A 70305-nucleotide genomic window follows, 5' to 3' on the forward strand; every position below is an offset into this window, starting at 1 on the left:
TCCTCCTCTGTCTCCAACAGAGTGGCAGTGTATGTCGACTGCCCTGCTGGCACTCTGTCCTTCTACAAAGTCTCCTCTGACTCTCTGATCCACCTCCACACCTTCAACACCACATTCACCGAGCCGCTGTATGCTGGCTTTGGTTATGGGGTGAAGTTGAACTCCTCAGCCTTTCTGTGCCCGCTGGAGACCAGCAACATTACCAGAAATGCTCCCGTGGTTTAAAGGTCCTCCCTCCCTCTTTCTCCTCCTCTCAAATGAGATTTTGAGTCTCATCTTGTAAAACCACTTTTTACATTAAGAAGTGAGTCTTGAGTCACTGCAACGTAAGTCTACCCTCAGTCTGGCTCTGAGTTTTGGTTGTTCAGTCAAATTTTGTGTATTTAACTTATATTCTCGTCACTTTATCTAAAATATCATTTCTTGCTGTGTGTGTAAATATAGTCAGATGTGTAATGAGATACAAGTATGTGTGAGTGGAATGACTGAAATAAATGAGTGTAAAGAGAAGTAATAGTAACCAAATATAGTCACTCCTTCAACTTTTTCAACAGTTTTTCAACTTTTCCAACAAACGTTTGGAAGTTTTGGCGCCACCTGGTGGCCCTAAAGTGCAATGTATTTATTCTATAACTCAACTGTCCATATGTTAATAAAATGCAACGATATGCTGATCTGAAAATTATTGCACTCTAACTACACACAAACAAACCTGCAGCATTTAACCCTGTCACATCAGTATAATTATTAAAAGTAACTGTTTTACACTTTTAAATGGCCACCTTTTAATTTCCTCTGCAGTCTCCCATGTCGCCTGCAACAGAGGACAAATATTATCAACACAAACCTGACATGAAAATTACAGTTTGCCAGGAAACACAAGTCAACCATTGTGCTACAAGTCAATCAATAACAAAAATCAGGTGTTGATGACACCACATCCTCACTGTGTAGGCTCAGCTAGCTGATGAAGGCGAGCGCTAATAACAAGTTGGGTGGTCCCTCCCCTCTTTAACCTGGAGGATGCAGCATCCATGATTTCCAAAAAGAAACTAAAATTTTGATTCGTCAGACAACAGGACAGTTTTCCACTTCGCCTGAGTCCATCTTAAATGAGTTCGGGCCCAGAGATGCATTGTTGTCTTTTGTTTTTACATTGCCAACATGTGAAAAGACGCTGACCTTGACCATTGAACCCCAAAATCAAATCAATTTATCCCTCAGTCATGTGAATGTTTGTGGCACATTTGAAGAGATTTCCTCAAGGCGATCATGAAATATAATGTTTACAAGATTTAAACAACCAGATGAGATATACAGTGACCTTGAACTTTAAACTTTGACTACCAAAATATAATCAGTTCATCCTTGAAGCCAAGTGAAGGTGTTTTTGGCAAGTTTGAAGAAATTCCCTCAAGGCATTCTTGGGATATAACATTCACGAGAACGAAAGAGACAGATGTACAAATCGAAAAATATAATGCTTTCCGACGGCTGTTTCCATTCTTCTTTGTAATGAAGAGCTTATGCACTGAAACCTTCTATAATATCTCTCTTTACACTGTTTGATTACGTCATGCATTGATATTTTCAGTCACCTGTGGAGGAGTTGCTCCTCTGTTTTTCTTCAAAAATCGCACTAATGTGCAATTTCCAACCCCATTTACTGATGTCTTTGATCTAAATGCAGATTCAATTCAATTCAATTCAATTCAATTCAACTTTATTTATATAGCGCCAAATCACAACACAGGTTATTTCATGGCACTTAACACATTAAAGTCAGCAAGAGAATTTTAAATTCTATTCTTGATTTCACAGGAAGCAGTGAAGAGAAGCTAAAACTGGAGAAATATGATCTCTCTTGTTAAATCCCGTCACTACTCTTGCTGCAGCATTTTGGATCAGCTGCAGGTTTTTAATGAGTAATTTTGACATCCTAACAAGGAATTACAATAATCTAGCCTGGAAGTAACAAACGCATGAATGAGTTTTTCTGCGTCACGCTGAGGAAGGATTTTCCTGATTTTATTAATATTACGTAGATGAAAGAAGGCAGTTCTGGAGATTTGATCTTTATGGTGGCTAAAGGACAAATCCTCATCAAAGATGACTCCAAGGTTCCTCACAGTTTTGCTGGAGGCCAAGACAACGTCATCTAGAGTAACTAAGTGATTACAGAAAGAGTTTCTGAGGTGTTTAGGACCAAGTACAATAACTCCCGTTTTGTCTGAATTTAGAAGCAGGAAGTTGACTGGATGTCTCCAGTCATCACCGTTCCTGTATAACACCAGTCAGCTGAGAAGTCTTTGTGACTGAACTTCCACCCAAAAATAAATCCTATTTGAAAGTGAATAGAAAGGCCATTTTCTATTTCCCATCTTGATACAAAATCACAATCAACTGGGCCTGCTCTCTTTTTATGAAATGCCACAGAGCACAATGTTGACTGTATCATGCAGTGCACTTGTGGGAAAGCATCTCCATTGTTTCTTCAGTTTTTTTAGTGTGTTCTTCCATCTAAGAGGTAATTCCAGCGACCACGGAGTGAATTTGAGTGAAGACCACGTGATATATGGAATGTTTGTCACATTATAGTTTACTGTAACTTCTGTAAGTATCTGTAAAAGGTGATATATTGATGAGGCGAAACATTTTTAATAATAATTTCCCAAAATGTAAAAAAAACCACAAAAAAAACCGCTGCGAAGAAATGTCATCTTTTGTTAACCAGCGCGCGGCAGTGACAAAAACCGGAACACAAGAGGGAGCGACGTCACTCCAACACGTCAGAGCGAGTCTGCTTTCATCATCCAGCTTCAAACAACCAAAGAGCCACGAAATCAGGAGAGCTCTCACTCTCTCACTACTCTTGTGTACAGAAAAGTATTCGACCAATTTACCGTGGGCCGAGACTATCACATTCATACAATCACAGAATCCATCTAAATAATAAATAATAAATAAGTGTACATTTTGATATTGTCAACATTATTGCTAACATCAAAGTTCACTCAACTGCCAAATGTTCACGTGAACTAAAAATACCCTGATAAGTCAGATATAAATTGCATTTGCAAATTTCCCACCTTCCGTTTGCAGGAGGTTCTGAGCAGCCAGTTTGAAGTGCAACTGAAGTTTTGTGTATTCATCATCAGTGTTGGGGAATATCTAGTCAAATGTCGCCTGATTAAACAATACATTTAAAAAAAAAAAATCAGTTACAGTTACTGAGAAGAGTGTATCTTCGGCTACATGTAGAATATAACACATTCTGCTGCTTTGCATCTTTGCACATTGCAGCCTTCCATTCATTCTGAGTCTCGTTTTTTGATTGGTTCTCTGGTTTGAATCCGCACCGCCTCTTGTTTGTCAATCAAATCATTGGGCACACCACACCAGGGTGGGTGGCCATGACCTCATCAAACGAAGAGATATGTAAAGACTTATTAAGGAATCAGTGTCTTAATAAGTCTAAGAAAAGAGTTCTGTCAGCACACAGCGTGGAGTCGACCTGAACGTAGACGTGGTTCGAGGTGATGGGAACTCTTTTCAGTTGTTGGTTGTGATTTACATATGCATATGATTCTTTTGTTGGTTGTGCTTAAAGATCAAAACGTCACGTTATATTGAATGACTTTTAGTAAATGTTTGACAGTAATCTGTTTAGCAGCCTATTACCTACTGTAAATCTGTATTTTTCATAAAACTATTCAGCTTTATTGCTTTGTTTTAAAACATTTAAAAAAATATACTTTTCAAATGGGGCAATATGTAATATACATTACTAGTTACAAGTAACTAGTAAAACTAGACACTTAAGTGTAAGTATACTTTAAATAATGGTCAACACATTCCAGTTGGCTGGTCACTCAAAATGTACTTGTCGCAGTTTAACAGGAAAAATAACATAAATACACAACAGAAAGATGTGAATGAGGCAAACAAAAGAACTTTACTTACTTACATGATTTGTCAGCGAGTTGAGGAAGGACACAAGAAGAAACACCTCAGAGGGCAACAGACCAGAACCGCGACAGGTCTGAGGTTTGGTGCTCATCCATATAGACAACTCAATATTTATCCACCAGAATTGGATTCAAGGCCGCAAAGCAGTTTTTTTCTTTTTCTTTTTTAAAGAGCAGTAATGTTGTGAACTAAAAAGTAGAAACAACACAACCAAACATGCCTGCTGGGTTGTGTGATGAGCTGTACAGACGAATATCTGCTGGGCGAGGAGGTAGCACCGGGCAGAAATCTAGATAACCTGTTTTTCTTAAACTCAGGTATGAACAATGTCTTTCCATTCAATTTTAAACCAACAGCCACACTTTAGACTCATGGATAATCAGAAAAAAGTTTAAGGTAGGTAGGTAGGTAGGTAGGTATATACTTTATTAATCCCCGAGGGGAATTTTTTTCGCCACAGCAGCATACATACAGAAGCAATAATAGAAACAATAGAATAAAATAATAGAATAGAATAGAATAATATAATAGAAAAGCAATAAAATAAAATAGCAGTAAATAGCAGTAAAAAATATAAATATAAAATACACAGTATATATACAGTACATTATATATCTATATATATTATATACAACAAACCAATAAACACAGTCAACATATATATATATATATATGTATATATATACACATACAGTACAGTATATATCTATATATATAATATACAAGCAACCAAGAAAAGAAATAAATGCAAAACTGCAGTGATAGGGGTCCTTTAATTAACACATACTATAATAAAAATAAGTTAAAAACTGCAAAATGTATAATAAAATAATAAACAAATAACTATGTAAATTTATTGGAAACATGTGACAGAAAGCCATCAAATACCATTTTATATTTGGACGACAAACTGGCCCAACTGCAAGGGGACAACGCATGCGCGAACGTCGCTGCAGGCCGGAAGGTATCAGATATTTCCCACCAGAGTAATTCATCCTTTCAAGATAAACTATCTTTGTCTTATCGTAAGAGGTCGTTACTGTCAGCTGCCCTAAAAGCACGTCGCCCTTGTTAAACTTCAACCAAAGACATCAATTTAGAAATTCGTGTTGTCCTTTAGCCTGCATGCTGCATTGATGCTCAATGAGGAGGACAGAGGTAAGAGACCTGTCTTTGCTAGCATCTCGGTGTTAGCTTCAATGCTAAACTGTGAATAGCGGGAGGAAAAGCTCCGCTGTCACAGAGGATAATCCCGACATGACCGTTTAATTCATATTTGTCTTGGATTCAAACTGAAAACGTAATTTTATTTTATTTTTTTATGTCACTGTACCTCGTTTATCTCGACAGTGTAAGTTGGTTTGCTAACAATTGAGAAGAAGCACGAGCCTCAGCTGCTGGTGCGTCAGATTGAATGTGAATATGAAACCTGACGAGTCGCGTTTATTTGATTTGATCACTCCACGAAACTTATGAAGATGGTGGGAAACCAACCAACGAACAAAACGACATCAGGACATCCTTTTCAGAGGGCTTATTCTACAAAGGAAATAACCGAATTAATGATCACACTCAAAACACAAAACAACTTCTATATTTAGACATGAAGTCGTACTACAGATATTTTAAACGGATGTCAAAATTGTCTGAGTGTGCTTGACAACTAAAAACCTGGATTAAGTTCACTGTAAATGCTTTACCAGTCATAAAGTTTACATTAACACTGATGTGTTTTTTTTTTTTGTCCTTGCAACTATTTCTTCAACCGTCAACACCTCTTTTGTTGGTGTCCGAGTTTTCTGTTGTCTCTGAAGGCAACATCTCCATCTGACAGAAAATACAATTCATTTCTTTTAGAGCTGCAATCAGTCGATTAATTGACTAGTTGAGCGACAGAAAATTAATAGCTAACTGTTTTGATAATTGATTAAATCGAAAAAATGCATATATTTTCTGATTCCAGTTTTTTTTTTTTTTTTTTTTTTTTTAATGTGAATAGTTTCTGGTCCCTTTCAACCTCTGTGATACGAAACAGAATATCTTTGGGTTGGAGACAACTGGTTGCTACAAAACCACAAATCTTTGACTGCACTTTTGGCTTTGGGAAACACTTGTTGACATTTTTCACCATTCTGACATTTTGAAGACCAAACTTGTGAAAAAAAAACAAAAACAAATGGCAGACTAATTGACATTGAAAAATTAAGAATGAAAATACCACGTAAAACATGAAGGCATGTTGGTTTACACGATTTTTGAAAGAAATGTTTGCTCTGTGCCGTGAAAGATTCTGTTCAGACCTGCCCAGAGGAAACTCTACGTGCTCTCAGCAAACGTTTTCCCAGTGGTAGATGAAATATGATGCAACCTTTGCTGGCCAACGACCAAATATTTACTACAAATCAGATAAAACATTTCCTCAAAACTGATGGCTCTGCAAAATCGACCCAAGTCTGTCATCAGCACAGAAACGAACACAGGCCTGGCTGGTTGTCGTCGCCGCTGCTTGTTGAATTACATCTGTTTTTTTTTTCTTCTCCTCTCCCCTCTGAGCAGAACAAGGAAGTACAGACAGACGGATATTGGAGCCGTTTAAGGAATGAAAGCACACCAATCAGAACAAGGACAGAGATGAAGTCGTGGGAGAGATAAACTACACGGGAGATAAAGAGACTCTGATTCGCTACAATCATCCCCGCTGCCTCAGTCATGGAGCAAGAAGAAGAAGAAGAAGCAGCAGCAGCAGCAGACTCACAGCTGACGTACAGGATAGAGCGTCCGGTCTACGATGAAGCGTTCATCCGGACGAAGCTTCGCCACCGCAAAGAAGACTCGTCGACCCTCCGACAGAGGCTGGCAGAGAAGTTCCAGTAAGTCCGGAGACTGAAATGTTTCTGTCCTTTTGTCCTGCTGAAGTTCTGTCGAACACGTCGTTGAATCTGTGCAGACACATCCACACCAGTCAAAGAGGAAATATCTCTGCAGGTCTCAGGTCCGTATAGTTTTTAATGTATTCCTCATCAAATTAAATCCAGAAGACAATAAAAAGTCGCTGATTCTGGGAGTTAAGTACCATAGATTTAAAAAGTCAAAAGTTTTTTCAAAAGTGCATTTGATGAATCAATAAATTGAACTGCTCATTCAGCAACAGTTTTGATGATGGACTTTTAATTTAAGACATCGACTGAACAAAAATGCCAAACATTTGTCAAATGTAAGAAATTTCAAGACGTGAATGTTTTTCTTTTTATTCCACCATTATATAGAATGAGGAACGAACCGATTGATCTAAAACACAAACTGATCACATGTTTTAGTCTGTAAAAACGTCAGGAAATGTGAAAATGCATGCTAACAATTTCCCACAGCACAGTGACATATTCAAACTTGTTGTTTTGTTGAATTATTATTACAAATACACTGAATGATCAACGATGTAGAACTGCATTAGAGAAGCAGAGCCAAAATAATATTTGATTATTTACTTGTTTACTCATGTAAAACATCTGAAATCTCTAAATTTTCAACATAAAAATCAATTGTTTTTTTTTAACGATTGTCAGTTTCTAGCAGGATGTTAAAATGAACAAATATCTCTTGTCGGTGTTTACAATGCACAGTGCAAACTTTCTAGGTTTACAGTCAATAAGGAGGCAGGTGAGTGCAGCAGAAATATTCTCAGTAAGTAAGGAAGAGAAGCACGTAGAAGAGCTACAACCAAAAAAACATCAAACATCAAATAAATATTTTCTGTGATGTGACTTGAAAATCCTGCATTATGTTTTCATTATGACAAACCGATACAAAATGAACATTTTCCACCTCATTTCGTAGGTGTTCGTCGAAGAAGGCGAAGGCGGTAGCTCTGAACTTCCTGCCCATTCTAACGTGGCTGCCGTCCTATCCGGTGAAGCAGAACCTCTTCTCAGACGTGGTCTCGGGTCTCAGCACGGGAGTCGTGCAGCTCCCTCAAGGTCAGTCCACTGCGGTCCCTGTAGTGTTGTTACAGTAGCCACCTGCGGTAACACAAAGGGTTAAATGGGGTGAAGGCCCGGCTGGCCGGTCCCGCCGAGCCGCTTTCGGCTTCACGCGGTGTTTGTTTTGCTATCTGTACTCTGACTTTGTGATGCAATCGCTTTGCTGCTGGGACTGTTTGCTTTACATCTCTCCCTTCCCCTCGTTCCACAGGGCTGGCCTACGCCATGCTGGCGGCTGTTCCTCCGGTTTACGGTCTGTACTCCTCGTTCTACCCCGTCCTGCTGTACACCTTCTTTGGCACGTCCAGACACATTTCAATAGGTGAGAAATTAAGTTCAAGTCTCAGTTAGAGGTTTTGCTTTTGGGTCGTGAATCTGTCCCTCCAAGCTGAAACCGGTGCCGCCACCTGTGGGCGGTGCCAGACTGGACTCACTTTTTCATGGTTCCCAACAGATTTTATTTTTTACAGCAATAATCTTGTAAAGTGGCCCTGTTATTGCTGCAGGTATCTACAGTGGTGCTTGAAAATCGATTTGCATAAATATAGCCCAAAATATCATCATTATTTTCACACAACTCCTTAAAGTAGATTTAAGAGAACCCAATTGAACAGATGAGATAAAGATTATTATGCTTGGTCTGTTATTTATTGAGGAAAATGATCTAATATTACATATTTTGTGAGTGGCAGAAGCATGTGAGCCTTCCCTTTCCGTGTCTGGTGTGACCGCCTTGTGAACAGAGTAAATTACAATCCAGCAATCCGTATATCTTATTTTATTTTGCAGCCTTTCAATGTCAATCTTCAGATTTTTTTTTCCTTCATGTTTGTCTGTTTGTTTGACGCTGCGAGATCTCCTGCCCGCTGAGGTGGTTTGTGATGTTTGTGTTTGCTGGTGCTGTCCGTGAGATACTGCAAAACATTATATGTTAGAACGCGTTCGGACCTTGTGCAGCAACGGTAACATGATCCCCAAACTCCCAGAGAACAAAAGGCATCAGAGGATGGGAGATCTAACATTAACAACGGCTTAGCGAGCCGACATAATAACTGTTGTTGCCACTTCTTCCAGTAGATCATCTGTCAATAGTCATCTTGAGTCCAGCCCGGTTCGATGTGAAAAACAACCATAGAAAGAAACCAATGTGGGCACTGTTCAGACTTCCAGCCAGAATCCGTTTCTTGTCATATTCAGATTGTATCCAGATTAATTTTTGAAAATCTGGGAAGCAAAGAATCACATCAAATTCGATTTTTGCAAATCGCAATCGATCCGGCTGCACCGACTGTTGCTCACAGCTTCAGTTTTCTTCGCTCTGAATGCAGTCTGGTAACTTGTAGCTCGTATTAATGTTTGCACAGCCACCGAGGGCGGACCAATCAGCGACCAGTGTCGGTGGTTACCTGCTGTTGTCCCGTCCCTCCTTCACTGTGATTGGACGGCTGGTGACAGTGACGAGCGCCGTGTTATATTTTTCAACTCTTGCTGACCGAAAAAAATTCCCGAAGAATAAAACGGTCGGCACCTTGTTAGGCTGCTGGCACTCATTAAAACAATTTAATGAAAATGCTGGAAAAAAAACATGATGGTGGACACAGGGCCGGTTTGGGCACATGCTGATTGGTTCAAATTAACCAGAGGTCGACACCCATCACCAGCACAGCTACGCGTACATCGTTACCGCAGCAACCAGTGCAGATAGGCTGGTGAACCCTGGACACACAAAATCTGGTCCTCTCACTTGCAAATATCAGTCCGTGCAGTCTTTCTTAAAGATCTGATTTAAGAAACAAATCAGATTTGCATGCAGTCTGAGCAAAGTCAGGGAGGTGCAGGAGAACTGGTGGTCAGGGTCGTGTCAGTCTTCTTCTGACTGGACGGCAGGTTCAGAAGGAGTGATGCTTCCTATAAGTATGCAAATTCTATGTACGTCCTGTACTCCTTGGCCCCCTCAAATCCCATCTCTCCACGGCAAAATGGTGACAGAGAGTTGGAACTGAAAAACAAAAGATTGGCACAGAAACATGTGAAATTTAAAAACACAAAAAAAAACTGTCACTGAAAACAGTTAATTGACCAGATTGACACCTGAAAAGTACATCGTAATGCAAAAAAAATAAAAATTGCAAAATAAGATACGATTTCTTAGATTGTTTTCATGACTTTTATTTTCCAGAGAAAGTTTTTGTCAGCGCCAAAACTTAAACTAAGTATCACTTGTAGCAGTTGATCAGAGACATGTAGCTTTGCAACCTCCCCACTCCTCCAAGAAGGACCAGCAGCACAGAATGAATCGAGTTTCGAAGGAAGCAGTTCATCTACAGAGGTGAGCAGCGCCCAAAACAACAAACAAACGTCTCCGGTTCGACATTAAAAGTACGTATCGCAGAAACAAAATGCAAATACAATTCAGTGGTTTAACCCGGACTTGTTAATTCACAGCAGGAAAAACCAGCGGTGTAGAAAAGAAAACGGCTTCTCACTGCTGCAGTGAGAGGTTCCTGGAGGTTCACATACTTTTGCCACTCCCAGATATGAAATGCTGGATCATGTTCCTAAATAATAAAACTAAAAATGGGATGAGCAGGAAATATGTTCATCCAATTGTGATAAGCGTTTTCTCAGCTGACGTGAGCAGCAAGGATTGAGAAACTTTAGTGACCCCGCCCGTCAGCCGTGACACACGAGTACATCTGACAAATGGGAACAATAAAAGGAACCAGCTGATCGAAATTAAACGCAACAAGAAGCAGCTGACTTGATTGCAAAATGGCCTCCGCCCAACATCTCCCCTGGACACGGTGTGGAAATGATGATACCTCAAGTTCTGGCAGTGAGAGGGAATAACTGGGCTGCTCTCACGCACACACACGCACGCACGCACACGCATGCACACACACGCACACACACTCGCATACACTCGCACACACTCGCATACACACACTCGAAGTTCAGGACTCCAGTGAACATCACGACACCTCAAGGCAGCAGGCCTGAAAATAGGAGGAGCAAAGGTCAAGCATTTCCACGATGAGCTGCACCGACTGAAGGTTGCATCAGTGCGAGTTTGCAGTTGTTTTGCAAACTCAACACATGGAGCACACGTGCAGAAGCAAATACTAAATACACTGGAACTGTGTGTGTGGGTTTTTTTAATATGTTGTGTGTTCATCCTGGAAAACTGACAAAATATACTCTAAACAGTCAGTATGTACAAAAAGAAATCTATTTGATAAGTTATGGATGGTGGGGAAACAGAAACCCCTTAAAAGACAAAAATATATTTTTCTGTCTTTTTTTTTCTTTCGATTATTTGGCAACGTTTTATAAAAATACTTGAATGACAGATAAAACCTGCAGGTCTGAATGGATTCTCATACTTACTCACATTTATATGCAATAACAAGAGTTGGAGGCGGGAAAAAAGTTCTGGCTCCAGTTCAGATCAATGAAAAATGTCCTCATTTAAAAGCCACCACCTCATTCTCATATTCAGAGGTGAAGCCAAATTGCCATCTTTCTTTTGGGACTCATTTTAGACCACCGTTTGATCAGTACACTTGGGGAGGGGATTGACATATGTTTTTCTACCTCGGGGTCCAAGTCATCTCAAATGTCAGTTCAACCTTTAAGTCCCGCTGACCAAACGGGCACGATAAACCCAAGCTGTTCAACCTTTCGAAACTAAAGAGTCGATCTGAAAAAGAACACGGCAGCGCTCCTTGCTGGTGAATGGCCTCTGTCTGACATCTGGCCTGATTGCAGGTTGCCGTGGAAATGAGGACCTCTTAACTGCTGGCAGAGAGAGACAGAATAACTGGGCTGCTGTTCAAGCGCTGGGCAACATGGCCTTTTCACTCACAGGGACACTACACATGATAGAGTGCAGTCACACACACACGCACACACACACACACGCGCACGCACACACGTGCATATAATACTGTCCAGAGCCTGGAAAGATGACTGACATGAAGTTGGACAGATGGCTGTTAAAGTGTTTGCATCTGTTTATGACCTGCAGGCACCTTCGCTGTCATAAGTCTGATGATTGGAGGCGTGGTGGTGAGGGAGGTCCCGGACTCCAAGTTTATTCTTCTCCCTGCCAACGGATCCAACATGTCTGCGGTCCTGGACGTGGAGACTCGTGACTTCAGGAGGGTCCAGGTGGCCGTGGTGCTCACTACCCTGGTGGGAGTCATCCAGGTCAGCCTCCAAACATCCAACACACTCAGCCAGCAACCGCAAGCTGCTGTTCACAAAGACAAAAGGGAAGAGATTGCTCAGAATGTTTCACACCAAAAAAAAAAAAAAGAGTTTACCCAAAGGAAGATTATCAGCCTGGCCAATTTTCAGGGCCGATATTTAGCATTTTTACAATTATCCATATTGGTATGTTTTTTAGGCCCTATGATAGGCTGGCGACCTGTCCAGGGTGTACCCTGCATTCGTCCGAAAGTGAGCTGGGGTGGGCTGTGGCCCCCCCGTGACCCTGTTCAGGATAAAGCGGGTATAGATAATGGATGGATGGATGGATGGTACATTTTTGTATTCAATCACCGATAAAATAAATCAATTTAAAAATGCACTGCTTTGGCTCCGATGCAGCCGTCTCTCATTCTGCAGTCACCACCTCTGGGTGTTGAGCAATGTCCCGCCCACAGCTTTATCTGATTGGTTACAGCTTAGAAGTAATGGCCTATCAATGCTGTAGGCTTCTTTTCTGTGAAGAAGGACCTGTGTTTTCAAAGGTAAGACAGCAGATAAAAACATATGCTGAAGCTGCCAAATCACGTCATATTTGCTCTTTTTAAGAGTTTAAGACACACGTTGAGTTTCATTAAAGTTCGTCTCACACCGTAGTCACTCGTTTTTTCAGGTAATGTTTGTTAGTTTATTTTTTTTGTGCTGTCATGTTCAGCCGACCACATGACAGAAAAAAGAAGCATCACACAACATAATTGAAGACTGGATGGAAGCTAACGGCATTGGTGACTCTAGCAGGGGGGGTTGTTGGGGCTGAAGCCCCCCTAAACAAACATGAAGATTACAGAACAACCTTTATGTTTTAATTGCCGCAGAAAAAAAAAAACATTTTAGAATCATGTCTCAAACATTCTGCTCGTTATTCCAAATTTTCATTGGATTCACTGGATTTACATTTTTTTTTATTTGAAATGAAGCCGTCACCTCGCAGCTTCGCTACTTCTTGCTTTCTTAATTGTCGTTTGCTTTCTTTTCAGATTGTCTTCGGTCTTCTCCGGTTCGGCTTCGTGGCGATCTACCTCACGGAGCCTCTGGTGCGAGGCTTCACTACAGCAGCATCCGTGCACGTCTTCATCTCCCAGCTGAAGTACCTGCTGGGGGTGAAAACGCAGCGCTTCACTGGACCCCTCTCTGCTGTTTACGTGAGTTTCTAGCAGCTCCTGGAGTGTTTGTAGGAGGGAGGAAGGATTTGCATTTACAGTATATCTGATAAACGCAACAAGTGAATGACTTTTACATCATCATGCCTCTTATCACCACAGAGCGTCGCAGCAGTGGTCACGGACATCACCACCACCAACGTCTCCACCCTCGTCCTGGGCCTCGGGTGCCTTGTTTTTCTTTATGCTGTCAAAGACCTTAACGAACGTTTCAAGAAGAAGCTGCCCATTCCCATCCCCGGAGAGATCATCGTGGTTTTAGTGTCGACGGGCGTGTCGTACGGTTTGTCGTTGTCCGACAACCACAAGGTGGACGTGGTCGGGAAGATACCAACAGGGTAGGCGCTCGCTCTTTGTCAGGGGAGTTTATTGAGGCGAACATCTGGATGTATTGGAGAACTTGTGTTTTATATTTTTGCTGTCGGTTCTTGTTTCCAACTTTAAACCGTAAAAAGAACCACCACAAGATCTCGGCTGAAAAATCCTTGACACACCGAGGTGGATGAGCTGAAAGTGTTTTCTTCCGTGTTCTCAGGCTTCTCCCTCCTGCCGTCCCAGAGTTCTCTCTGTTACCCAGCTTGGTCACCGACTCCTTCGCTGTAGCGATCGTTGGATTCTCAATGGGCATCTCACTCGCCAAGACCTTTGCCCTGAAACACGGCTACAGCGTGGACGGCAACCAGGTGAGTGTGGACATGTAAGGAGCTGCTGACGAGCTACAGATAAACTCTAGCAGTTTGTTTGCATGCACTTAAGTTACCGGGGTTACAGTTGTTCTGCTTTAAGAACCTCATTTTTTTTTAGACATTGTGTAAAACAGAACGTGATTTTGTTTTCTATAATCAGGGTGGAGGACTAGAGAAACTTGATCTGTCCTAGACACAGCTGATTTCTTGCCATGTGAATTGGTAAATAAGTGTCCGATCATGTAAACATGTTCAATGGAAAATATCGCTGACATGGCAGAGCAGAACAGCTGGATGAAAGGAGAGATCATTTCACGGAGTGATATGTTGTTTGATATTCAAATGAATTCCATCTAAAGAGACTAAGACTAAGTGTCCTTTACAAGTCTAGATGAGTTAGTTTCAAAGGCTGCAAGTTGAACATCAGAAAAATTGAAGCATCTGCATTTTCTGTGAGGACAGAAACACCATCAGTATTTATCAAATCCAACTTAATCTGAGGTTAAAATCTTTTTAGACTTTCACCTTAACCTTTAAGCCTGTTTTACACTTCTCTGACTGTACTTTTAGTTTCGGCCCAGACAAAGTGTCGTGTTACATTCCTCCAGTGACAGCAGCGACTGGAGACATCATGTTCTCAGGTTGTCCGTCCGTCTGTCTGTCTGTCAGTCAGATATGTGATATCTCAGGAACACCGATAGAGAAGTTCTTCACCTTTCACAAAACCTATTTGTGGCTGTTAGCAATGACCAGATTTCACACAAATGTCAAATAGGAAAAAAAAAATGATGAAGTGATGACGTTTTATATCAAAAAGATCAACTTCACTGTGACATCATGTTGTTCTGCTTAAACACTTGCCTGCTGGTTATTTAATGCCATAACTCGGGAATAAAAAAGGGAGGTTGGGACATGCTGCGATTTGTGTGTCTCACATTTGGTTGGAAACTAAATGAACTAAAAAGCAGCTTCACACACGTGTGAAACATCCGTGTCTTTAAATGGCAGAAACATCCATATTTGAAATATTGTCAACTGTGAATCAGAATCAACTTTATTGTCCAACAGTCTTCGCTACAATATGAGTCTGGACAGACGTGGAAGTAAACCTGACAGTTTGGTGGATACGTACAACTGTAAGGCAGTAAAATGTGGTTTACATTGTAACTTCATCATGTAAAAAGAACATGTTTTCTATCACGTCGGTTTTAGTTTTATTTAGAGTGTGGGTTCAAACAGCTGTCAGATGATCACCAACACACACCCTCCATGTTCACACACTGTAACAGTAACCAGGTTTCTACAGTGAACGTCAACGTGTGAGCCGATTGTCTGCGTAACCTGCTTATCCTGCATGAACTGTATAATTTATAATCTAGAATTTATAAGTGGGTAAAGTCTTCATCAATGAAGCTGTTTTTCGAGTAAAGGTGAAACATGACGTACAGCAACATGTTAAACAAATATTTGTGTAGCGTGCCTGTCAGTCACAGTATCACTCTCTCTTGTCACACTGTTGGAAGCAGTCCAAGTCATTTTCTGGGAAAGTTGGCATGTTTCAGACTTCAGATCTTTTTGATGTCTTTATCCGTGACAGCTGTAATTCTTAGCTGTCTGGAAGTGAAAGGTTTTCTCCCTGATTCTCTCTTATTTGAATTAATATACAGTATGTTAAAAGTGTCTGATTTGGCTTGAAGAATGAGCCTCTGGAAAGTCTCTATTCAGTCAGCAGGATTGATCTGCCTGTGCTTGATGATGTAATGAAGCCTCTCCGGAGTTCACTGTGTCAACATCTTTCTTTATTGACACACTGTAGTTTGCTGGGGTGTCCTGGAGCTATTCAAACACGTTTCCAAACAACATCCCTTTTTCATTCAAACTGTCACGTTTGCTGCTTTCAGGAGCTGATCGCTCTCGGCCTGTGTAACTTCATCAGCTCTTTCTTCCAAACCTTCGCCATCACTTGCTCCATGTCGAGGAGTCTGGTGCAGGAGAGCACTGGAGGGAAAACACAGGTGAGACACACACACACACACACACACACACACACACACACACACACACACACACACACACACACACACACACAGAGTTCCACTGCAGGAGTGATTACACTGATATCTAAATTGGTGCTGTAAAACCATAATTATCGCCTCGCTCTGTGTGTTCAGATCGCCGGGCTGCTGGCGTCTCTCGTGGTGCTGCTGGTGGTGGTGGCCATCGGTTTTGTCTTCCAGCCGCTCCCTCAGGTGGGTGAAGTTGTGGAATTAATGACCCAGAGCTTCCAGCTTCCTGTCACAGGTGGAACTGGACAAAATCATATTTATTTTGACCCGTTCTGCTGGACAGACGAGGGCTGACAGCTCCACTGATTCTGTTCTCGGTGTGTTTCTGGTTCCCAGACTGCGCTGGCTGCCATCATCATGGTCAACTTGCTGGGGATGTTCAAGCAGTTCAGAGACATTCCTAATCTGTGGAGGACCAGCAAGATCGAACTGGTCAGTACTTCAAATCAACAGGAAACAATCCCATGATGACCTGAAGATGCAAAACGATCAGGTTGAAGTCTTGTTTTGTGTGAGCAGGCCCTGTTCACTCCCCTGTGATGGACAGGTCTGATTTAAACTGCTCCCAAAACAGCCTGTTACTATTAGTAACATTAGCCAGAACATCAAAATGCAACAAATTATTCAGTGGAGTGCATTTTCCTCCACTGATTTAACCCGACGCCGTGTATTTTACCAGGTGATTTTAGACATATTGATGCACCTTTTCAGGTTCCTGGCAGCTGTAGTAAATATGTAAAAGACACGTGTTTCAAGAGAGAAGAGTTAGTGCTGAATGAATTTGGCTATTCATGTTTTGAATCCAATAAAGAGCGAATTTCCTTTTTATTCAGGAGTCTAACTCTAAACCCATCTGGTTCAGAGGGAATCTTGACAGTAAAGGAAAGTCTGATCTAATTGGGTCAGTATATGTATCATGTACAGTTAACCATGATGGGATACACGAATTTAAAGGTTTGCTTCCCTTTTCTGCTTATTTTCAATTAATTAATAAAACAATTGCCAATTTGAGCCTCTAAGGTGCTGAATGTAGTAATTTTAAACATCAATATTATCAGATTAAATGTGATTTCTTTCAACCATAACTAAACACCAGTGAGACGTAGCGACCTTCTCTCACATGCCGGTTGATGGAGGACGTTAGAGCGGTGCGTGTTGTGTTCTCCCTCAGCTGTGAAGCGTCATGTCGTTGTATTTCTCTTTCTTCTCTCTCAGGCCATCTGGCTGGTAGCCTTTGTAGCATCAGTGCTGCTGGGTCTGGACTACGGCCTCATGGTGGCCATCCTATTCGCCATAGTAACAGTCATCTACAGGACACAGAGGTACAGCTGCTTGTCTTTGGCTGGAATATTCATTTATTTTTGTTTTCATCATATTGTTCTCCTATTTTACCTAAATAAACTCAATGCCACCTGTCAGAGCACGGACATACCTTTGCACGAGCATGTTTGGATGCTTGAAGCTCGCTAACAGAGGAGTTTATTGCCATTTCCTTGAGATGTGGACACGGTGTGTTTCTAAGCTTTCTCCTCGTCTTTCAGCCCTAAAAGTTCCCTCCTGGGCCACGTTCCCAACACCGGGCTGTACTGTGACGTGGACGAGTATGAGGAGGTGAGTCTGTGAGAAGACACAACAGGATCAAAGTTTCCCACCACGTCCGCTTGGCCTGAATTCAGACTGTTTGGGATTTGTGTTTTTGTTCCCAGGTGGCTGAATACGAAGGGATTAAGATTTTCCACTCCAACTCTTCAATCTACTTTGCTAACAGTGACCTTTATGTGAACGCCCTGAAGGAGAAGGTAATCCTAGCTTCTCTGTGTTTGTGTGTGGATATAAGGGTGACGCAGAAAAAGACACCTATCCCTTTAACATCTGTGGGGGAGAGGAACATTAGAAACAACATTTTATCCCCGGACTTTAACTGCTGCTGTTCCCCAGAAACACGTAATTATATGGATGTGAAAACAATGTGGTGACGGATAGACTGTTGAGGATGTGAGCAAACAGTTTTATGGTGAGATCAACAGGAGGAGAGGAGGATGACATGCAGAGAAATAAAACTCCTTCATCAGGGCCTGGACCTTTTTTCATTACTTAGTGTCTAGCTGGATAGAAATTTATCTGCAGCCGTTGTCTTAGCAACAAGTTTAGGTGTACAGTTTGAGGTGAGTCTCTGGACCCACGTTAAAAAAAGTCAAATAGAACAAAGATGCAGAATTACACTGCTGTGAAAAGTATTCAAACCCTCCTGATTTCTTCAATTTTTTTTTTTGGTGTATCTCATGTAAGACTGTCAGATTTTCAAACTAAATTTAACATAAAACAAAAGGCAACCTGAATAAACAAAGGATAATATTATAGAAGCAAAAAGGTTTCCCAACACCTAAATCACTGGTGTAAAAAACTTAATTAACTTTCTGATAAGTGAGGAAGAAAGAAAGCATGATGTCCTTTTAGCAGATCTATTCTTTGTGACCACCACTATTGCTGATGTCCTTCCAGACGGGAGTGAACCCTGAACTCATCCAAGCTGCCAGGAAAGGCTGGAAAAAACGGAAGGAGAAGACAAACAGTGGCTACTCCTCTCCAATGAAGATTTGTGCCAAGGTGAATGACCCTTTTCCTTTCTTCTCCTCCTGGTTGCTTGTTGTCTGTCTACACTGCCGGTTTACTGACAGTGTAGATATAAAGCGTGTTGTGCACTTGACCTTTTTTGTCCATTGTGTGTGGGCTTGTGTAAAAAAGTTGTTTCCCAGTATGTTACCAGGGAGTGTGAGACCCTCAAGAGGTTTTAACAGTTGACGTTTCTCAGGACTTTGTGGCCCCAAAAGAAAAAAAAGAAAGAAACTTGTGCACTTAGAAATTCTGTTAGGAGACGACACAAAACTGTATTTTGTCCAGCCCTTTAATATCACTGTAAACAAACACTTTCTTTCATGTGTCTCCAGTACAAGGAGGAGGCAGTGACCCATGAGGTTTTACAGGAGAACCATGTGATGGAGGTGCAGAAGAACGGACAGCTGGAGGACAGACGCAGTGACTCCAACTCCGAAGAAGCCGTCTTCCTCGAGCGTCTCTGCGCCGTCCACTCCGTCGTCCTGGACTGGACGTCTGCCAACTTCATCGACTCTGTGGGCGCCAAAGCCATCAAACAGGTGCCTGTCTGTTCTTCAGTGGACCGTATTGATCAGGACGACTCAGAGCACACGGAGAGGAGCTAAATCTAGAATTCTAGATGTTAAATGCTGCTTTAGTCACAACTGTGTGTGTCTGTGCAGGTCATCAAGGAGTATGCAGCTGTGGATGTCCGGGTGGTCATAGCCGGCTGCAACAGTAAGTAAACATCAAGACTTTCCTCATTATTTCTTCGAGTGTAATTACAATAATTTTGTGAGACATGGAAATATCTACAGCTGTGCTGTTTAATTAAAAAAAATTTTTTAAAATTTTATTTATATAACGCCAAATCACAACACAGGTTATTTCATGGCACTTAACATGGGAGGCTGTGGCTCAGACGGTAGAGTGGGTTGCACACTAATCGGAAGGTTGGTGGTTCAATCCCCAGCTCCTCCTGTCCACATGCCTAAGTGCTCTTGAGCAAGACACTGCACTCTAAGTTGCTCCTGATGGTGTACCATCAGTGTGTGAATGTGCTCCTGATGGCAGCACCTTGCATGGTGATCGTCTCATTAGTGTGTGAATGGGAAAACCATGTTAAAGCGCTTTGAGACCGAAAGGTGATAAAGCGCTATACAAGTACAGACCATTTACATTAACGTCCTTACAGCAAGACTTTACAATATTAAACAGAGAAACCCAACAATTCCCACATAAGCTAGGAGGGAAAAAACTCCCTTTTAACAGGAAGAAACCTCCGACAGAACCAGGCTCAGAGGTGGGCGGCCATCTGCCTCGACTGGTTGGGGTGAGAGGAGAGCAGAGAGAGAAAAGGACAGCATAGAGATACAAGAGAAGAACTGTTGGTGGAGACGACAAGCGCAGATCAGAGACATGCAGCTCCATGACGGGACATCTGCAAAAGAAAAGAGAAACTACGCGAGCGAGGGAACTGAATGGAGACAACAGACAATAAGAAGAAACTACGGGAGAGAAAAAGCATGAAGTGAATGAGATGTAAGGGTGAGATATGAGCGTACAGAGAGTTAAAGATTGAGAGGAAAGAAGCTCGGTGTATAACAAGGTCCTCCAGCAGCCTCAGCCTGTAACAGCAGAACCACCTGACCCGTCCTCACAGTAGCATTTGAATATTTCATTTGTATTGAAAGAAGGTGACTGTTTGTCAGCAGAGGAGTTATCTGGTTGAACCCTCAGAGATGGACCGCGTGACTTGAGCTTCCCAGAAATGTCAGTGCGTCGTCTGCGACGAAGCGTTGCGCGGATAATCGAAAGTTGAATTTGGGTCGTAAACATCAGAACTCGCCCTTTCTGACGAAGCCCGTCGTCTCCGTACGATAAAGTGTTTTCAGATAGTGCAGTTTTGAAATCCCAGCTGCCCTCTGTCCCGTCTCCCAACAGAGGGCTGACATTACATCCCACTTTGTATGAAAATAGATGACCGTAACGTATATGCGGGTCTGCACTACAGCTGAGTTATTAGCACATATCACAGTTTGTATGTTATGAGCGTGAGTCCCTGGTTTTGGACCCCCGGAGTCATTCATGACATTTATTTACCTTCAGGCAGTACACACATTTTTTCCAAATTGCTGAGTCATACAGTGTCCCACAAACGTGGTTCAGATGTTGTCAAATTCTAGACAATCACCTCTACACAATTATAAAACGATATCTCTGCTGACTATATCTTATGGTGAAATACATGTAAAAATATAACAATTTAAGAATTTATGATATTCCTCCGTATAAAGGCTAACATTCAAAATCTTGTAATTAATGAAGGATCTGGATAGCCTGCACTGTCCTGAGATGTAGGACATGAATACAGCATGAATGGTTTTCCCCTAAAATGACCAAGATATGAGCTTCAAAGTGAAGGTGGTGAAATCACGTTAATAACGTTTTCTGGTGGACGATCATCAAGTTCCTTTATGGAACAAAAGAACCCGATGATTCATATGTGCATGCTGCAGTATGAGTTTCTGCTCTGACTGATCTTATCTCTGCTTTGATTTAAAAGGAAGCCTATTGGCTGAGCTGGACACCTTGCAGTTCTTCACCGGGGACACGACAACACGCATGGTGTTCCCCACCGTCCACGACGCCGTGCTGCACTGTCAGCACTCCAACGCCCACCGGCCCGCTGCTCCGACCACCGAGGTGACCTGACCGGGAGGAGACGACCTGCAACCGGGGACTAAATCCCACGAACGACGTCCTCAAACTGGACGGGTCCCCCCCCCCCCCACCACCCCAAACCGAGCGTAGGGAGCAGCGTGTGCCAGTAGAGAGGAACTGTACAATCACTCATATTGAATAGAGGAGTGTTCATAGCTCAGGTGGATGTTTTTTCGTTCTTATGAGGCCGCTCCGTTAAGAGTCCGACGACCTCGGTTGATTCCAAGTACCAAGAGCAGCAAGATTCAAGGTTTTCTGTGACTTTTTTTTTTTTCTGATCACAAATTGAAAAACAGAATTTCCAGCTGACATTCCTGCAGCCTTACACCTCTGCATCCTCTCAGCAGAGCACACCGACATGTCGAGTGTTGAAAAGTTGCATTGTTATTGTCTTTTTGCAGTTGTGGTGAAGTTGTCACTGCTGTGGGGTAGGTGAGGGAGGGAGGAGGGAGAGGCAGGGAGGGGGGCATTTAACAGTTAGCTGCTGTAGCTCTTTTCTAGTCATTTCTGGAAGGCTGTGGTGTAAATGAATGAGAAACTGACCATCTCATCATCATGCTGGTACTAAATGTATGTGGTTACAGACTAGTCAGGATGGATGTCAGCGTTACTGTCAGCTGTGTTTCTATGTAAAGTATTTAAACCATCAGAGATGACATCACTGGTCAGTTCACAGTATCATGTTACAGTACAATTGCACTATTGTTGAAATGAAACCCGTATAATGGATATTCTGTTAGTGGACATTTTAGTATGCCATAAAAAAAGAGATTAGTTGTGCCGTTACTGAATAACACAGGATGCCTTCGAGTTGCTTTATGGTTATTTTACAAAGCACTGAGACTCAAGTCTGGAATAAACTTTATTTGTAAGTGAACAAGAATGACAACAAAAGGGCAATATTTTTTTGGACTCCTGTTTCTTTTGACAGTAAAAAGCCAAACAGGAAACTATTTTTCACGCGCACACACACACACACACACACACACACTCAGTTGTAGGTCATGTATCTGGGGGTGGCGCTGAACTTGGCGTAGGACTTGATGACCTTGTTAACGGCCTCCAGGAAGTCTTTCTCTGTAGCGATCTTCCTGCGAGCTCTGATGGCGAACATTCCCGCCTCTGTGCACACACTGCGGATCTCAGCGCCTGGAGGAAAACACACATCAGATTCTGCTTGCAGAGGCTTTCAGGATGAACGGGAAAGGACACGCAGACTTTTGAGCCGTTTGTGTGTAACGTGGTCTTCAGATCGAGACTTCAGTCCCACTAAACGGGTTAAACTGCATTTGTTTTCAAGATATTGATCTAAAAAACTATGTTGTACTTTTCATGGCTGAAATATAAACCGTTAAAGAATGCAGAACAACTCTTAAGTCCCTTCTGCTGGTACCGGTTCAGCTTGACTCTCAGGTTTTTTTTGTTTTTCCATTTGGCAAAAGTTGTTGACAGAACCTGATTCTGTCGTATCACCTTCGTCGAGGATCAAAGCGAGCTGAATCGATACTAAAAGATGACAGGAAAACTGCAGGCCGCTGATTGGTCAGAAAAAAAAGGTCGTAATCACCGCATCACTGCGCAAGAGGAGACATCCTGCACAGACCCACGTTTTTAACAAGCCAAGCCACAACTTTTTAATTCCGAACACTTGTTTAAAGGACACCTGTAAAACATCCTGTGTTCAATAGGGAGCTTGTGGCTGCCAACAAAAGGATTCAGCGAGTGTGTGTCTTATTAAAGATGACGTCAACGCAGTTTCATGTGATGTTGATACAGTACCCGCCTGCATTAAGGGGTACTATCTGCAGCGGGAAAAGCAAGTGGAGTTCAGACAGTACTCATGATTTCTCCTGACTCATCATTACTGGCCTGAGAAAACCGTATTTCCAAAACATATTCATGAGTTAATGAAAGCAGCACTTTGGACAGATGTGGTTTTCATTGGCGGATGACAAAATGTCATACTGCCCCCTTGTGGCCACACAGCAGCGCTACACTGGTGAAAACCAAACTGAGGGCAAATTTGAACTCGCCTCCAGACTAACTGAGTCAGTTAATAAATCAGCAGCACGAGAAGCACAAAGACGGGCGACAGAACCGAGGGACTGACTGCTGCTGTGCGAGTCTCACCTGTGCTGTTGGGGCAGAGACGAGCCAACAGCTCAAAGCGAATATCTCTCTCCACACTCATAGAGCGCGCGTGGATCTTGAAGATGTGAGTGCGGCCCTGCAACACACAACAAACGGAGGTGAGGTCACAAAAGAGTAAACACGCATGCATGTAGCTATTTTTAGAGAATATACCTCCAGGTCAGGCAGGCTGAACTCAATCTTCCTGTCCAGACGTCCAGGTCTCATCAGCGCCGGGTCCAGAGTGTCCGGTCGGTTGGTGGCCATCAGCACTTTGATGTTGCCTCGAGGGTCGAAGCCGTCCAGCTGGTTGATGAGCTCCAGCATGGTCCTCTGCACCTCGTTGTCTCCACCGGCACCGTCATCAAAACGAGCACCTAACAGGTTCCCAGGGTTATATGGTCATACTCATAATCTTAAGAGGGGTTTGGTATCTTAACAACAACAACAAAAAAACAACAGCCAGTATTTTCGTGAAAAGACACCAGGCAGAAACTGTACATAGAGAAAGAATGTTGCACCAAAACCTGCAAAAATTAGATGAATATTTACAAATAAATGTCTCAGTTCTCTTGATGTTGTGAGCACTATTTTAGCCACTTTTAAAAAAGTGATCACAACACACGTTCTGTAAATAACACAGGAGAGTGGAGCGAACTTTACCCCCGATGGCATCAATTTCATCAAAGAAGATCAGACAGGCCTTTTTAGTCCTGGCCATCTCGAACAGCTCACGCACCATCCTCGCTCCCTGTGAACAAAGACAAGAACAGAAAAAGGGACGTTAATTGTTTTTTTTTAAGTAATCAACACACAATCTAAACAGCCGCTATTCGTTTGACTGCTGAGCTCACCTCTCCCACATATTTCTGCACCAGCTCTGAGCCAATGACTCTGATGAAGCAGGCGTCTGTTCGGTTGGCCACGGCGCGGGCGCACAGTGTCTTTCCGGTACCAGGGGGCCCAAACAGCAGCACTCCTTTAGGAGGCTCAATACCCAGATTGACGAACCTCTCGGGCTGGTGAGAAGAGGAAAAAGACAAGTGATCTTCCACAGGGCAGAGAGGAACGGCTTCATTCATGCCTCGCTGTTCTAGGAAGGAAAAGGTAACGGTGACGTGGATGTTGGGAGCGTTTGTGAACACTCACATGGAGCAGCGGAGTCTCAACCACTTCTCTCAGCTTCTCAATCTGCTCCTTACAGCCACCAACGTCACTGTAGGTCACATCAGGCTTCTCCTCCACCTACAGCACGACGTGTGGACAAAAGAGTCAATACTCAAAGACAGATAACATTTGTTATTAAGCTCAACGAACTAGATCCAGTTGTACTTTGTGTTTATGAGAGATTCAAACCTGCATCATAGTGACAGTGGGGTCGATCTTCGGAGGGAGAGGAATGTGGATCTGGTACTTGTTCCTGTCCACTCTGGAAAACACAGAGGACACTAAACTGAGTGGACCGTGTCACCGGGTATTTCAAATAAATAACACTTTTACAGATATGTGACATTTCAAATAATACGTCGGCCTCACCCAACTCTCATTCCCTCCTCAATGTCAGTCGGAGCCACCTGGTCGCTCAGGTCCACCACAAATTTGGCAAACTGCTTGACATTGATAATGTATTTGGGATCCTCAGAGTCTGCATTGATGATCTTTGTGCATCTGTTAGAAAAAAAAATATACATTTGAAACTACACGTTGGATATATTGTACATAAGAGGGGAGCAACTATCATGGCAGAATATTGTAATTTTGTGAGGTCACATAGATTTGACACTATTTTCACAAAGGGTGGATGTTACGAGAGATTTTCAAATGAATCTAGAAGGAAAGAGCCAAATCTGTTTTAATGCAAACATTTAAACATCTTTTAATACATAGTAAATTCACCTATAACATCAGGAAGAAAAGCCAGAAGATACAAGAAGCAAAAACAGTCATATCTACACTTTTTGCCAAAATAATACCGTTTCAACGGTATAATATAGCTTGCTTTACCTTGCTACCTGCAGTGGCTGCTCACTCTGCAGAGTCTGTTTGTCAGCAGCCAGATCCCAGAGTGCAGGTGGAGCCAGGCCTGTGTCTGACTCCTTAATGCCTGTCAAAGAAAGAAAGAAAGAAAAACACAACACCACTTCAAGCACAACCCAGCATCTGAAAACATGGGTTTTACTGAGAAAACCCTAGAAACGGAAACCCATTTCCCCGCTGCCTATTGTGGTAGAAGTCTATTTCTGGTTTGATCACCGACCTGTCAGCTCGTTGATCTTTTTGAGCAGCTGCTGAATGTCATCTTCCACTTGTTTGATCTGTCTGGAGTAGGTGCTTTGACCCTGGCGAGAAACAGCAAGCAGCACATTTAATTAACTTAGAAGTTATTATACCCCCCCCCCCCCCCCCCCATCGAGACACACACACACACACACACACACACACACACACACACACACACACGTTTTCAGGCTCTACTTACATATGTTTTGAGCAGAGCGATGTCTCCTTCGTCCAGAGCTGTGACGGAGGTGGAAACAACACAAGTGGGTTTACACTCCGGTGGGCCGCCGCTGCGTTGTTGTCGCACGGAGCGGCGCAGTGTTACCCAACGTCGGTCAAAGGATTTATATGAACGGTTTTAACAATGAGCATATCGAAAGTTACGGTTACTAAAAACTAGAGCAGTTATCTACACGAGCGGTGAAACCGGGACCGTTTGTTGAACGAGCCGAGCTAACGTTAGCCGAGTAGCGAGCTAATGTCGACGTTTCCCCTTAAGCAAAGAAATATGACTCTTAAACAATCTTGTTACATATAATATATACCTCTGATAGGGCCGTCATCCTTCTCCTCTTCCTTAGTCTTCCGTTGGTCGTCTCCCAAATAGTCCGGCATATTTAGTTTAGGGAAGAAAACGTGCCACCGAGAAACTGAGCCGCTAAACTGTACAATTACACAGCAGCTTTGGGTTTCCGCCGCGATGCGCCATTCACCGGAAGTACAAGTCGGAGCTATATTAAGGATGTACCGCCTTTAAAATATTTTTGTCAAGTAATAATAATATTTGTCCTTCTTAAATATTAATGACTATATATTTAACCGTGTTACCGTGGCTGGGTTTCAGGCTATCGCACAAAAAAAAAAAAACAAGGCCAATCCGGAACCTTTAAACAGGAGCCATCGTGACAACACGGAGTGGTTACCTATGAGACAGCAGAGCTCGTTCTCGGAGTGGGACTTGTGAAGGGAGGCCCATGTGGTGTGTCTATGAGCGGGCCACGAACTTTAGCACTTCAGAAAGCTTTCCCTTGAGAATTTCGGCACCTGGATGTTCGTGTAGCCCGTTTTTCTAAGATGTTGTTAGAAGCGTTGGACGGTGATGAAACGGTTGTTTTTAAAGCCGCCGCCGGTGAGTACTGAAAGAGGCCAAAGGGAGGTAGCTGGCTAAGCTACCAATGGTAGATATTTACTGTTGCTACATTGATTAGCCAGGAAGTACCAAGATAATATTATCAGCTAATTTGAAGCGTGAAAGAATCCTTTATTTTCCTTTCTGTTTTAGTCCAAATGCTGTTGACTGTGTTGCATAATGTGACCGAGCTGCTGCCCCTCATGGCTGCACTGATTTATTGGAGCTGCTGTCATTAGCGACCTGGAAGTTCTTGACATTAACACGCTCATTTGGCATTTGATGGCCTTTTGTCTCCGCTCATTACCAGGCTGGTACCTGTCGTACTTTCTGACCGATCATTGTTTTCAATGAAGGTGAAACCAGGCGTGAGTTTTAAACATTTAAACTGAACCATGATACAACTTACCTGTTTTAATTCTGCTAGTTTTGCTACAGTTTGCAGATAATTGGCAGTTTTAATCTTTTGCTACCTAATATACCTTTTACTTGGTGACATTTGATCTGTGTCAGAGTAAAGAAGGACAGCTTTTTCAAAAAAGGAAGACATTTAACACGTCACCTTCTTAAGAGACGTCAAAAAGTGCCATCTCGATCAAATACAATGAAGCAACAGATGTAAAATATGCCGTTATTATGTCTAACAAACCCAAAGGAAATAGATCCTTTGGCCTGTGTGTGACCTGTCGTGTATCCTACAAAATGCAGAAGTGCACACAGATGTTTAAGGGTGCGAGCTTTAAGAACTCTTGAGCCCCCTGAAGGCAAATGAACAAATACTTTATAATTCATCTAAAACCAGCAGAGAACTGAGTGCTTGTAGCTTTAGTGGAAATTGATCAATTACAAAACGTCTCTTAATTGAAATGCTGCTATAACTCTGTTGTATGGGAGTCTGCATTTTGCTAAAGGTTTGCGTGATGTCCAGCTAATATACGCGGACAAGAGCAAGTATGTCAACCCTTTGGAATGACGTGGGTTTTCTGCATTTACTGGTCAAAATGTGATCTGATATTAGTCTAAGACACGAGCAAAAAAAAAAAAAATAAACAGAAATATGTCTGTGGTAAAAGTAGGTGAACTCTTCGATTCAATAAGTGGTGACATCAACCTCAATGGGTGTTTCTGTTGGCTGCAGATCAGACCGGCACAACGTTCAGGAAGACTTTTGGAGCTTTTCGTCCATCAGAACCGCTTTAGCTCAGCCAGATTCTTCACATTTCTGCCGTCAGCGGCTCTTTTAGATCCTCAATTGGATTAATATCTGACTTCTGATTGGACCGTTCCTTCAAAGTCATTCTGTTGTAAATGAGCTTCCACGTTCAGGCTCTTTCTCCTGCTGCGTCACCCGACCAGCCAGCCTGACGTTATCCTTTGAGACACCTTGATAAACGTGGGAAAATGCTGCCTCATGTTGTTTCTCATTTTGTCTCCTTGTGCGTTCTGTCGTGCTTCTCTCAGCCGGGTTTCATTTTCTAGTGAAAGTAGCCAAAAAACAAAATCCTCTTTATTCACAAAGAGTTTGTTGAAATGTGGACTGCTGAACATCTAAAAAAAACCAAAAAACTCTTTCAGAAGACTTTGTAGCCTTTTTAGAGTTTTTTTTGCAAATCAACAATTGTTGATGGAAAGTCTTCAAATATATATATATATTTTTTTTCTTGTGAAGCACCGTCCACGACATCAGAGGCTTCTTGTATACGATTTAAGTAAAATTAAAATAAGTACATCAAACGCAGCATTGTGCATATCAGCTTGTTGGAGTCAGAAATCTTTGTTGGTGCATTTTGCTGGAAAGCTTCTCCATTATTTGGCAGCAGGAAACCGAATTTCTGTTTGGTTTCTGTCATCAGCCGAGGTTCTGGGGGCTCGCGTACTGTTTTTGACCTACATTTTGAAATTTAGAAATGGCGAACTAACTATGGGTGAGAACACTGCACTGATTTGTGTGTTAAAATAGCTTGAATGTGTTTGGACATAATTGTTACAGAGAGAAAGATCTGATCGTAGCTTTAGACAACTTGACAGGCGCGTGCAGAAACCTTCAAAGGGTTGACCTCTTTTTTTTTTTTTTTTTTTTTTTCTTGCCGCGGTACCAAGACGTTTGATAACTTGTTCCAGATATATATGAAAGTTGGCAGATGCATAACAAGAAATCGTAGTACTAATTTGGCTGCATACATTTCAGGTGGTTTAGAAAAGAACTCTTAAATTTACATAGTATGTCCATCATTTCTATTTACACTGTAACCAAATAGTTCATATTAAAGGCATAACTCTTAAAAAAACAAACAAATAAAAGGGATCCTTGTTAAAAATACGGGTTTAATTTACAAAGGATTTTTTTCAACTAATATCTGATTTAAAAAAACAAAAAGAACAAACGTAAATATCAATAGTGACTTCAAACATCCTGTATCACACAGGCTGTGTTTCAATATTCTTGTCCAAACTACCTGAGGAACAGTGTTTGTTGTCTTCCTCCCGTCTCGGTCGCCACGCAGCCTCTGTACAGGTGCAGGTGGAGCCGGTGGGCCGATGGTTCGAGGCCTTCCTGAAGAGGAGAAACAGGAATGCGTCGACCTCGTTCCAGGAGCTGGAGGAAGAGGAGGAGTCCTCCGAGGAGTCGGAGGACGAGGAGTTTCAGCTGGAGGAGTATTCCATCCTCCGAACGCTCGACCCGAAAGACTGGAAGGTAAGAAGTTCCTGAAACGCTCATCAAACGTCACGTTGTTCACGTCACACAGCAGTCTGACTGAGGCAGGAAATGTCCTTATTTGGCGTTTTTTTTCTTCTTCTTTTAAGCCATTTTAACAGCAGTTTCAGTTTTTACCTTCTCCGTCACTCTCCTGTCCTCCATAAAGCAGATTACTGTAGCGAAAAGAAACATGTCGGCACGAAAAAAACAAGGTGCTTCATGTTACGCTGCTCATTCTTGTGTTGTTGGACAAGCAAATACAATTCTTCCTTCCTCCTGAAAAAACAGAACGCTCGCGAAGGAAGCATTTATTGCCGGACTGTAATATTAGAGTTTCTAGGATATACACAGTCAGTAATATTAATTAAATATTATTGATAAGTGTTACCAGCTGTATCAGTCAGACTTTGTGCAGTCAGATGGCGTGAATGAGGGTAAACAGTTGTGTAGATAAAACAGTTGTGTAGATAAAACAGTGTTCCACCTGCACAGCGTGGAAGAAACCTTGAGGTGAAAAACTGATCACAGCAAAGAAAATGTGCTGCAGAGAGAGGAGATGTTTTAAAAGCCTTTATGGAGTTAGGCATGTTCGTTAAAACAGCGTGAATGAAACACTGAGTCTTCTGCTTCTGACATTCAGCTGCAGATGGTTTGATGGAACTTCTCATATCTGACAGCAGAGCTAAGCTGATGCTACTTTCTTGTTAAAGAGCCGTCAAGGTGTTTTAAAAACAACAAAAACAGCCATATGTATGAATGCACTGATGTACAACTGAGCAGCTTCATGTTAACATGTTTCATAAAGTGGTATTTATCTGAGGAAAAGAGGCTAAACAAGAGCACGCTTCCTGCTGTCGAAGGCCTGATGTCCACGTTTGTATGTATATAACAAAGTCAGCCAGAGAGTTGACGGAGGGAAAGTTTCCAGGAAGACGAGGACATGTAGAACTGAGCGTCATCAGCTTATTAATGGTGGCGTATCTTCTGTTTATGCATCATGCGGCCAAGAGGCCGTTTGTAGAGACTGAGGACGGAGTAGTGACCCCTGAAGGACTCCGCACACGGTCTCAAACCTTTTCGAGTGTTAGTGTAGCTTCCTCTATTACACGCCGTTCGTCTTTTGATGATTTTTCTGTTGTGTAGTCGCATCAAAGATCTACTACACTTCAACGTTTCTTATTTCCCCCCCTGAACGTATCAGAATCAAGATCACTATGCCGTCCTCGGGCTCCCACACCTGAGGTACAAAGCCACACAGAAACAGATCAAAGCTGCCCGTGAGTGTTTCTCCTCCTCCGCCCTCATGAATAATCTCCGTGGTTTGATGTGATCAGTCGGCGTCATCATGTTCTCGACTCTTTCTCTACAGACAAATTGATCGTGTTGAAGCATCATCCCGACAAAAGGAAAGCTGCCGGAGAGCAGATTGTAGAAGGAGACAACGACTATTTCACCTGTATAACTAAAGGTACATAGAGCTGCGGATCATTATCATCAGAGCTGGCCGGTGTGACCCAAAATTAACATCATTTTCACAAGATTCTCAGGGTTTTGTGATTTACGAGTGTTTTATTTTTCATATTTATTTACTTTTCATGAGTTAGGCTTTATAGTTATAGGTTTATAGTGGCCTATTATTCTATTAGGAGTACAGTGACTATGATGACATTTGGATCTCATCATACATATTTTGCATACTTTAATAAATAAGTCTGAATTGTTATTTTCTTCCTTGATCTTGAACATATTTAAAAAATAATATTTTAAACACTTATTTTAATTCATCACACATGTAACGTCATGGGGGAAACAACTGTTTTCGGTCCGAGTGCAGGAAACTGAATCACTAACTTCTTTTGGTCTTTGACAGATGTCTTAAAACCCCCAAAACTTCCAAACAGCAGACAAAAAGCTCTGCTGCATCTCCGGTCTCTCTTTGTTCATTCTCCATCTCTGTCCTTGAATGTCCTTGAATGTCCTCTCCTGACGGAGCCTCTCGGCCGTTAACCCACGGTTATCCTCCTCTAGCCAGTTTACCCAGCATGCTGTTCAGCAGTGCGGTTTTGCGAATGTTCAATTATTAGGCGTTACAAGTTGCTTATGTGTCACAAACTGTTGTCGTTAAAGAGAGTTAGTTGTGGGTTATTAATTGTTGTTATAACTGTTGATGAGAAAGTTATCCATTTAATAGGAGTCTCCTCTCATTTTATTCATCACGGTGCACTGTAGCGCTTAACATGGCAAAATGGTGCCGGGATGGAGCTTGAGGTCTTGACAGCAGATGTATGAAAAATGAATATCAGGCATGAATTAAAAGCGGATTAACCGGTATGCCACCGGCACTGATTGTTATGAACATTAGCTTTATTTCTAGAATGTCCTGAACTGAAGGTCACACTTATCTCGTGTGTTTGTTTGAACCTCAGCTATAGAGATCCTGTCCGACCCGGTGAAGAGGAGAGCCTTCGACAGCGTGGACCCCACCTTCGACAACGCCACGCCTTCTAAGAGCGAAGGCAAGGAGAACTTTTTCGAGGTGTTTACTCCCATTTTTGAGAGAAATGCCAGATGGTCTTCCAAAAAGCACGTCCCCAAACTCGGAACCATGGAGTCGTCTTTTGAAGAAGTGGATAATTTTTACTCTTTTTGGTAAGACATGGTTTTTCTTTTTATTTGCCTCAAATTAAGGGACGTTCATTTGAGATAAAAAAAAAAAAAAAAAAAAAAAGACAAGACAAGACAAATTGTTAAACTGTCATTTTTACTGTTAAAGGTACAACTTTGACTCCTGGAGGGAATTCTCCTACTTAGACGAAGAGGAAAAGGAAAAGGCTGAATGGTGAGCTGAATATCACTGATGTCCACTGTACTGAAAAGTATTTCCGGTCCCGTGTTGGGTAACGTTTAGCGTCTGATGCACGTGTTTGACTTTGTTTTCCCGGCAGTCGAGATGAGAGAAGATGGATCGAAAAGCAGAATCGAGCCTCCAGAGCTCAGAGGAAGAAGGAGGAGATGAACAGAATACGAACACTAGTTGGTACAGTCTCACAGAGCCAACACGCACTGCAGCATTTCATTAAACACCTGAACATGATCACAACGCCGGAAAATGGAATTTAAAAAACTCCAATCAATCATGCAGTACACGGTCCACCAATCAGAGGAAGTCCCTTCTGAATATGAATGCAACTGACTGTTTTTGTTTTGCTTTCACTGCAGATACGGCCTACAGCTGCGACCCTAGAATAAAGAAATTCAAAGAAGAAGAAAAAGCCAGGAAGGAGTCTGAGAAGAAAGCTAAAGCTGAAGCCAAAAAGAGAGAGCAGGAAGAGAAGGAGAGAGTAAGTGGTCTGAACACTGGACGGCAATATGTTTTCATCCGATCAATCCTTCTAAACGCATCTCGGGGAAACCCTTGATAGAATTTTTATTAGATGTGGCACAATTGTTCGTTTCTCGTAGCAGTGATGTTTGTGGGATTGAGTCAAAATAAACTACAGTGTGTGTGTGTGTTCATGTTTGAAAAGAGAGCAGTTCCACAAAGTTTGCCCGTTTACCTTCAGGTAGCCACTTTCTTTCAAGTCTCATTCATTTGGCAAATGTTCACCCGTCCGTTTTCTGTGCGTCCGTCAGGCCCGACAGGCAGAGCTGGAGGCGGTTCGTTTGGCGAAGGAGAAGGAGGAAGGGGAGGCCAAGCAGGCGGCCCAGCAGGCCAAGAAGGAGAAGGAGATCCAGAAGAAGGCCATCAAGAAGGAGAGGCAGAAGCTCCGGACCACCTGCAAGGTCAAGACTCCCATTTTGGCTGTTCAACAGCGATGTAGTATCAAGAAAAAGTACTTTTTTTTGAGATGCGTGTTGGCTTTAATCGCTTTTCGTTCATATTTTCTGTCTTTGCTTTATCCACAGAACTGGAATTACTTTGCCGACGATGAAGCGGACAGTGTGAAAATGATGGAGGAAGTGGAGAAACTGTGTGACCGGCTGGAACTCGCAAGGTACAGTAAACTACTAGATTATGTCTCGCAGGAATTTGAATCCTTAAAACAGAGCGGTGTCAGTCGGCTGCTGAAGAGACTGACGGGGTTCAAATGGTATTTTGTGCAAGTAAATGTGTGATTTCAGCATAAATTCAACATCTAAAATACTAATGAATCTATCTGCTGCTTTTAAATTGTTCAGAGAAGTCATGTCAACGAAGTGCAGAGACTTGAGCCTGATCAGTCCGTCAGTCGGAGGCAGTTTGAACTGCAGCCTGGTGTGTTGGTATCCTGGATTTTGCCAGGTGACTAAGTCCATTTAAAAAAAGAAGAAACAATCAATGATCCCACAGTAATCAGCCTCTTTTTCATCAGGTATCTACGCGTTTGTCATTTTTCATAACATGATTGATTTGCAGTCTTAATGAAAATGAAACTGCCACCGGAGAACATAAATAAACACATCAGAAGCTTTAATGTGAACACTGATCTGCTGCCAGTCACCAGAAGTAGATTTTCTCATGTGGGTGCTGACGATGACGATGATCATTGACATTGTTTATAGAAAGTCAGTATGAATATGAAGCAGTTCGGGATTAAAATGAAACTGTATCATTTTCTTCCCTTTCTTGTTGTGGATGAAATGATTTGAACGAGAGGTGTGAAAACACTCCGAGATCTCGGTCTCGGTGCGAGTACATGAGCTGAGATCCTCTTTGTCTTGTAGTGCTTTTGGAAACCGAGCTGTGGGATGTGTGACCGTGTTTCTGTTGTCTGTTTCCAGTCTGCAGTCCCTCAATGAAATCCTGGCCGCGGGCTCTAAAGAGGAGAGCAAGGTAGCGGTGGAGAAGCAGGTAAAAGGACGTTTCAGGTTTCCTTTATACGTGATCCAGGAGATGCATAAACACCTGAAACGAGTTGTGTACATTTCTCTCCGGAGGCATAAACATGTTGTTGTTTCTCAGGTGCTGGAGGTGAACGTCCAGCTGCAGAGGGAGAAGGAGGCCGAGGTCCAGGCCCGGCAGGCGGCCCGCAGCGCCGATCAGGCCAGCGGAGGAGGAGGAGCGGGGGGGAAGGGCTGGAACGAGGAAGACCTCCAGCTGCTCATCAAAGCCGTCAACCTGTTCCCCGCCGGAACCAACGCCAGGTAGCCACTCGCAGTTACAGCGGTTAGAAAGAGGGCTGTGACCTTCATCAGAGTCTTCATCAGGCTGGATGATGTGGCGACGTGTGCTGCGACAAAACGTCGCCTGCTACACTCATTATCAGAAATATTCTTCCAACATTGTCATTTTCAAAGAGACTATGATCTTTTAATAGGAATAATCAAACAGCCCTGCTTTGTTTGTTGAAAAGTTCAACTATTAAAAGACATTATTTCCCTTTTGTTCTTCCAGATGGGAAGTTATTGCCAACTACATGAACTTGCACTCAACCAGCGGCATGAAGAGAAACGCCAAAGACGTCATCAACAAAGCCAAGAACCTCCAGCGACTCGGTGAGCTCTCGTATGAAGGCCGTCAGATTCACTCCGTTTAGCAGTCTTGGTTAAACGAACACCGTTGCAGCTCAGGACTTGTGAAGCCACTGCTGCCAGTTAAAGGTGCAATACGGAAGATTTAAAAAAAAAAAAAAGTTTTACATCTTCCAAAAATGACCTAAACTCATCTGGAGAAGAAATAGCCGTGTTGACGTCGTGTCAACGACACGCAAGTGTGTTATAGAGGCATCTAAAGAGGTTAGCATGCTAACCAGCTAGCCCCGTCACCCTGTCTCATAATCCCACCCTGAATCTCAAGACATGACGGTGAACGACTGAAGTGTCCCGTCTGCCCTCCGCAGAGGAAAGTAGCTGTTCTGACCTTGTTGGAGCGAATGATTTAAACACCGTGATGGCGAAACGGAAGCAACACGTTAATGTTTCTTTCCACCACTAGAGACGTCTCCGTATTGCTGAAGTCAGTCTCCGGGTGTCGGGTGCACATGAGAGCGTCCTGCAGGCTGATTTTTGTCAATCAGCAACCGGCTCCATAGAATTAAACATTACAGTTATCAGCTATAAAAAAAACAAAAACTAATGGCAAAGGAAAAATAAGCAGACCAAACTGCCAAAACTCGGAGAGCCTGACTGGATGCTAAAGTGACTCTTAACATTCAAAAGTTAGATTGAAGCTGGAGCTTAACTTTTACTCATCACACCTTTAATGTGAGTCCAGACCATAATGTTCTCTCTGGTCTGCTACATGTCAGGTTACAATACACATCACTCCTAACACTGATGTAAATATTGGTAATAATGATACAATACTGTGGGAACAATATTGCTTTAAAGCAAATATAACATTATTTCCAGACCTGGAAAACCTGTGAAGGATTGTAAATATGAATAAAATCTCTCGGCCAGTTCCAGCTTGACTTTAACTCTTACTTTATTTTTGCTGTGAACCAATTTCAGACTGTCAATGGATTTTTCCAGACTAAAATGTGTTGTTCCTGTTCCTGTTCCTGCCCTCAGATCCATTACAGAAAGACGAGATAAACAGAAAAGCCTTTGAGAAGTTCAAGAAGGAACACGCTTCCGTGGCGCCCACCATAGACAACGCAGTGCCCTCAGAGAGATTTGATGGTACGTCTTGTTCACCTCCTGATAACCTCCACGTAGAGTCAGCAGCTTCATTCTTGATCTCTGCTCTCAGCCAGGTCACTTTTACAGCTGCAGCATCAAACGGTAAATAAATCAAGTTTACACTTCTGTGCTTGGTTGCGACTGCGCAGCATTCAGTGTTGCTCTGTCACGAACTCAGCTGCAGTTTAAGGATATGGATCGATTTTAAACCAACGTTTTCTGGGTCACCGTCACGTCCTCTGAAAGGGGTTTAGTGTAGTAAGATGTTGTGTGGTGGTCGCTGTACGTTTGCAGTAGATGGACTCGGCACGTGTCCAGTTTGGAGAAGGGATCAGCTGTGCCACTAAAGCTTAAAAAAAAAAAGGCCCACCTGAGAGAAAAATGCAGGTGTATGGTAACATTTTCAGCATCTTACTTTGCCATCAGACGGTCCTCTCCAACAGGCAACTGAAGCCGTTATATTTTGTTCTCTTCAAAGCCAGACTGATCTGACAGAAACAGTCATTTTACCTCAGAACACAGCAGGTGCTGCTTTGTGTTATTGTGACTTTTTGGGGATTTAGTGTTTTAAATGGATCTGAACTGAAACGGGACAATAACACAAACAAGCTACCCAGATGAAGCAGCGGTGGACCAGAAACTGTTTTTGTAGAAGGAAGTCTGCTGGCTTCAGTTCTGAATCTGAGTAAAGTGGTCAAAATATTCTAAATGTACATAAACTTGTCATTTCATTGAGGAGTCTTTATTTGAGGTGGTGCTGACTTTGTCCAAAGCAGCACAGCTGCTGACCCAAATCTACCGCAGATAATATACTGATACTACGTCATGCAGTCTTAGCAGAGGTGGTTTCTACTGCGATTCTCACGTCAGTGTTGCATCTTGTCAACAGATGATTGTCAAAGATCTCAATAATCGTGGACTCGGCATCTTTTGTGATAATCATTCCCTTGTATTGATTATTGTGCAACAGGAGAGACATCAGAACACCATTCCGATCACAGTAATAGCACGGTATAAAATGACAGTAATGCTTCCACTGCCCCAGAGCATGCTGGGAAGCCATCAAACACGCCTGCTCTCTGACAGGTGGCTCAGACAGTTCATTTTAAAACTCCTCAGTGACGCCAGTCAGCTGCTAAAGCTCTGAGCTGCATCCTGGAAGTGGGATTCACTGCTGCTCAAACAACAGTATCATTAAGGGCTTGTTTTGCGTAGTTAATGTAATTGTGTCGGTGCGGTCCCTCAGCCTCTGGTAGTGATGGCAACGCTGCCGCCTGGACCACAGAGGAACAGAAACTCCTGGAACAAGCCCTGAAGACGTACCCAGTGAGCACACCCGAGCGCTGGGAGAAGATCGCAGCTGCTGTCCCCGGGAGGAATAAGAAGGACTGTATGAAGAGGTACAAGGTAGGTTCATGGGCTCCGGGTCTTTATTGTAAGTGCTTTCTCCAGCTAACAGAAATATTTGTACAGTCAGTTTATTAGGTACTTCTATCAAACATGATTGCCCTGATACAACAGTACTGCAGTATTCTCTTAACAGTTGTAGTATTTGCAGTGTTTTGTCCAACTGTAATAAGGGTAAAATAAATAGGAAACACCTCGGTATAAAGCAAAGAAACCTAAACAACACTAAATGATACTGAACCCAGAATCCTTCTGGCGGTCTGACATCTTTCTCTGTTTCTCTGGCAGGAACTGGTGGAGATGGTTAAAGCCAAGAAAGCTGCTCAGGAACAAGTGGCAGCCAAGAGTAAAAAATGACGAGAACCACAAAAGGATAATAGTATCTGTTATTTTAACATTATTGTGTTGGTCTTTATTTTATAATAAAAAAGTAAAGGAGGAAAACAAGACTTCATTATTGTGTTTGTTTCCGTGCTGTACGTCTGATGGTTCCTCAGCGGTTCTGCTCAGCTTCTCATCCAGAACATCCCGCTGCGGATCTGCTTGTAGTCTGGCAGCTGTTCAATCGGACCTGACACACAAAAACAACTTGGATTTAATGCCGCTGCTAATTACTTCCAACAGGAGTTTGATTTCTGGTGGTCTGGACATCAGTTTTATCACTGTAGTCAAAGTGAGGCCAGATTAAAGCATTTATATATTCTACATTAATATAAAAACTAATGAACCTACATGTACAGTAGGAATCTGAGTCAAATAACATTCAGCTTGTGGCCAAATATTGTTTTATAGTTCTGTTAACAATTCTCTGATACAAAAACAGTTAAAAGGATGACGTGTGTCAAAATGCAAATAGAGAATGGAAAAAACAAAAAAAAATGTCTTTGCAGAGGCGCAAATATAGTTAAAAGACAACTGATGATAATTTGGACATAAGAGACAGAACATGTTGTGAAAGGACCGAATAGATTGTGTTTGTGTGATCAGCTGCAGGACTTTCAGCCTCCCAAAGTGACACAATGTCATAAAAGCTGCAGTTTTACCTTTTCCACCTCCATGTGTTTAAGGATGTTCAGCCACTACATACAAGGTAGTATGATAAGTGTCCTCATCTCGCAGGTCTGCCTGCTACAAACTGCACTAAAATCACCTTTCTCTATGCGTCACGACAAAAAGCAGCAACATACCGACTGCTGCGACGGCCGGCGCTCTGTTGTAGATGTACTTGGTGCAAACGTCCTTGATGGTGTTTGCGTCGATGGCCTGTGGACACATTACACATTATTAGACGGTTCTCTCCCACTTTTACACCTTTATTCCGAGTCCTCTTACCCTCCGATGAGAAAAGCTTGATCACTTGGAGCAAAGAAAGCCGACCCCATGAAAAGGGAATTTACTATTTTTTTACGATGTATTTAACGTTAAAACTGAACGTTGGTGTCCGAACTGGAAACCAGTTTGATGCTAAATGTGCTGTAACTCATTTTGGCCATTTGGGGGCAGCAGAAACAAACAGCCATGTTGTCTTTTAAGTTGATATGAGCATGTCAGCAGTCGCCCGTGTAGCCGTAGTTCTGACATGTTCTATGTTCATTAGATAACCGTCTGTCTGCGGTCTTCGTGTCTAAGAGGTTTACGTTTCTCAATTCTTATTTATTTATTTTTTTTATTACCAAACGCGGCACCGATTCCACTCACGTCAATCCGGGCCTCCAGCTCGTGCAGAGGGATCCTGCGACTGTAACACAACATCTGCCTGCCAATGTCCTCGCAGATGGGGGTGGATCCTGGAGACGGCAGATCAACGTGTTGACACCACAGAGCAGATGAACACGTGCGTCTCTTGTCATGCTGCCTTACCGTCAAGATGCAGCAGCATGTTGGTCTTCAGCAGATTCTTGGCTCGAGCCACCTCGCTCTCCGTCACGCTCGTACAAAGAGACATCCTGACAACACGCATGGAATTCAATTTAATAATGTTTTATTTATATACACTAAAGTATTAAGCTGCATGAATCCATCTTTTTGTGGTGTAAACGTTTCTACTGTGCGTGTGCGTGGACTCACCACTCCATCTGAGTGAAGTGCATCATGTCGTTGATGGTGCCGGGCTCACACACCATGTAGAGCCCCCACAGGCCCGTGTCGGTGTAGCAGGTGTTGAAGGACTGGAAGCTGTGGCACAGGTTTCCCTGACAGGCCATCTGAGCCAGTTTACTGGACAGATTCTGGCTCGCGAAGGACGCGATCCGACAAGAGACGGCGTGAGACGGGGGACACGGAGGAACACGGCGTAATTAACTGGTACTTTCAACTTCACGGGGTTGTTCGAGGGTTCAGACTTTTTCCAAGTAAATCATTAGGTTTCGGTTAAGAAGCCAGGGAGTACATTATCTAGGACGTTTAAGAGTTTTAATACAAGACATTGACAGGTAGTGTCAAAAGAAGCAGCGCAGAGTGACATCACTCACTGCAGCGGTCAGAAGAGCTGCCTGCTAGAAGACGTACGTAGAAACTAGAGGTGTCTACATTTATGCCGAATCAGCAGCTTTCTTCAGCACTCACCACGCCTCCGCCGAACGAGCGGTCCCAGTTTCCAATAAGCGTGTTGGCCACCATGAGGGGGATGGTGTCGGGGTGAGACCACCCGACCGCCTCCACGGCGATGGCGATATGAGCCAGAGGCATTTTGTCGTCACGCACACGGATCTGAAATGGAAAGTTGTAAATACCTCACGGAAAGCAACTCCAAACACGTCATGTTGTGATCGTGTGTGTCAAGACTTCTTCCTTACCTCACTTCCTGTGAAGTGGCATGCGGGAAGCGCTGGGGCGTCACCTTGATATCTGCCGGGGAGTTTTCCAAAGTGATACTTGGCCAAATCGATGAGCTCGTCTTGGCAAACGCCTGATCGGAAACAGACCACAGAGAGTCCTGAAGGTCAAAACGACCTCTAACTGACCCCCCCGACCCCCCGCTGTGAATTCAGAACTAAGGTTTTGGTGCGAGTTCATGAAGAACAGCCACGTCAACTTATTTGAATTAGTCTTAAATCTAAAAATATGTATCACCACATGCTGACAATAACATTTCACCTCATTAATGTAACATGTGAGGAGACAAACAGCTCTGACCTCCAGCAGCAGCCAGCACGATCCTGGGTCCTTTGTAGTGGGTGGTGATGTACTCGACCAGGTCTCCTCGGTTGATCGTCCTGCATCACAAACACACACAGCTGAGTCGACGCGTGAAAGGAAGGCGGCCGGACTCGAACCCAGCGCAGGCGTGCGTGTTTGGTCTTACTTGATGTTCTCGGTGGGGCCCAGGATGGTCCTGCCCAGCGCCGTGGCCTGGTACGCTGTCGCGTGCAGGTAATCAAAGACCACTTCCTGCAGATTGGTCTCCACTTCCTGCATCTCTCTCAGGATCACCCCTCGCTCCCTCTCGATCTCCGCCTCGCCCAGCGTGCTGTTCTGGATGATGTCGGCGAGGATCTCCACAGCTGCCGGACAGAAAACAGACAACATGTCATGATGTTGTTACGTTTCACAGATTCTAGGTGGTTTTTTTGAGATGGCGTGCGAACTCCTCCATGTTCATCAGATTATGTTATGTTTTTAAGATCTTATTTAAGTGGGAAGTGAGACCAGTGGTCTCATCTCGGGTTTAAAAACTTGATAATGACATCAAATGATTGATTTCATTTTCACAAAACTACGTTGTAACAAATAGAAGCCAACTTGTTTAAAACTAAACTTCTTTTCAAAGCCTTTAGTGGTTAAAGCTAGATGACATAAGTGAAGACATTTTATTTTACTGCACTGCATTCTGGTCTATTAAGATAAATTTGAAAATGAGGATTTGTTCAGATTATTAGGAAAACGAGGACAAAGCGGTGACTCCAGAAAGCAGCAGTCTCTTTCAGGATCAAATCCGGTGTGCACATTACTGCAAAGAAATTGCACCAATTACATCTTCATCGTTGTCATGACTACATCTCAACGTGGCCCAATGTCACTGTAACATTCAGCTCGTCTGGCTGTCTACCTCGAGGAAGGTCCTTAGAGAAAGCTTTGGCGTAGTACACAGTCTGCTCCCGGGACGTGTAGGCGTTAAGGTGAGACCCCATGTTCTCAATCTCCAACTCCAGATCCAGCTGAGAGCGCTTCCTGGTGCCCTGTCACACACACACACACACACACACACACACACACACACACACACACACACACACAGAGAGAGAGACAAGGTTTTACATTATTAATGACAAGTCACGTTATTTATTTTCCTAAATTATGAATAATTACATTTCCTTAACTATTTATTCATTGAACCAGCTGAAAGATTCCACCATGTCCATGTGACTTTAGAGCCACATGCGTTCAACTATTTCCTTCATAATTTTTCATGAGTAATTAACAGAGATTGGGCCGGTAAATCCATCCAACAGAGATAAAAACGTTGCAGTGCTGTAACCATCTCACCTTAAATGCCATGTGTTCCAGGAAGTGTGCCGTGCCGTTATTTCTCTCATTCTCATAGCGACTGCCGGCGTCTATCCAGAGGCCCACCTGGAAGAAGGCAGTGGTTCATATTCAGAGACTCATACATACACACACATATATACATACTGTATATACATACACACATACACACAATGCTGCTGCACCTGAACCTAAAATAAACTCCTGAGGACAGGTGCCCTTTTGTGATTGAGACACTGAACTGTGAAGCTGAAATGGAAATAAATGATTTAGACACTAAAAAAAACAACCTTTGAGTTGTGTTGACGAGCAGGGAGGAGTTGGTCCTGACTGATAGAAACTCTGGTGAGCCCAATGCCTTACACCAATCATGTTTCTCACAAAACAACAATACAAAAACTGTGTGTGTGTGTGTGTGTGTGTGTGTGTGTGTAATCACCGTGCAGGTGGTGAGCCCAGCGTCCTCTGAGGCCACCCGGAGTCCGTTTTCCAGAGTGGTCACCTTTGTTTCCGGGACGTTGAGCGCCACCTGGTGAGCAGCCTGAGACGTCAACAGTCTGCGTGGACCAGCTGAGAGCTGCACGAGGAGGACAGCCAGTCATGATGACGCTTCGTAATGACGGCAATGACGTCAGCCGTTATCCGTCTGCTGTAACGAACCGAACCACGTCGCCGATAGCTTTCTTGTACGACGCGGACTAAACGTCAAACACGACTTTACAGATTCATCTTAGAATAACCGAGCATGGCGCGGCTGGTAGCTAACTGTTAGCAATAACAGAGAGCCACGCTGCGAGGTTTTCCTTCGTTAAACGGAGCACTGCTGACCGTCAAGGAACTGTCGAGGAAGTTTTGAATTCAGAATATTATTTTAAACACATTATTCTTACCCTGCTCAAAGAGTTTGTCTTCAGTAAACGTCTTTGAAGGAGATATCTCCCCGCAGATGTGAGGTGCTGTAAGGACGCCGCCATATTGTTTACTTATAACACTTCGCAGGTGCCGGTTTTTTATGACGTAACATCCGCCGGAAAAAGAAGTGATGATTTTTTTTTAACAGAATAAAAACCGGAGGACTGAAACAAAAGCTTAATGTCCACAATAAAAAAAACACTCATACAGACCTCGAGACGTTTTTATGGCAACAGAAAAATGCGGAAATGAGAAGCAAGCTGAGAGGGGAACATCTGAAAAAAAAAATCTATTAAAGATGTTTCCATTGGCCTCGAAGGGGATGATATATAATATTTATTATTGACTGACAAACTATTACACAGGTCTGTGAAAAGCGGGCATCTCTGCAAAACATTTTTAATATTTCAAAAGGAGGTGACTGGGTTGTAAACAAAGATGTGTAGTATCTCCAGTGCCGATGAAAGAGTGACTAACCGGTGACTGCAAGTTTACGATGTCCATTGTTGCATTTATTTTGAAAGGGTCTGACAGTTACAAGGCGGAAGTGTCGGTTTAGCTTAGCTTTTCTTCAGAGGGTCTCAAGTTGGTCCATTTGTCAACTTCTTGGTCACAGTAAGTGGAAAAACTGAGCAACATTAAATATCGTCGCATGCAGAGCAGAGAGCCGGCTGCTGCTTTCAGACATTTGAGGGTATTGTTTTAGTCCAGAGTTTATTTGATTCTCTGCTAGTTTAATATTAAAGTTCAGCTGGCTCGTTAGCTGCTAATGGTGTGGAGTTAGTAATTAGTGGCCTTAAGTTCAGCTGACGCGTTCAAACAGAAGTCAGCAGCGGTTATCTGAGCTTCTGTCTCCGGTGTGTCTTCCAGACAAGAAATGGCGGATGGCGGACATCTAATGGAAGATGGAGAGATCTCCGGGTCCGGCTCGGATCCTGAGATGGGAGCCGCCGCAGAAGCAAAAGCTCGACTTCGAGCTCCTCCAGCTTTCAGCGGCCAGTCCTTCCAGAACAGAGTCGCTGCCGAGCTCCCAGCCGCCGCCTACCGCAGCACCGGCAGGACGGCGGAGTCCAGCGACAGTGACCCGGATTCGTCGGAAGAAGAGGCGGATGTTTGGCGCCGGAAGCGCCAGAAAGTGTCCAACGATCCGCAGCCGCCTGAATGCAACGCCCGGTTCAGGCCGACTCCCGTGGCCGCCCCTGGTGCACAGGGTGGCCGCAAGGTGAACAACATTTGGGGCTCTGTGGTCCAGGAGCAGTGCCAGGATGCTGTAACTGCAGAGATCGGCGTATTCGGAATGGAAGGTGTTAGCATGTCCAGCAGAAACGTGGAGACTTATAACTTTGTCCTAGCCCGTAAGATAATGGAGAAGGAGAGGGAGAATGAGAAACGGTCCAAGGAAGAAGGAGACGTGAGCATGCCTGATGCTGAGGAGGGCATGAAGGACCAGGAGTCCGAGGAGAGAGCAGGAGGAGACGCAAAGAGGAAGAGGTCAGCTAAAGAGAGACTGGGGCCCGTCGCTGAGATGGACATCAAGGGCCGGTATGAGATCACAGAGGACGACCCCGATGATAAGGTGATAGATGAGATTGCGCACAGGCTGCAAGAGCCGAAAAAAGAGCTGATAGAGCGAGTTGTTCAAATTGTTGGGAAGCAAAAAGCCATCGAACTTCTCGGAGAGACCGCCACGCTGGAGGAGAGCGGCGGTGTGTACACCTTGGACGGCAGCAGGCGACGGACGCCGGGCGGGGTGTATCTGAACCTGCTGAAGAACACACCCAGCATCCCCAAGGCCCAGATCAGGAAGATATTCTTCGAAGAACAACGGAAAGACCTGAAGAGCAAAAAGGCTGCCCAGAAGAGGAGGCGGCACGTGGTGGCCAAGAAGATGAAGCAGGCCATCGGCACGCTAAATCTGCAGGAGCACGACGACGTCTCCAGGGAAACTTTCGCCAGTGACACCAATGAGGCCTTGGAGTCGCTGGAGGAGGCTGCAGAAGAAGAGGAAGAGGAGGGTCAGGGGGAGGCTGCTGTGGGCACTGAGGAGACACCGGTGGTCTACAACTCTGCAGACCTGGAGGTCTTCTGAGAGAATCTGGTCTGAGATGTCAATGAAACACTGAAAGCCCTGTTAAAGCAATGAATCCAGAGTCACACTGTGGTGAACAATCCTCTAATTGTTTTTGGTTTTTTTAATCTTGCCAATAAAACGAGCACTTATGTTGTCAAAAATATTGTCTTTTTTTTGTACAGCATGACTTCGCTGGTTTCAGCATCTGTGATTCAAATGGTTTTTTTTGCCTTCTAAATCAAACTGACTGAACAAAAACTCATCTGATTTTCAATTACAGCAACCTTTGTAGTAATTTTCATTGCGATAATACAGTCTTGATTTATTAAATTCATCCCTGTGACTGTATCTGGGAAATGATATAAGAGTGACTCAGATTTGTAAACTGCGCCTTAATGTTGCTTTCTATAATAAAGATATGATTAGAGGCTGTTTGTGTTTTTAAGCATTGTGATACAGATTCAGCCCCAGCAAGCTGTAAGGCTGAATTATTGGCTGGAGATTCATAACAATTCTGTTTTGTGTAAATGGAAAGGAAAAAAACCTAAAGGCAAGAATATTGTTGGACAGATTTTGTAGTGCAGTAGTCTTTCCACCAGATGGCAGACAGACCATTTCCTACAAGGACGGGCAACCTTTTGATTTGACAAAGTACAGAAAAGGATGCATGGCATTACAAAAAATAGTTAAACGTATATTTGAGAAAATCTGCACTGGAAAAAGGTTATGGTTGAAGGAATACAAACATTATATATACAAACGGGCTGTACGATAAAAGCTAGATTGACCAATGAATTAAACCAAGGCAAATTACATGAATACTACACTTGCATGAATACAAAAGTAACTCTTAATACATAATGAAATGAAGTGTGTAAAGGTTACAACACGCAGTTTTTGCACATGAATTAGAAATCTGTTAACGTCTTAAAGCAGAGAAACTGACCCGCTTCAGCAGATTGTTGCGAAAACAGCCGTCTAGTTTAAACTGCACCCACATCCGTCTGCTCAGTGAAGCTGAAACATTCAACCGTAGAAACAAGAAGAAAACTCAATTTGTTTTAGTAGAATAATGATTTGAGGATCTGTTCCCCCTGATTGGGACCCCACCAACTTTCATGAAAACCAGGCCTGCAGATAAACAGACAAGTGGACCAAAAAAAACCCCCCAAAAACTGAAAACATAACCTTTGTGGCAGAGGTGATTACATCCCACCTAATGGCAGGAATGGCAGACCTGCACTTCTAATTATTTCTCATTGCATTTACCAGACACAGCAAGAGGATGGCAGCAAAGGTTTGTTTATGTTTGTGGCGTCAGTGTGAAGTTGACACGAGGGCGGTTTTCTTTCTTCAGGCTGAGAAACAAGTTTGGATGAATGTTTTGTCTTTGAGGAATTTCTGAAACGTGTGATCAACTTTCAACATCTATAAAAGTTGGAAGACATGCAGTCCGTCTGAAACATTATTTAATGTTCCTTACATCTAAATACTGAAGATAAAATTACACATATTTTTTTTAATTTAATGTCTGTTTATGTTTATGCAAAGACTGTTATTTAAGCTAGTTGAGTTTAAAAGCAGTCCTGGTCTGGATCACAAAATCCCTTGAAACCAAACTCCTTTTAAACCAGAAGAAACTAAACTATCTTTTATTTATTCTTGTAAATATTATTCTTCATATACTGTGTTGAATTGTATGCAGCCTGTAGACACATTCGGTATTTTTGCTGGACACTGACTAAAATACTTTACAGAAAGTTATATTGGCTTTCCCTTTACTTGCATTTATAACATTGGAAGTATATCAATGCAGCACCGTGTCTGCCTTAACTATAGTATGAGCCAAACCACATGTTTCTTACCATAAATCTACCTCAAGAAAACTTTGGGAAATTTTGTAGAATAAACTGAATCTCGGGGAAAAAAAGAGTAAAGGTGCACCAATCATTTTTGGGGGGTTTCTCCAGTGTCAAAGGAACATCATCTATCACCTTGTTCATTTGTTGCCGCAGGTCGATAACTTAGCCTGTCTTTGGTTTGGTGTGGATAGCTACCATACAGCAGGTTTATCAGAGCTTGTTTTTTACTTGCTGCTTCTGCAAACAGGGTTAATGAGCGAACAAACTGTAAAAGCCAAAACAATGAGCTAAAAGGAGGCCATAAATACTTACTAAGACGGAGGAATTGCACAGTGAGGTGATACTTTTCTGGTGCTTCATCACGACATGGTGAACTTTGTCAGCATGAGGTGAAAATACTGATTAGTGCAGCTTTAATGTTCCACCTACAACAGGAGCAGTAAACTAGCACACAGTTTACCATTCGATCTTTGCTTTACAAATCAAAGTTTTTACTTGAGCTAAACATATCTCAGTAAACAATTGCCCCCTGCTAAATCAAAGTGAAAATATACAGTCGCTCAGAGCAGCTCTGGGGAGAATGAAAAGGCTTTAATGGTGGCAGTGGATTTGTCAGCTGAAGCGCCTTGGAGATGATCATTATCTCTGCTCATGGCTGACACATGAAAGGCCCGGCGTTCTGGCAGAAACACATTTGATAATCCCACCACTTATGGCTGTTTTCATATTTGCTGGCGGATACGTCTCATCTGATAAGCCATCGCTGTGTACATCATGATTCCATGCGTCAATTAGGTGAACTGATTAAGGTCCACAAAAGGTGCACGGATCAGGTTTGTGCCGTTGAGTTTTACTGTCACCTCATCTGCTTGTGTGCAGGGTTTATTATATTTGTTAAGAACAAGGACGCGTGCTGCTCGTGTGCGGGCAAACACACCTTGGTGTGTTGTTTTTAATGGTAAAGGTGATTATCAAAGTCATGTGTGAGTTGCAGGAGGTGACTGATGTTCTGCCTTGTCTTATTCATGTGGAATTGTTATATGCAGTCTCTTGTCTCAGGACTTCTGTATCTGTCACCTGGCAACGAACTTGTTGCCTGGATACAACACGCGGTTTCTTATTTCCATTGGATCAAACAGGACCAGAGTTGAAAGACTTGTATCTCTGGACGCGGTGTGGGGTGCGGTTGCTGCATGATGTCAGCATTCAGAGCGGCTGTCAACAAATATTGTTATTGCAAAAAATTGATTTGTGTTTTTGTGTGTGTGTGTGCAGAAGATTAGCATTTTTTTTTTGAGAGACACTGCATCTCTGAGCATTTGCTCTTTGAGATCCACAATCATCCAGCTGTGTTAAGGAAGAACAACTCCCCACCTGTGATGTCACAAATCAGAAAATCAGAGGAAACTGCTTTTCCTTTCCTCGAATGATGATCACACTTGCAGAAGTAAAATTCAATCTAAGTTTATTGGTGCTCCTCTGCTGACCCGTCACAGCTAATCTTAGAGATGTTGACAGAGAGACATTGAACGTCACCACCACAATTACAGGACAGACAGGCTGTGGTTTTCGTTTTGTCTTTCTCTCCCAGGAACACATGCTCTACTGCCAGTGGTCACAGGAACAGCACTAAAGGTGAGTTAGATAACATCATTGAGAACACGCAGTGACTCATCACTTTCACTGAAACAAAGGTGATCCAGATAGGAGGAGAGAAGATACGATGGCTCACATTCGTAAAGTGTGTCAGCTTTGGGAATGATGTCACTTCAGACTATCTCTGATCTGTACATGGCCTATGTACAACTTAACCCAACTATGCACAAATTTCCAGTGTTCTAATGTTGGTGTGCTTTTCAGTCAATGGTAATGGAGACAGACATGTTGTCCAGTTTTGTGTAGTGATCTAAATTATAATTCTGCACAGGTCTGAAGCTGAGACCTGAACCTGTCCTGGACCTGCATCTTAAAGACCTGACCCAATGGAGCCTAACTGGTACTGTCCTATTTGAAACTACTGTCCCCGAGTGCTCCCTAACATCTGCTTCCTTTATTCAGGTTGAACAGGTACATGTGTTATAGAGGATCACTGGTACAAATTAATTTTATATGAAGTCCTCATATTCATAGAATTTACACTATTTCATTACTAGATCACTAAATGTACTGGATTTTAAGTTGTATTGTGTTTAGTTAGCCAAAAGACATGTCTGGCATTGTAAATGAAAGTGAAAAATAATTAGTGGATCTGCCCCAATGATCGGATCCACTCCAAAATCTACTGGGCTCTTCAGTGGCCAGTGCATCTCCCTTCCACCAAGTTTCATGAAAAATGACACGGTAGTTTTTTTTTTTTTGCTGACAGACAAACCACACTGAAAACATAACCCAACAAGTTCAGGCACCAGAACTCTAGTTCACACTGTGTCAGAATGCTTCCAGTTTATCTATTTACACACGTTTGAGCAAAGAGGAGGAACCAAATCATGGATCAAGTTTGGCCGAGGTGAAAGCTTGAAGGCCTTTCAGCCTCTATGCACATGGTCATCAATCTTCTCTTCATTGTAGATGGTTGAAAAGGACGGTGGCCCGCCTTTTTCAGTTCACATCTCTCAACCACCAGGGAAAACAGTTTGTAATTTCTCAACTACTGGTGAGTACATAGTTTATGAATGGTATTACTAAGACAATATTATGATTTGTTGTTGTTGGAATTGCTCAATTTCACTCATCAACCCAAAGAACTTATTAAACTTTCCAACTTACATTTGAGATGCATGAGGCTTTGCATTAGTAGCCCACAAACCAAAAGATGTCAAAGTGTACAAAGATCTTATTTTGGTGATTACAGATTCCTCCAGCATGAAAAGTGCATAATATGAGTTTTATAGTGATGTACAGCAGAGTGCTGTTAAGCTTCTGTATTAAATTACATTGGTCTTTGTTTTATCTAAAAACAATTATGGTATTCCTTCTCTCTCCTGCTGATGCTCATGTGCTGTTAGTGTGTCCTACATCGCTTTCTGCTGCCAATCAAGATGAGAGATCGAGGTAGAGTCACACTGACGAGAAAATTTCAAGAAATTTTGCAAGACGACTGTTTTTGACAATAATTTCTGTAAAATAATAAAATGACTATTACTATTGCATCTATTCTTTTAGATGCAGAGTGTTAATTTTTTGTGAGGGATATGGCATTTTAATGAAGTGCATGTATGCCCAATAGGGAGGGGTTTTCAAATTAAATAATTTTAGCAGACTAAAGGCCCTAAAATGAAATAAATAGAAGTTAAAAGGTTGCAACGCCCCCTAATTTGAGAAGTCCATTTCTCCATTTGAAACACAGGCTCTTTTAAAATTGGGGGAGAAGCGGCAGGGATCACCAAGACATAACAATTAAGGAATGGTACAAATGTTTAAAACCCATGAAATAGTCAAAAGTAGCTGCACAGTTAAGAGGATAAAAGACTAAAAGTCCAGTGTAATTTCATTAAAACAAGCTAAAAAGAGTTAAAAGTCCAGTTTAAAAAGGAACTACTTAAAGATAAAAAAAAGAAAGAAAGTTCAACACCAGGTAAAAGCAAGCCTGCCACGGGAGGTGAGTAGCGCCCTCCTGTGGCGACATTGGCCACTTCTGTCCTGCCACCACTCACGATTGGTCCTTGAGACGAACAGAACTTTTGCGTGTGCAGGGGATCAGTGGTTACAAGCAGCTTCAATCAGATCAGAAAAGAGTGCCCAATAACATGCCTGATAAAATTGTAGATTATAAAAACATGCAAGTAAAACACCACATGCTAAAACCACACAATGCAAATAAAAACAACCCATGCTAGACCAAGAAAAGCAAACAATTTGAATCACAGCAAAAATGTAATACAAACAATCTACACTGCAAAAAATGGCTCACTCTCTGCCTGATGACATGTAAACATTAAGCATTTATTTTTGGCCTCTCTGGAGGCCTTAGCGTCTATCTATGTGTAGCTGAGAGTTGATTGTCAGAGTAATATATACTGACAAAATGTGGAAACAAAGAATCCTCATAAAGAACTGTGCTAACATCGCTGCTGTTGGTCCTCACTATCCCAGACAAATGAAGTGGTATTTTTAAAATATTCCCACTTTGCATTGTAGTGGTGCAGCAGTCCAAATGATGTGACAATCTCGCCAAACGAAGCGTGAAATTGATCACGGGCTGACAAGAAATCCTCACAATCAGTTCAAATAAAGTGCCGTCCTTTCCAACCAACCATGAAATTGATCACGGTGGCCAGAAATAATAAGAAGAGGGAAATAATAATGTAAAACGGAGGGCAATAACAGCGCTTATTACACATGGGAAATAATGAAAGGTCTGTCAAAGAGGGAAATGTGTGAAGTCCATTCCAAGCTTTCAGTGAAGTTGGTGATGCATTTCAGTTAACATTAACAGTTTACACTAATATTGGCTCAAGTGACACAAAAAAAACATCTCAGAGAATTACCACCTGACGTTCCCCTCAACGTTGTGAAACATTTGACCTTTTTCAGCTCATTGTTTAGGTTTTATGGAGCAGAACTAAAGTGTTTTGGTTCACTCTCACTTGTTTCATGATGCAGCAGGCAGACAGAAGTTCAGATAAACCCACCGTACACCTTACTGTCGACAGGCAGGTGAACAGTGGAGCATCTCTGAGCCAGATATTTTTCTCAGGAGTTGTGAGATAAGATAAGATTTCATTAATCCCCAGGTGATCCCCAGGTGATCCCCAGGCTCTAGGTGGAAGAGATGGGAAGGGTTTCCCTGGATGGTGCTGATTTTCTCCTTCAGTGAGAAAATCACTCCAAAACTCTCCACCGCTGCCTTCAGACTGTCCAGTTTTAGTCCAACAGCAGAGCTGACCTTCCTCACCAGTTTGTTCCATTTGTTTGTTCTGTTCGGTTCTTTCGTGTGATTCCCCACCTTCGATGCCGCCTCACCAATACGCCACAGCAAAGAACAGGTGCAGGTTACCACAGACTGGCAGAACATCGGATCGAGCCTCATTAGAAAGAACTGTCCTTTCCAAGAGGACCTCACTGTTGTCTGTCCAGTCCAGTTGAGGGTCGGGGGCTTCCTGATCTGTATTAAGTCCACCATCATCTCCTCGGTCTTGCTGATGTTAATTTCCCATGCTGTCGGATGAAGCTCACTACCACCTCTCTCCTCCCCCCTTGTCCTCACTGACGTAGCCCACATCAGTGCAGTCATCAACCTCTGGAGGTGACGTGTTCCAGAGTTGAAGCTCTGGTAAAGAGAAATGGCTATTGTATGGTTCCTTGGGGTGCGCCGGTGATGCCCATCGCCTCATCTGTTAGGCTGCCCTGTAGCTGGATGCTGGTAGAGACCAAAACAGAGTTAAAAGAGACGTACTGCTGTACTTCACAACTTCAAATGTGTGCTGATGTAATGCCTGCAAACAAGCAACTGTTTGCTGAAACATACACAAGGTCAACTTTTTAAAGTGATAATACCTTGTGTGAATGTTTTGATTACAATTTATAGCACTGCCCTCGAGTGGCTAAAACCACAAATCATGCAGGTTTAAATACAAATGATGTTTGTTCTTGCTCTTACACAACTTCTTTATGGTATAGCAGGTACCACTGATACTTATTATCAATCTTCTAATCTTTAGTTACTTATGAATAGTGGGGAAATTTTTAAAATATTATACTTGTATCAGTGAGTTGTCCAGCAAGACTTTTAAAATCTAATTTTAAGCTATGCAAATCATTATCTGGTCTGTCTTTTAGGTATTTGTTGGACAAAGTTATGATAATAACTGAGTGCTTCATCCTCTCATATAAATGAGTCACATAGGTACAGTTGGTGCCTGGCTTCATCCTTGTTTTTTTTTTTCCTCCTTGCAGCTGTTCTCCTGCAGCTCATTTCTAGAATCTTCGAACTACATTACTTATAATTGCTATGTTGCGTGCTGTGAGCCTCTGATGTGCATTTAATCTGGCACATCCTCTGTGGAGGAGGGGAAGCGGTTTTGGTTGATGTTAATTAGGCTGGACACAGTGAGTGAGAGTCCGTGTCAGTGTAAGCAACAATCAGGAAGACAGGGAGCAAAAAGGACATTTTAAAATGATAATTATGCTGCCGTGTTCAGGTTTAGCAGGAGAATATAACTATGAGTAGGTACAAAGCCACTACGTCCAAATGTAGCTCCATTGCCACTGCTTTCTTTTTCATACAGCACTTGATGAACTATAACTGGCATCTTTTGAAGCGTTTGCTTTTCAGTGATGTTCTTCATGGCTTGACGTGGGTTGCCTTTTTTAGTCACGGTTAAGCAGCCAACTATGCCAACACTATTTCTGACTGTTTCCTTTCAAGCGCGTGTGACGTAACTTCAATCAAAGCTTCATCCTGGTTATTCAGGCACACAGTGGGTTAACTACTCTGCTGTGAGGTGGGACGAACTTAATTCGAATTTCATTGGAAGGAGAACTGTTATATGTTCTCTCGTGTTAGTTTTTATAAAATATTACAAACCAACTGTGAGTCAGTGTTTTTTCGTAGGTATAGCTCAGTGGGAGGAGCAAAGCATTAACCGCAAAGGTTAGATGTTTGAATCCTGTTGGTGATACCTATATTGTAAGACAAATTTGGAAAAAAGATCTCATTGGGATATAAAAATCATAATATAATTAAGTTAGAGTCTTTGATGAAAAGATAAACCATTTAAATTAATGTCATCTTCATATTAGAGGGATATGTGGCGATATAATCCCTTGGCTTCTTCTTACAAATAATTGCTCTAAAGGTGGAGTCCACCTTTCCTGTGCTGGATTGTGATTGTCTACCAAGTACAAGGTAATACATTTTAGTATTTTTTGTCATCAGATAAGTAAGTTGAAGGCTACTTGTGTGCAGGGTTGGGAATGTTCCTTTTGAAACTCAACCTGTTAAAATTTAATAAGTAATGCAACTATTTCAATTATTTCATCCAAGTAATGTAACTTATTACATTTGATTACTTTTCTAAGAAATGTTTTAAACTGGACGATAAAGTTGAAAACTTCTAAAAAATAAATAAAAACTAGGTATTGTGAAGCTCGCAATAGTACTCAACACTGATGACTATCAAACTTTAATTGAAGGTTCTTCATTATAACTTGAATTAATATTGGAATGTTTTAATGTCAAAGCACCACAATTAAAACAAATCACAAGTGTTTAGATCACAAAGGACTGTAGTGAAAGAAAAATGTTCCCATAATCTCAAACCAAGTCTACATTCAGGTCGACTCCATGCTGAGTGAAGACAGAACTATTAACAGAGAACTCAGATTTTTTACACTGGTTCCTGAATGACTTTTTAAATACCTCTTCATCTCATCTGACATGGCCAAACCCCTCGGCACGGGGCTTAGAGAAACACAGTGATTTGATTGGTAGACAAAAGGTGACGGGAATTCAAGTGAGAACCAATCAAAAACAAAGCTCACTAATTGAGCTGGTACTGCCAAATTAATGGAGCCTGTTCAGAAGTATGATTAACTTCTATCATAATTTCTATGAAACAGAATTCCTATGAAACAATGCAAGGCAACAGCATGACTATTATTCTACATATAAGCTTTTCACTATATTCAGATGTAACCTCTTTGTAATCACCAACATTGTGAATAGTAATTCTGACTTAATTACATATTTCATTTGTGATTTAATTACACATAACTAGTTACTCTTTAACACAGCTCGTGTGGTTTGCAGCATGATGTCAGATTGCAGCTGCAAATATTTTTGACTCACTTATTCAAATGTAAGTTTGCTTGGTTGTGCAGTAAACAGCTGCTTCTCTGTTGTGATTGTAGCCAAATTAACCAAGATTGGAAATGTACACATTTACTTTAAACCGTTATGCACGAAAAACACAAACACACAAAGTAAAAGGGTCCGAGAGCAAAATCTTGTCAAAATGTTATGAAAAACCGCCAATTTTTGGGTGGACGCACTTCTAAGGTGACAGGTTGTTAGTGTGTATTCTGTGCGCTCTCGCTCTCTCCACCCACAGGAGCCTGCCTGCAGCTACCAGCTGAAACCCCTGACTGAACACAGCTGCGGTCAATCTGCTGATTGGTGCCCCAGTGGACAAGAGGCTGGGGAAGCCAGGCGGACAATCCCTGTGGGCCAGCTTGCATGGTACATTTTGTGTGTAGGTGTTTTGGTGCTTGGTGTGCCAGTGCGTTGGTAGGTGACCATTTAGTAGTGATGGTGAGATGAAGCCTCATGAGGCATCGAACCACTTCAGCCAATTGGTTCGAGAAAGGGTTCATTACTCGAAGCTTCATGTGAACACGAAACCACCTACTGGCCAAGTGTATAATCACAGGCAGCTGTATCTGAACCACATGTGATGCATTGAATTTTTGTGTCTGTTATGGCTGTTGGGAATGACTGAATTACAAAAATGTATGACCAAATAATTTCTGTACATAAATTATCATATATGTGCATAATAAAATATTTTTTGAATGTATTCTGTGTGTGTAAATTTTCCCAAAATGGTAGTATCATATGATATGGCAGGTTGTGTAATCATGTTTTTCTGTCACTTTAGGAAAATGGCATGGGCTTAAGCAGGCAGAGGACAGTGGAAGTGCTTGTGGAACTAGGAAGAGGGGACTGAATATGCTTGTGTAACTTGGACAATGATGTACAGGACAGGGGACATTTTATTCATTTTTATTCAGAAATAACAGTTTCTCAACCGTTTTTGGTTTTGTGGATGTCCACATGTCAGAAGTAAAGCTAACAGCAGCCACCTTTTCCACTTTAGCCTTAGCCTTCTCCTTAGCTGACTCATACTTGGCCTCCACCATGGCCTTCAGAGCCTAAAGGAAAAAATATATAGTGCTGAACTGTGAGACACAATAAAGTACTCATTTGTTTCATGCATGCACCCATACATACCTGCCTTGTAGGGAGGACATAATTAGGATCCAGTTTGGACACAAATGCCCTGAATCCAACATCATCCACAATACTGAAGGGCTGTGTGTCCTTCACTATCATGGAGACGAGGGCTTCATCCAGCTCTTGTTTTCTGGTGGCTGGTTAAAAGAGAATAAATACAGTGTCTGTTACCTGTCTTTATTTGCACAATAAACAAAAGTGAACAGGGAAAAATTGTGATGGTGCATTTGTAATATTGTAATGACTTACCTTGGCTGGGTGAAGCTCCAGTTTCCTCCTTATTCTCATGCAAGGCACGGTAATGCCTTAGCATGGATGAGGTGTTGTTATTGTACCCCAACTCCTTGGAGCACAATAAACACCTCACCTTTGAATAAAATAAGAAACTGTGAAAAATACAGTTCTTGATAAGCAAACCTAATGTGTCTGAAATAGAGTTAGATTTAGCTTACCTTATTAGGAGTTATCAAATCAAAGTGTTCCCACACAGGGGAAATCCTCCTCTTCCTATCTGGCTCCATCTTATCACCTATCCTTCTCTCCTCACTCTCCTAAATCTCCAAACTATCTCTCTCTCTCTAAACTCTCCAAACTATCCAAACTCTCAACTGACCCCAACTCTCCACCAACAACCCACATTTTGAATGGAGCCTGAGGAGTTTATATTGCTGTCAAACCTCCCGGCAAAATCTGAACCACTTCCCGAAGCAGTCACGTGGTACAGCCGGCAGCGAGGCTTCGGACGTCATCATTTTTGGCTCCTCCCCTAAATGAAGCAAGCCTCGACACACGCTTCGAAGAAACGCCCCCTCCGTTACTCGACACACGCTTCGAAGCGTCGGCACATCTCGCAACATCACTACCATTTAGCTTGATTGTGTATTGTGGTAGATTGAGCATTGCTATAGTGTCACTTTTCCCCTTTTTGGGAAAGTAGTTTTAAGTTTGTGCCTTATATGGTTGTTTGATTTATTGTTAATAAATCCCTTTTGTTTATTCATTTGTTGCCCGTGATCCTTTTTTTGCTAGTTTATTTATTTACATTGTTACTCCCCGCCTCCCCTAGACATCAGTCGGGGAACGTAACACGGGTAACCAAGATTCTTTATCTGTCTTGCAGCTGTTTTATCTTAGATTTCTGTGGACTTTGAGAACACTGAGCCAGGTCAGCTCGGCTCTGGCCTCGGCTACTTCCTCAGGAGCCGGCTGGCAGCTGCCTCGATTTGGTGTCTCTGGAAAGCGGACAGGCCAATCATGACCACCATCATCGCTGTCAGTCTGCACAGCAGCCGAGTGAGGAGTCGGATCACTCAAGCAGTGAAGAGCCACGACTTTCTGCTTCAGGGTCCGTTTGATTGTCACTCTCAAAGGTTGTACAGACAGAATGCTTCTGCTGGGAAGCTCTCTGGAGTAACATTTCTTCAGTTTGGTAAATGCTTACTTTACACAGTTCTCTGTTTAAAATAAGATAATTTCTTAATGTTCCTCCTGAAAACTTTGATCATCAGTCAAGCTGTTTGGTTAAATCTTGGAGTTTGTTGGAGGTTCAGGGTTGCTCATACTGTACTTAAATGGGATTGTGTTTATAAGAGAAGGGTCCACTTGATGTGGTTTTCATGACTTTGAAAATGAAATCTGAGTTCACGTGCTGTGTTTTTCAGAATGGTGGAGCCAATAGATATTTTTTTTTTCTTCTCATGGATCTGTTTTCTACCCTTTTTAAATTATTTGAAACTGAAATACAAAAAAATATATATTTTTTTTTTAGCAATTTTGTATCCTTAATTGTCCTACCATTCAAAGGCAACAACATTCTTGTGTACAGTGATGAGTGTGAGGACTCGTACTGAATTTTGTAGTATCAGTAAACTCCGGAACATGTAGTGTTATTGGTATTTGAACACTATTGTTTGGTTCATGTTTAGCACATTGTTTTTGCCTGCTGTTAAGTTCAATTTATTTCCTCTTCCTAATCATCCACTCAAAATGACATGCTCTTTGGTGTTGCACAACTTCTGTTGGCAGTTCCACTGGACAACAGGGGCTAATTGTAACACAGCTAAAAGACGCCCCACAGCTCACATTTTGAGAACGGTTGTGTGTAATGGTAATGAAGCTGGCAAACTAATAGGACGATACACGTACTGCACACACCGTCCTTTTTGCTGCTTTGGATGTTCTGGACCGAGGGGCTGGCTCCTCCACCATCTCTTCACTCCTTTCATCTCCACTGGCTCAAAAAGGGGGTGTCTCTCCACATGACCAGTCCATCTAAGTCAAAATAACACTATCAGGTGAAACGACTTCATTTAGCTCAGAAAGTTACAGCTTTGAAAATACTAATACCTTTAGTGTTGTTGATTCCAAAATGTCACTCTGGAATATGCTGAAGAATTTTTTCCGAGCGTCTTGCATGAGGCATCCGGATGTTTAGCGCACTTACATAATTTTGAGCACAGGGACATGCTGAGTCAAGCTGGGCAATTCAGACTCCCATCTTTCAAACTGCTGGAAGCTCTTCTGGCCTTTCCAAATTTAGACCAAATGGATCTAATTCCAACAACATAAACAATCATTTCACTGGGTTTTTAATTTTCAGAAAAATTTACATACCATCTTAGCCACTCCTTTTCCAATGTGTATGAAAAAAAAAAAAAAAGCAAAAAAAAAGAAGCTTTTTTTACGTTAATGAGTATCAAGTGGTGAAGGTTGCAGTAATGCGTTTGGCCACGATGCCAAAATCAGTCTTGTGGTATCCAATCTTACATTCATTATTTGGCATGGTGTTGAAACCATCTGTTAAAATGTAAGAAAAATCAAGACTACAAAATTTCCCAATTCTCAATATTCTGATTTCCACTCGCACTTGTTGCACACCAGCCACTCTGTAGCAGGTTAGTTGTATCAAGTAGTTTTCTTTATTTTAACGCTCTCACAATGTGTGTGCAGAGGTGGTGGAGAGTGGGTGTGAATGGGTGTGAATGTGAGTGAGCTTCTCACAGTTATCTAAAGACCACTCACTGGCGGCTATCATCAGCGCTGTAACACACATACAAGCACTTGTGTGTGAGAGACGAGGCCGGCGGACTCAACAGTGCAGGACAGACATGTTGGAGAATGAGAAAACCCCATCAAGTGTGCAGAATGACAGATGGCCCCGGGAACACCATTAACTGCCCAATTCAGAGCCGAATGAGGGTTCATTTGCATACAAATAGTGTGCCTATATGAATCAATGATGGATGAGCACACTAATATAGGCTCCATCACCATTTCTACTTTTTTCCTACTTGAAGGACACAAAGAGAAATGCATTACAGAAAAGTCCAACGGAAATGGCAAATTGATACTGAAATGATTTCAGTGGATGTGATATCAGCTTTGTTTGTCGGGCCAAGGAACTCCACAAGGTAACATCAAGAAAAAAATTGTTTTTGATCATTATTGCTCTTTTCATTTTGAACAGGGGTCCATCGGTGCTAATTATCCGAGATTTTCTCAATCAAACAACTTTCTAACAACAGAATTTTTTTTTTTTTTTTTTTTTTTTTTGAGGCTTCAAGTACTTATTGTTAGCTACACCAGTGCCATTATTCATCCATTCAGAGCAATATGTCTGGGAAATAGGCGATGTCGGACACTGAATTCCAGACCTCTTGGAAAGTTTTACGTCAGGCCTAATTTTTATTATTCACAATTGTGATGTAGTGATTTTTGTATGTGATATTATTTCAACCCAAAGTTGGACAGGGACAAGTTGCAGTACTCTGTTATAGGTTTATACAACTTTGAAGCATTTTCTTATTATTTTATGTATTCATCCACATTCTGTTTAGAGGCTGATCAGCTGATCGTAGGTCTGCTGGTGCTCTGATACCGACTGCAGGCAGATCCCCCATTGATTTTGTTGATAGCAGAGTGAAAGCTGAAGCTACAGTGTGGATTCAATCGAGACTAAAAACCTTGGCCTCACTTTAATTTTTCACTGTCAGAGTTTTTCTTTCAAACAGTACTAGCACCTAATATTAACAAACCACAGCGCAGAGAGCACCGAGCTCTGGTTGTGAACACTGGTCTGAAGTCAGTACATCAGAGAACCACGTTGACACTCAACTGACAGTCAGAAGCAAATGTGCTTGTTGTGCTACTGAAAATTAATTTAATACTAGCAGAGTCCGAGACTCAGAGGATGATGATCTCAGACAGATTAAATTTGCATTGAAGAAAATGGAGGCAATTGTTGGACTGCAGTTTGAATCCTCATGCTAGCAAGTGAGCTACTGTGGTTAGTAAGCTTGTTAACTGCTTTGCTGCCTACAGGATGAAAAGCTAACACACTTTATTTACAACACATACAGTATTTTAATCGTTTACTCCTGTCTCACGACACAGCAGGGTTTTTTCAGATTTGATGCTGTGACAGGTTCCACGGTCACAGACTCTTTTAAAACGTTTAGCCTGCTTTGAAAAATTTCCATCAGTTTGTACATATGATTTACAATTAAAAAAAAAATCACAATGTTTTTGGGACTCATCTTGTTGTTGGCAACACATGCTAAATTAATTAGAACGTATGCCCATCTACATATGACCAAGTGACCCAGAATAAAATGGAATTTGAGACCGATATAGCCAAAGATGTAAATTTTATTACAGTATAAAAACTAAAACTTATATCCAGTTGACTGGATAATCCAACTAAATTACACAGGAGGTAATGAAGGTTTGGAATAACTATGTGCTTAATACAAAAATCAAATCAACCATAAATTAACAACCAAAGAAATAAAGAATGTGGGGCTAAACTGCACTGTTAGGGAGGCTGGTGGAGAGTAATGTGTACAACAACAAAAAAAAGAGAAAATTAGGCAACTGTAAAGTAGCCAAGCAAAAATGAAACGCCACTGCAAACAAACTAATTGGAACTAAACCAAACTGTTTTACAGCACAACAATATGCTGCAGCTGAAGAAACTCAACAAAACATGCATAAAGACTGCCACCATTTATTCTCCCTGGCAGCACGACTACAGCCACACTGGAAGGAAATCAAATTGTGGAAAAAAAACAGTGGCTCGCTTCTCTTAGAAGTATCTGGTAAAATAACTTCCAGGCCTAACACACATCCCTGTCACTTCAGCTGGAAACATGGAGGTGCTTGGAGACAAAATCACCACCAAACAAAGGCCTCAGCTTGAGCTCAAATGTGCAGGAAAGAGGCCCAGGTGAGCTTCCTGCCTCCCTTTATAGTCTCTGTCCTCCCTTCCTGCCTGGGTCCTGGTGATAGACTGTTACTTAGCCCTCCACATACACGATGATTTGGTTTCTGTTTTTACAATGTGACACATAATATCAGTCTCCAGATGTTTATAGTGTGTTGAGTTCATATTATTCTTCATTTTTCTGAGCCCCCCACCCCCCAGTCGACTGACATCTCTCTTTACAGCTCGCTCTCTGCTAAATGTTTTCGCTCGGACCAAGCGGTGATGGATGGTGATCTCATTGGTCTGCCAGGTGACTTGGCCACCCCTGCCCTTCCTCTCTGGCCCTCAGATAATGGGCTTCTGTTATGTTGTTGTGTGTAATCGCCCAGACTCAGAGTACCTGTAATGCTCTCGGCAATGCACATGTCTCACATTTGTCTCCCACATCAGTGAGGATACAGGTCGCTGCTAATGCATGCTGGGAGATGGCATGGAAAAGTGAAGTTCGGCGTTTCCAATGTGTCCAGACCGGACGGTGACCTAGAAAGGCTCTTCCTCCCATTTGACTTTTAGAGACTGTAGGGACCACAGGTAGGCCAAAACTCTGAGAGCTCTATTAGGATAATATGAAATATTTGAGATAAGAGGGAGGTTGGTCAATAAAAGCTTTGTGAGTCAAGGGAAGAATTTAGAATTCTTGATTTTACAAGAAACCAATGAAGAGAAGCTCATCCAGAAATAGAGAAATATGATCTCTTCCTACATTTGGTCAGTACTCTCGCTGCAGCATTTTGGATCAAGTTATTGGGACATCCTGATAATAAGGAACTACAGTACTCCAGCCGAGCGGTATAAAACGCATGGACTAGTTTTCAGCATCATTGTGAGACAGGATGTTTCTAATTCTAGCACGATTGCACATGTGAAAGAAGGATGACTTGCTTTAATAGAAGTTATATATAAGTAATATTGTTAGAGGTGAGTTCCGGTGGCTGAATTGCCCTGCAAGGTGCTCGCCTGCCATCAGGATCAAATTTCAAATTTATTCAAATTAGGAACTTGTTGATGTTGAGTTTGAGTTTAACCATTAATTGAAGTTCCCTCATAAGGTCAGTGAATATGCTTTTGCAACCTGGTATCACGGTAAAACGTGAAATAGCCACGCTTTGGTCTGTCTTGGCGTGACTGTTACATGGCGTGTCTATTTCACGCTTTTCCGTGATACTGGGTTAGCTTTTTACTTACATGAAGGCAGTGCTGCATAATCAAGTTCTCACCTCAATGCTTCACTTTTATAGAGTCTAATGGTCTTTACCTAAAGTAACTGCTTCCTATTAATTCCAATGAGAGAGGAGAGCAGGTACAGTACATCTACATGTTCAACACAATTAAGGAATCATTTTTCACACGAATTGCTCCTAATCCGGCGACTCCTCTGTTTAACATTAATTGGCTCATTAAACCACTGCCAGCAGGCTGACACCAGTGTGAGATGAATAAGTTCCATGTCTGTGATGTGGAGAAATCCTCACAGCTTCAGTGCAGCAGTAGTTTGACTGTCATAGAGGGTCGTAAGAGAGATGAGTAATGCAGGTAAGAACCCCTAAATTCAACTTTTTAGCACGCTCACCCTCAATTAAGTAGAAGAGCTACAGTTGTGAGGTCAGAGAAATATTGTTTTTTTCCTCACATGAATCACTAGCTTGCACTAAAAATAGCTCATAGAGCAAGCACATCAGTCTGCAAGAAAGCCAGATTAGCTGCTATATTAGTCACTGGGTCTCCACTTCAGTCACACAAGTACCGCTGATTGCTTTTGTTTTCTCCCCCGGAAAATAACTAAAAGCCCATAACAGTGAGTGGGAACATTGTTTTACTTTACAGGGCTGAACAACACAAGCTGGAGGTTGAGAGCAAGTAAGGCTCCACTGCCTTAGTTAAACTGTCACTCTTTCCATTGAGGATGAGATATTAATATTATGACATTCATTTCCAGCATTGGGAGTCATTTTTAAATCCGCCAGGGTTCCCAAACGAATTGCCATGTTACTGTTTTAAAGGGGCATTCCCTTAACTTTCCAAAACAAGATACGTTTTCTTGTCATCATTTCTTGTCTTAATCAATGCAAACAGTTTTATGATATCATTTGTGTCTCTGAAGAAATAATCTTGATGATGTCATTAGGGTATTTTAGATTAAGGAATGTCTGTGTTATGATTCAGCATATATCTGTTTGTGTATTTACAGCTGTTGTTTTCATTATGGGACTTTTAGAATTTGCCATTTTACATGTTACGTGTTATTTTTGTAAGAGCATCTAAAGAAAAATGCTCCCAGTTTTAAAGTTTCCCTTCTATGTCTGAGCACCACCTCAGTTCAGTCTGTGTCTTTATTTCAAAAAACAAAAAGCTGCAGAAGAAATAAGTTACTCTGCAAAAATATACTGTATCATATTTCCCACCAACAGGAAATGTTTATTCTTACTCAAATCATTAAATTAAGTAAAAACTCTAAAGAGTAGAAACTCTCCCCCTTTGTCTTTCAGTTTAAAGGAAATATTCATGATGGAAACTTGCTGTTTGAGAAATTAAGTCTTTGCTGACCATAATAATGAAAACAGTGACGAAGCCGACTTTTACATTCAGTCCCTACTCAGATACACTCAAGAGTTTAACCACTGCAAACAGCTCTTTATATTGTCTTTCTACTGACTGAGGTACAAACTGACTCCAGCAGGAGCAGCTGCAGCTGTAGGTTCTTGATGTCAAATGAAGAAATTACTGTAAATGGAAAGAAAATCTGTTTGTCAGCATGACTGAACAGCTGTCAATTCAACTTTGTATCTAAAGCCCAGCGGGGCAACTTGCATTTTTTTTTATACCTAATCAGTTTAAAATGACTTCCAGTGTCCTAAAACAAGCACAGATTTAAAATATTATAAATAGATAATAAAAAAAGAGATATTTTTGGTGGAATAGTGGGACAGGGATTGAAAGATTTTCGCTCTGGCTTAATAAGACACTTGGCACTTTGGTCAACTGCAAATTAAATCTCATCTAAACAGTATAAAAAAATTGGCAGGAGACGTAAAATGAATCGAAAGTGTTAATATTATTGTAATACTTTAGTGATTGACAGTACTAGAGGAGTTAATGGAGTGTTCACAGAGGGCATGTATCTGGTCATCACCCACCAATAAAATCAACACAGAAAGACCCATCTGGAGCCTGTCTGGCAGCGTGGTGTCGAGCTGCAGGTCTGAGCTGACGGTGTGGAGCTGCTGGCGCTGCGATTGGACGTGCCTTCTTAAACCTGCTTCAGTAATGTAGCCCCCTTAGTCTCGAGGAGCACAGTGGAAAATCCAAAGTGACTGGAATTATGTAAAGTAACACACTACTGTCTTTTTATAGAGAAGCACTGCCTCCCATCAGCATGGCAAACGGCCGCCATAATTGGCCCCCCCAGATTTCCACGTTCGGTGTCATTGCATGTGTGGTTCTGGATAATTGAGGTGGTGATGGAGAGGTTAGAGGATTCGAATGGGCTAATCAACACACATTTTGCTGCTCACTGTTAATAGCAACCGTTCCTTTATCCTCTCTGTCAGCAGCAGGAAGTGCTCCAGCCCTGACACCCTGTTTTCATGCTGCTTCAGCATTTGGCCCGCTTGTCTGATGTCATCAACTGCATGGGATATCACTTTCTTGTCTAATGGTGACATGTTTTTACCACTTCTTCAAACAGAACTCAAGCTCAATGTCTTAAATCAAAGTTTTTGTGGACATGTGTGCCACAGGTCTGACATTTTCTAACCAGCATGAGCGCAGAGAAGTAGACAAAGTCTGTTTTTGTGTGTGTCGATCTGGGCCACTGGGATCTGGGAAATCCTCATGTTGAAGCATGCGACCTACATGTGACTTGTATTTTCAACATTCATGACAATAAGTAAATCTTCATTTACCTGAGACAGCTGTAGTAAAATTACTCTGTGGAGGGTGATAACAAACAAGACCAGGAAAGAAGACAAACACGGATTTTTGATATTCAAGGAGACACATCAGCTCAGTTAAACTCAAGCTGGAAAGTGATGGAGACATGAAAAAGAAAGAAACAGATGTGGTCGTGCATTACCGTCATTCGCCTTCAGAAAGCTGCTGTCAGGTCAGATTGTCACCGGATACAAGTGACGACAGCAAATGTATAAATAAGGTATGATAGCAGCCTTATTTACACCTATTCTGACTTCCATTGCATGTGTCTGAGCATAACCTTGATTTAAAATGATGTGCCAAAGACATCCACACATGTACACACACATGTGCACGTGTGACAACGATCTTGCTACTTGTGCACCATATACCTGAAACATCTCCCACCAACAGCCTCGTCGACAGTGTCACTGTCTCTTTAATCCCGTCTGCCTGCAGCTCTGCACACATTGCTGCTGCTACTATTCATTACTGCTGCACGGAGCACTTGATAACTGAACACTGATACACCACACAGCCTATTTATTTGCACTGATAAGATCATTTGCAAGCCTAGAAAGCTTCAGAGTGTCATTCAAGATTAAAAAACAAAAAAAAAACAACAACAGTGTGTCGTGCATTTGGGCAAAAAAATAGCTCATCAACTGGATGAAGAGTGTTTTCTTAAAAGTCCATGCTGAGCCCGGTGGGCTCGACCAAAAAATACATAAACAAACAAAACTGTGCTGATGGGAAACGCCTATAGAAAATATACATAATCGTAATATTTAACTAACAATCATGTTGGTTATGGCTTCTTTGTTTACTCCAGCATGCGGTCTTACAAAATGATTAACTGTACATTGGCCCAAATTTAAGACAATACTAATTTCCTGGACATCAAGTATGAAAAAGAGGAGGCTCCTTTTATATTTGAAGACTAGACAACTATAGTGCCTTCATAACATATGCTAACGGTAGTGACATTTTATGTTTTTGCTACTTTAGGCGTTAGAGTTTAGATCAAACATTACAAAGGGAGACAGCGGCCTTTATCTTTTATTGCCTAAAGAGCGACTTGAAATTTCATTGTACTTTGTTTCGTGAACTTACTTTTCAAGGACAGTGTATGTGTCAACAGCATCATTTATTGCTCTTCAATGGAGTGGTTGTCAACCCCCCCCCACCCTCCAGGAATAGTTAGGTTGTTTTTTGCAATTTAGAGGGACCATTATTTAATTTAATCAATCAATCAAACTTTATTTATTTATTTTGCACTTCTCAGTGCAGTTCAAAGAGCTTAGAAGATGATTGACAGGTCAATGCTAAGACAGAACACAAGAACAACAACAACAAAAACATGTCAAATCAATTTGAGACCAAAGAGTAGTAAATTAAAAACTAGAAACTAAAAATAGATGTAAACAAATCAAGGATAAAAATGAGGACAATAAAATACATTTAAGAGATAAACGCAGTGATAACAATGAGTTAAATGGGAGCGAGGATAAAAGATTAGATAGAATAGATCAATGTTATAAAGTATGTAAAAGTAACCATATAATAAGATATTTGTCTTTTAACAGGACAGTGAGCCAAAACACACCTCCAGGATCTGTCAGGGCGGTTTGACCTATAAGCAGAGTTACAGATCAGATGATCACTAAACCTCAACAGAACCGAGCTGGTTTGGGACGAGTTGCACCACAGAGTGAAAGAACGGCAGCCAACATCCACTCAGCATACTGTACGTGGGAACTCCTTCAAGACGGTTGGAAAAGCTCCAGGTGGTGACCTCATAAAGCTGGATGAGGGAAAGACAACGGTGTGCAAAGCTGTTATTAAAACAAAAGGTGGATACATTGCAAGAGTAAAATAGTGTAAAATATGAAACATATTTTGATTTAACACTTTCTTTGCTTACCACAGAATTCCATGTTCAAACTTGTAAAATGGTCCATGTCTTTTCTCAAATATGCCCAAATTAACAACTGGTTTTCAATGTTAGACGTGAACTTTTCAGAGCCAACTTTAAAGACTGATGATGATGTGTTCAGATTTTTGAAGAAACATTTCATTAAAAATCTGAATTTGACACAATACACTTCAATGCTAACAATACAATATATAATAATTGTACATTACTTCAACCCGTTACTGTTAAATGAACACAAATACTGTTTGTTATGCACTGATATAAATTAGATTACATATGCAAGACATTATTTTAGTAATCATTTTAAAGCCTAGTGTCCTGCCTCAGAGCAAGAAAAGGTACCAGAGTTTTAGAAGTCTATCCAAATGGTTTATGTTTTGATCATGTGGATGAATCTCTTTGACACAGCAGATAGCAGACATCTCTTTTTGGTAAGGAGTCTTTTCATGATTGCCTTCAGTCTAAATCAGCTGCGGCTGCTTGCTGAGTGGAGCTCTGATAGCTGGAGTCATTGGGAGGTTAGCAGAAACAGGGTCGTCACAGCGGACGAGCGCGCCGCCGATCATCCGGGAGACATCACAGGCAGAAATGAACAGTGTTGACAAGCTGCGTGCTTCCTGTCAGACTCTGCTGATTTGGAGTTGAGTGAAGAACATTGATTCTGCTTTTTATCAGCACTGTTGCTGATCTGAAGGCTTTATGGATGGAAGAAATGATTCTGACTCCCACTCCTACCAAACAAAGGTCAGGGTCGGTTTCAATGGCTTTTCACTTTTTGGTTGGGTAAACAGGTAACAGTTTGATCAAGTTGTATTATTAAGCTCATGAGCAACTCTTACAGGGTTTCTCAGCTTTGTCAGGCAGGTCAGTCTTGTTGCTAGGAAACATCTGAATAGATTTTTGACCTTGTGCATTTCTTTGTTGCTGTTACCATTGCTTATCTGCATTGTTAAAACACCTGCTTATGTTAGGGCTGACTAGAAGGCTGACTCAAATGGTCCATTGCAAAATATGGACCATTAAAGCAGAACATCACCTGAAATGGCAAAATGATATCCTATGGGCCTTGATTTTGTAAAGAAAGTCTAAACATTCAGTGCTAAGTCGAATTCATTTGATGTCATGTTTAAAAGGTCTTTACTCTCAAATACATTTCCCTTTAATGACATTGTCAAAAAGAAAGATATACATGCCAAAACTGTTGTCAGGTACTTCAAAGTGGTTCTCTGGGTCTCTAGATAAAATATAATACAGTTAATATGAATATTATGAACAAACTCACACAAAAGTAATTTTGCTGTTACTGTTTAATTAACTTATTTTTGTCCATGTTTATGCTCTACATTCATTGCAAGTATGAATGTGTTGTACAACAAAGGATGCTCACCTGTGTGATAACATCCTTTTCAACATGCAAAAAATAATAAGCCAACCTCACCTGAGGCTGGATATGTGGTACTAGTCAAAGGTTGGGACACAACAACTCAGCAAGCGAGCAAAGCTATCAATGAAAAGTGAAGGAGGTGATGAAGATCTAACATTTAAAATATATTTTGGTTTGTTTGACACTTTTATGTTTACTGAATAATTATATTTGTGTTATTTCATGGTTTCGATGTCTTCAGTATTGTTCTACAATGTAGAAAAGAGCACAAGTAGCCTCAAGAAAACCCCTCAGGCGTGTGGGAGTTTCCAAACGTTTGACTCATACAGTATAAATCATGCATATGAATAAAAACAATGAATTCAAGTTATTTCTAACACATAAAAAAGTGTTTGTGAAAGGACACTTGGTGAGAAAATGTGCACGTCATGCACTGATTAAGTGGAAAATAAAGAAACAAGCTGAAAGTCTAAATCTAAATCTATTGCGCAACATTTCTTTAGGCTGTTAGTCAGTCTATGGACAGTTTTCATTTTTTTCAGTCTGTAAACCTAAAAATGGAAGAATAATAAAGGACAAATTATAAACTATTTTGCCATATGCTACAGTTCTTGTTCAGTATTTTCTCATCTCATCATTTTGCCTTGTCCTAAATGTTATCAGTTATTCTAAAGCAGTTTATTTAGTCATTTTCTATGTAAGCACTGTCATCTAAATTATCAACATCACTGTACCAAATGGGAGAAACGGTCAACAAGTCCTGGGCCCCAGACCCCTACAAGTTCCACTCATATTTGGGAGCTTTATGAAAACACGTGAAATGAATAAAACATTTATTAGTGATCAGTCATGAACGGTTTTAATTCAATAGTGTTGGTTAGTTTCTGGGAATCTGGAAAAAAAAATTAAAAAACTTTTCATGAACTGATCAACACATTTTGGCGAATTCTTAGAACTGTATCCGGCCATGTTTAGAGGTATTTTTTAGAATGTATAAATTATTGTTGATATACATGTGATAGATTATGCAGCTGAGTACAATAATGATGACTCTGCTGGAGGACTTCATCAATGCTATTCATTAAAATTACACATCCTCTTTGTTGTTCACTGAGAATTGAGATCAACATCTCAAAAATAATCATTGTAATCCATATTATCTTCATGCAATAACAATGAGATAATTCCACACTTGGGTTTTATGCTGAGTTTATCGTGACCTTTTAGGGGCTTTTCATATAATTGTGATAATTTATATATATTTGGGTTTTCTCACTTTTACACCACTGTTTCTCAGACGTTGGGTTTACTTACATCAATGTCCAGTCCCCCCGTTCACGTCACGCATGATCTTCAGCTATGCAAATGACAAGTGGATGGATTTCTTTTGATGCAGTGAATCTGCCTTTTAATGCAAACACGGCAGGAGAACTGTCACCTAAAAATGTTATTGCATCGAGGGCAGAGCTGAGATTATGATTCTTTTTTATTTCATTGTGCAGAGCTGACAGAGATATTCACATGCAAAGCACATATTTACATCCATGACTGTGTCCGTGGGATGTCCTACTTGTGGGGGAGGAAATCAGACCCATGCACCTGTGGTACACTTTCACAGTGATCGAGAATTGTCCAACGCAGACGAGCGCAAACGTTTCTTTATACATGTGATTAAAATTATGTTTATGCATATTTTTGTCTACACTAACTTTCCATTATTATCGTATTATATTCCTCCACCCAGACTAACTAGTCGGACTTTCTGGTATTTTATTTCCTTTGTGTCTCTACAAAAATCCACCGCAGCAACAATAATCCAACACTTCCACCTACAAAT

General features: G+C 41.8%; 6 protein-coding genes across 6 annotated transcripts in view; 4 read left to right on the top strand and 2 right to left on the bottom strand.

Moving 5' to 3' along the window:
• Positions 1 to 752, top strand: part of LOC138202459 (NLR family CARD domain-containing protein 3-like) — a 14078-nt gene extending 13326 nt beyond the window's left edge. Inside the window, exon 11 of the mRNA XM_069156450.1 lies at positions 1 to 752. This exon is cut by the window's left edge and continues 353 nt beyond it. Coding sequence (XP_069012551.1) covers positions 1 to 225 — 225 coding nt within the window. The 3' untranslated portion in view covers positions 226 to 752.
• A 4188-nt stretch (positions 753 to 4940) lies between these two features.
• Positions 4941 to 22207, top strand: slc26a5 (solute carrier family 26 member 5). Its single transcript, XM_069156452.1, has 18 exons — positions 4941 to 5127; positions 6526 to 6839; positions 7804 to 7943; positions 8158 to 8268; positions 11974 to 12155; positions 13193 to 13357; positions 13478 to 13713; positions 13911 to 14058; positions 15963 to 16076; positions 16233 to 16310; positions 16464 to 16559; positions 17343 to 17449; positions 17669 to 17738; positions 17834 to 17926; positions 18630 to 18734; positions 19076 to 19282; positions 19406 to 19460; positions 21289 to 22207. The coding sequence occupies exons 2-18, from the start codon at positions 6679 to 6681 to the stop codon at positions 21435 to 21437; spliced, it is 2217 nt and encodes a 738-aa protein (XP_069012553.1). The 5' UTR covers positions 4941 to 5127; positions 6526 to 6678; the 3' UTR covers positions 21438 to 22207.
• An 88-nt stretch (positions 22208 to 22295) lies between these two features.
• On the bottom strand, positions 22296 to 26567 carry psmc2 (proteasome 26S subunit, ATPase 2). The gene is made up of 12 exons (XM_069156453.1): positions 26402 to 26567; positions 26056 to 26093; positions 25834 to 25915; positions 25581 to 25680; positions 25113 to 25244; positions 24933 to 25005; positions 24726 to 24821; positions 24431 to 24595; positions 24240 to 24327; positions 23751 to 23953; positions 23577 to 23673; positions 22296 to 22595 (listed from the first exon to the last, which is right to left on the bottom strand). The coding sequence occupies exons 1-12, from the start codon at positions 26469 to 26471 to the stop codon at positions 22438 to 22440; spliced, it is 1302 nt and encodes a 433-aa protein (XP_069012554.1). The 5' UTR covers positions 26472 to 26567; the 3' UTR covers positions 22296 to 22437.
• A 224-nt stretch (positions 26568 to 26791) lies between these two features.
• On the top strand, positions 26792 to 38147 carry dnajc2 (DnaJ (Hsp40) homolog, subfamily C, member 2). The gene is made up of 16 exons (XM_069156454.1): positions 26792 to 26985; positions 29490 to 29680; positions 30885 to 30960; positions 31053 to 31151; positions 32110 to 32332; positions 32457 to 32522; positions 32629 to 32720; positions 32903 to 33024; positions 33317 to 33466; positions 33590 to 33678; positions 34445 to 34514; positions 34626 to 34807; positions 35058 to 35158; positions 36176 to 36286; positions 37533 to 37693; positions 37982 to 38147. Exons 1-16 carry the CDS (start codon positions 26931 to 26933, stop codon positions 38048 to 38050), a joined length of 1857 nt encoding a protein of 618 aa, XP_069012555.1. The 5' UTR covers positions 26792 to 26930; the 3' UTR covers positions 38051 to 38147.
• Positions 37699 to 43178, bottom strand: pmpcb (peptidase, mitochondrial processing subunit beta). The gene is made up of 13 exons (XM_069156455.1): positions 43069 to 43178; positions 42618 to 42755; positions 42179 to 42265; positions 41742 to 41871; positions 40998 to 41196; positions 40829 to 40908; positions 40489 to 40601; positions 40259 to 40402; positions 39761 to 39921; positions 39554 to 39639; positions 39392 to 39480; positions 38881 to 38956; positions 37699 to 38264 (listed from the first exon to the last, which is right to left on the bottom strand). Exons 1-13 carry the CDS (start codon positions 43150 to 43152, stop codon positions 38200 to 38202), a joined length of 1452 nt encoding a protein of 483 aa, XP_069012556.1. The 5' UTR covers positions 43153 to 43178; the 3' UTR covers positions 37699 to 38199.
• A 419-nt stretch (positions 43179 to 43597) lies between these two features.
• On the top strand, positions 43598 to 45588 carry phax (phosphorylated adaptor for RNA export). Its single transcript, XM_069156456.1, has 2 exons — positions 43598 to 43705; positions 43961 to 45588. The coding sequence occupies exon 2, from the start codon at positions 43968 to 43970 to the stop codon at positions 45177 to 45179; it is 1212 nt and encodes a 403-aa protein (XP_069012557.1). The 5' UTR covers positions 43598 to 43705; positions 43961 to 43967; the 3' UTR covers positions 45180 to 45588.
• The last annotated feature ends 24717 nt before the right edge of the window (positions 45589 to 70305 follow it).

This window comes from Embiotoca jacksoni, unplaced genomic scaffold, assembly GCF_022577435.1.
Source record: "Embiotoca jacksoni isolate LCO1_2020_lvr unplaced genomic scaffold, fEmbJac1.0.p SCAF_21, whole genome shotgun sequence".
Lineage (NCBI taxonomy): Eukaryota > Metazoa > Chordata > Actinopteri > Embiotocidae > Embiotoca > Embiotoca jacksoni.

What these genes read in the sequence shown, in the direction of transcription:
- slc26a5 (XM_069156452.1), top strand. Translation starts at nt 6,679, where the DNA reads ATGGAGCAAGAAGAAGAAGAAGAAGCAGCAGCAGCAGCAGACTCACAG. An exon ending in GCACTGGAGGGAAAACACAG is followed by an intron (nt 16,077 to 16,232) that starts GTGAGACACACA and finishes CTGTGTGTTCAG; the next exon opens with ATCGCCGGGCTGCTGGCGTC. An exon ending in TGAACGCCCTGAAGGAGAAG is followed by an intron (nt 17,927 to 18,629) that starts GTAATCCTAGCT and finishes ATGTCCTTCCAG; the next exon opens with ACGGGAGTGAACCCTGAACT.
- psmc2 (XM_069156453.1), bottom strand. Translation starts at nt 26,471, where the DNA reads ATGCCGGACTATTTGGGAGACGACCAACGGAAGACTAAGGAAGAGGAG. An exon ending in CCACTGTCACTATGATGCAG is followed by an intron (nt 24,822 to 24,932) that starts GTTTGAATCTCT and finishes GTCGTGCTGTAG; the next exon opens with GTGGAGGAGAAGCCTGATGT. An exon ending in TCAGCCTGCCTGACCTGGAG is followed by an intron (nt 23,674 to 23,750) that starts GTATATTCTCTA and finishes TGTGTGTTGCAG; the next exon opens with GGCCGCACTCACATCTTCAA.
- dnajc2 (XM_069156454.1), top strand. Translation starts at nt 26,931, where the DNA reads ATGTTGTTAGAAGCGTTGGACGGTGATGAAACGGTTGTTTTTAAAGCC. An exon ending in GATAATTTTTACTCTTTTTG is followed by an intron (nt 32,333 to 32,456) that starts GTAAGACATGGT and finishes TTACTGTTAAAG; the next exon opens with GTACAACTTTGACTCCTGGA. An exon ending in CAAGAACCTCCAGCGACTCG is followed by an intron (nt 35,159 to 36,175) that starts GTGAGCTCTCGT and finishes TCCTGCCCTCAG; the next exon opens with ATCCATTACAGAAAGACGAG.
- pmpcb (XM_069156455.1), bottom strand. Translation starts at nt 43,152, where the DNA reads ATGGCGGCGTCCTTACAGCACCTCACATCTGCGGGGAGATATCTCCTT. An exon ending in CTGGGCTCACCACCTGCACG is followed by an intron (nt 42,266 to 42,617) that starts GTGATTACACAC and finishes GCCTTCTTCCAG; the next exon opens with GTGGGCCTCTGGATAGACGC. An exon ending in CTCTAAGGACCTTCCTCGAG is followed by an intron (nt 41,197 to 41,741) that starts GTAGACAGCCAG and finishes TCTGTCCGGCAG; the next exon opens with CTGTGGAGATCCTCGCCGAC.
- phax (XM_069156456.1), top strand. Translation starts at nt 43,968, where the DNA reads ATGGCGGATGGCGGACATCTAATGGAAGATGGAGAGATCTCCGGGTCC.